We start from the raw sequence: 68,169 nt of genomic DNA, 5'->3' as shown, positions 1-68,169 counted from the left end.
GGATGACGGCAGGGTACCCAAACAGCTGCTGGATAACGAGCGGGAACGGGGTGACCCGAAACGGGGCCCGAGAAAACGTCTCAGGGATGCGGTAAGGCCACGCCTCGGCTGAAAACTGAGTGTGGCTTAACAGATGCCACAGAAAGAAAGGAAAAAGGTAAAGAAAGAAAAGCAGGCGATCCAGGCACCTCGGTACGGCGCATGGCGAGCGCTCTCTGAGTACCATCGATGGATTACGGACCGAAGGGGAGAGAGACCGGACGCGAGGAAACCGGGGAGGAGGACGATTGACGGAGCGGTCCAGCTGGGATATGACGAACGCCTGGACGGGGCGGGCGGGGGGGGGGGGGGGCGTTCCGGATGGAGGAGGAAGGGCAGATCTGGAGGGGAAACCAGCGGGATTTAGCAACGGACTGACCTGGAGAATGAAAGGCAGTGACGAAACCGAGACGACGCCTCTGCGACCGAGAGGATGCCGGAGTCTTCGGTGGTGGGGAGGAATTGGGGAGTGAAGGCGAGGAGCTTCGTTTTCGCCGGGGTGATCCCTTCATGCCGGCGAGACATCCACGCGGAGGTGTCCCGGGGCGGGGGGGGGGGGGGGGGAATAAAGGCAACGGAGATGCGGGAGCTGGTAGGGAGTCGCTGACGGTGGCGACAGAAGCCGAGGGGCCCAAGGGGATTAAGACAGGATAGAGCCCGTCGACAAGCGGCGTGGCCTAGTGGAAAGAGCCCGGGCCTGGGAGCCAGGGGACCTGGGTTCTAATCCCCGCTCTTCCGCGTGCCTGCTGTGTGACCTTGGGCAAAGTCACTTCACTTCTCTGGGCCTCGGTTTCTTCACCTGTTAAATGGGGATTCCCTACCCGTTCTCCCTCCTACTTAGACTGTGAGCCCCGTGCGGGACAGGGACGGGGTCCCACCTGATCGACTCGTAAGGATAATAACCGTGGTGTTCGTCAAGCACTTACTAGGTGCCGGGCACTGTACTAAGCGCTGGGATAGATACAAGGTGATCAGGTTGGACAGAGCCCCTCTCCCATTTAAGGGCTCACAGACGTAATCCCCGTTTTACAGGTGAGGGAAGTGAGGCGCAGAAAAGCGAAGTGACTTCCCCAAGGTAATAATAATAATAACGTTGGCGTTTGTTAAGCGCTTACTATGTGCAGGGCACTGTTCTAAGCGCCGGGGTAGATACAGGGTGATCAGGTTGTCCCACGTGAGGCTCACGGTTAATCCCCATTTGACAGATGAGGTCACTGAGGCACAGAGAAGTTAAGTGACCTGCCCGCCGTCACGCAGCAGACAAGAGGCAGAGCCGGGATTAGAACCCAGGTCCTTCGGACTCCCGGGCCCGTGCTCTCCCCGCTAGACCGTGCCGCTTCTCTACTTAGGTTGGCCCCGGACGGCTTCCGACCTGGTTAGCCGGTACCTACCCCAGCGCTCAGAACAGTTGTCTGGCACGTAGAAGGCGCTTAACAACCACCAGAAAAAAGGAACCGGACCGAGGCTCGCCCGTCATTTTCAACAGAAGAGCCTATCATCCCTTAAACCTTTCCCGTTCACTGGGTTGTTCGGGCAGGCTGTAGAGCCGACCTGCCCAAACCCTGTCATTTAGTTACCTCTACCTGTCTCGCTTTCCCGGTTCCCTCTTCTCCCTTTAAATCCACCTAAATCCCCCCTGAGAAACTCCAACCGTGATTGGTCTGCAAAAGGAGCTCTATTCATGGGATATGAGCAATAATACCTCCTGGGCAGAGTGAACTATTCAATAAGGACCGACCTCCTTCTTGTTGGCCCCCAGTATTAAATGAAATGTGCGGACCTGAACTTCTCCCCGGGCGGATACTGGATTTATGAAATGAGGGTAGCATTATGCCTCTCAGATCAATAAATACGGGCGTCGATAGAGGTTCTAGTTCCCGAGAAGCTCTCGGGTCTCCGGGTGTATGTTGAATTTAGGTTTTTCACTCTACGGCTTCCCCCTCCGTAAAATACGTAATGGGTTTTGGCGTCTGTCTCCTCCGCTAGACTGTCAGCTCCTAGTGGGCGGGATGATGTCTGGTGTACTATCCTAAAGGCCCAGTACAATAATAACAGTAGTGATTAGGCGCTTGCCATGTGCCGGTCAGTCAAGTGTATTTACTGAGCGCTTGCCGTGTGCGGAGCCCCGTACTTGGCGCTTGGGAGAATACGTTATAACAACGTAACAGACGCATTCCCTGCCCACGACGAGCTTACAGTCCAGAGGACTGTACCAAGCGCCGTACTAAGTGCCGACGCGGATAGAGTCAGAAGGTCACGGGTCCCGATCCCGGCTCCGCCGCTTGTCTGCTGTGCGACCTTGGGCAGGTCGCTTCACTTCTCTGGGCCTCAGTTACCTCATCTGTAGAATGGGGATTGAGACTGCGAGCCCCACGTGAGACAGGGACCGTGTCCAACCCTACGTCCTCGGATCCACCCCATGGGGCCCGGCACGTAGTGAGCGCTGAACAAATACCCTGGTTATTATCATTATTACAGAGGATATGCGGAGCGGACACAGTCCCCGTTCCCCGAGGGGCTCCCGGCCCAACTAGGTTATTTAATCCCCATTTTTCAGAGGAGGGAATTGAGGCCCAGAAAACTGAAGCTACTTGCCCGAGGCCGCACAGCAGGCAAGTAGTAGAGCCGGCGTTCGAACCCGGGTCCCCCGGCTCCCGGGCCCGTGCTCTCTCCGCTAGGCCGAGCTGCTTCCCTAGGCTAGGGGGGCTCAATGACCGATGGGTTGATCGAGCTCACCGTGGGCGGGAAACCCGTCTACCGACTCCGTCGTATCGTACAATAGACCGTAAGCTCACTGTGGGCGGGGAATGCCACTGATTATCGTTGCCTTAGTCCAAAGGAAGCGCTCGATAAATACAGTCGAAGGAGCGAACGAATGGATACGCTCCCAATCGCTTCGTATCTCTTGCGAATCGACGCCTTATCGTGGAGGGAGAGTTTGCGTCCACCGACGCAGCTCAGAGTTGTGCCACTCGGGGCTAGCCGGAACGGAAAGGTCTAAGCCGCAGCATCGGACAGAGTCGATTCGCCCGTGCTGGCCAGCAGCGGCGTGGGAAAGAGTCAAAGGCGGATGATCGGGTGATCAAAACGTCGATCAGAGACAACGGCCCAGACTCGGGTTTCTACCGCGCGGAAGGAGGCAGCGGTAAACCGCTTCCGTTGTGGGCAGGGATCGTCTCTCTCCGTTGCTCTATTGCACTTTCCAAGCGCTCGGTAGAGTGCTCTGCACACGGCAAGCGCTCGACGAACACGACTGAAAGAAGGAGCGAACGGCCCTCCGTCTCCTTACCGAGGAGACTCCACGGACACACACACCAGAAGGACCCCGCGACGGACGACGGGACGTTCCGGAGCGGGTGTGTCCGTGGAGTCGCTACGGGTCGGGAACGACTCGACCGCCTTCGAAGAAGAAGCGCCGCGTAGTGCTCCGTAAATCCGATCGATTGCAGGCTCCCCCTCTAGACCGTAAGCTCGCCGTGGGCAGGGGATGTGTCTGCTGTACCGTACCCTCCCCAAGCGTTCGGTACAGCGCTCTGCACACGGTCAGCGCTCAATAAATGCGACCGACCGGCTGACTGACTGACCCGTGGAAACCCAACCACCGCTTCTCGTAGCTCGAGCTACCCGACGAAATCTAACCGAGTCGCTGCCTTGGCGAAGAAACCTAGGCGGCCCTTTAGCGGCATCCACCTAAGTGAAGGAAATCCAGGAGGCCCGGCGAGAGGTAGGTACCAGTGGATCCTGGCAACTAGCTCCGCTTGGGAGGGTAGATTCAATCACGCTGAACTGAACAGCTAAAGAACTGTCCTCTGCCTCTGAAAATAGCACTTCTTCGGCATTCGACTGGGAATTATTCCAGGGCAAAGGACTCCACGTCTCAAAAAAGAACGCCGGGAAACGGGTTGGGGAGGAGGGGGCCGCCGGTCGCCGTTTGTTTTTTTTTTCAAGGAGGAAGGACACAAGGCCGGGAGGCGCCATCGGGACGGTCTTCTCCGGTCAGGGAGAGGGGCTTGGTCGCTGGAGGCGATGTGACAAATGAATGCCTTGCTGCCCTGGTGGGAACAGATTTAGTGGGAGAAGTGGGTGGTGACCGAGCTTTTTTGTCAAGCCCTCAAAATAGAGCTGCTCAAAACGCCCTTTCACAGCATGTCAGACAAACGCAGCATGTGGATTGCATACATTTCAGAATGATTAAATGTCAAAAGAAGACTGAGAGAAAATAAGAGACGGAGGGGGGAGAAGGAGAGAAAGAGAGAGAGAGAGAGAGAATTCAAAGTGAAAAGAAATCTTGTCATCTATTTCCAAATATGGGTGCAAATGCTCAACTTCAAGAACTAGGGCAAAGCAGAGCAAAGCAAAAAAGCAAAAGCTCTCCCAGAGAACACAAGGTCCACAAGTCCAGGGTTTTTTTTTAATCCCCCTCCTAACGGAGTGCATCTGAGGGAACCCGCCACCTCCGCTAATGAAAAGATCGACCCCCAGTCGACCCAAGGTGAGCGGTCCGCTAGGTTAGGAAGATCAAACGGGGGGAGAGGTTGGTTTTGGGGGTTGTTTTTTCTTTAAAAAAAAAAAAAGAGAGATACCCCCCCCTCGCCCCACCACCACCTGTCTCCGGAGTTCCCCGAGTCACGTACTGGTATTATTGCGGACGCTCCCCCTCTCCCAGCCAAATGCAGAGGAGAGTCAGTAGCTCCAGAGCTTTTTTTTTTTTTTTTTTACGGTATCTGTTAAGGGCTCGCTATCATCATCATCAGTGGTATTTTCTGAGCACTTACTCTGTGCAGAGCACTGTACCAAGCGCTTGGGAGAAACAGTATACTAAGCGGTGTAACACAACAGAGTTGGTAGTCACGGTCCCCGTCCGCAGCGGGTTTACAGTCTAGAGGAGGACTCGTGGGGCTCACGGTCTTAACCCCCGTTTTACAGTTGAGGTAACTGAGGCACAGAGAGGTGAAGTGACTTGCCCAAGGCCACCCGTTTGACTGTGAGCCCCGTGTGGGACGAGGGACAGTGCTTAGCCTGATTGGCTTGTGTCTACCCCAGTGCTCAGAACAGTGCGTGACACACGGCAAGCCTCTAACAAATACCGTTTAGAAATTTAAAAAAAACTTGAAGACCCTCAGGTCCTCAGACTCCCAGGCTGCTTCTCTTTTTTGGTAGGAAAAATCAAGGCCGTTAACCAAGTTTTCTGCAGTGTCAGAACAGGCCTGGATTATAACTGAGGCAGAGTTGTCTTTTGTCTGTCTGGGGGAAATATTAAACAGATGACAGAGAGGGGGAAGTCTTCGGCTCCGGGCAAACAGAAAGCAGGCAGGGATCCCCAAAAAGAGAAGCTCAGATCGCGGGTCCCCCGCAAGCCCCAAGGGACAGGGACCGCGTCTAGTTCCCTCCCAGAGCTTAGACCGGCGTTCTGAACACAGTACGCGCTTAATAAATATCATTACTACCATTACTAGGAGCTCGACAGAGACACGGGACGGAGCGCATACCCTGACGGTTTAACTGAAAATGCCTGTATTGGAACCGAATGGGAGGGGTAGATCCTTCCGGCGTTTTTAATAACCACGATGGTATTCGTTAAGCGCTTACTGTGTGCCAGGCACCGTTCTAAGCGTTGTTTTTAAGACAGTTCAACTTTCGTTAAGGGATCAAGTCTCTGGAAGGGAAAGATGGTGCTTGGTTATCAAGCTCTTCTTTAAGCCCTTTTAGCCTAGTTCTAATGTATTCAAATTGTAAGATCCACGCTTACTAACTGCGAAACATTTATTTCTTCTTTTACTCAACTGTCAAATACGCTTTCGGAGAAGCAGCGTGGCCTAGTGGATGGAGCCTGGGCGTGGGAGTCAGAAGGACCGGGGCCTTAGCCTCAGCCCTGCTGCTCGTCTGCCGTGTGACCCTGGGCAAGTCATTTCACCTCTCTGCGCCTCAGTTACCTCCTCATCTGTAAAACGGGGATTAAGACGGCGAGACCCGTGGGGGACGGGGACGGTGTCCAACCCGATTGAGTTGTACCTACTCCGGCTCGCGTACGCTGCCTGGCACAGAGTAAGTGCTTAACAGATGCCATTAAAAAATTTTTTTCTTTCAAAAAATAGAAAAAAAGAAATCTGCAGGGACCGTGTTCTGGACATCCACATCCGCGTTTATAACCACACGGCCGTTAGGGGACGAACCCTGATGTTAGCAGCTAGATTTCTCGTTGTGGGCAGGGAACATGTCTACCAACCTGGGTTTTTATTATACTCTCCCAAGTGCTCTGAACCTAGTAAGCGCTCAGTAAATACGACTGATCGATGGGTAGATTCTATCCACAGGTCCAGAAGGACCAACTGAAGTGTTTCCAGTCTCCTGGCTAGGGGATGATTTTCAAATCGCTAGATGGTGGTAGAACGTGTTACTTAGAGGTATTGTAGCTAGAAAATACCTCAGAAAGCTAGGAGGAAATTTGCGGCCTTGGGTCGATTAAATAATAATAATAATAACAGCGGTATTTAACGTTGGCATTTGTTGAGCGCTTACTATGTGCAGAGCACCGTTCTAAGCGCTGGGGTAAACACAGGGTAATCAGGCTGTCCCACGTGAGGCTCACAGTCTTAATCCCCATTTTACAGATGAGGTAACTGAGGCACAGAGAAGCGAAGTGACTTGCCCACAGTCACACAGCTGGCAAGTGGCGGAGCCGGGATTTGTTAAGTGCTTCCTATGTGCCAGGCGCCGTACCGAGTCCTGGGGTGGATGCAAGCAAATTGGATTGGACACGGTCCCTGTCCTACGTGGGGCTCACGGTCTTCATCCCCATTTTACGGATGAGGAGACTGAGGCCCAGAGTAGTGAAGTGACTTGCCCAAGGTCACGCCGCAGACAAATGGCAGGGCCAGGGGTAGGACTCAGGTCCTTCTGACTCCCAGGCCCAAGCTCTATCCCCCAGGCCATGCTGCTTCCCGTCCAGAAGGGAATGCTTTGCCACTTGTCAGCTGTGTGACTGGGGGCAAGTCACTTCACTTCTCTGTGCCTCAGTGACCTCATCTGTAAAATGGGGATTGACCGTGAGCCTCACGTGGGACAAACTGATTACTCTGTATCTACCCCGGCGCTTAGAACAGTGCTCGGCACATAGTAAGCGCTTAACAAATACCAACATCATGTAATTCTCTTTAAGAAGAGTCAGACTCCAAGGAGGTCTGAAGGAGGTTACAGGCATTAAATACCATTGATTGATTAGGAAGCAAAACCTAGAGAACAGACTTGAACGTGTGTGTGTTGGGGGCGGGGGGGGGGGGGAGAGTTTCTGTCTCCGAAATCACATTATTGAATACGAAGAGATAAAAATCTTACAGATTCTAGTCAAGACAAACCTTCACGGTAATGGATCATCTCCTAAATCCTTCTCCCTTTCTTCTCCCCAACCCCAAGCCCTTCCGTCTTGACACCTACCCGCCTGCTCCCTTCCTTCCCTCGAAGGGAACATGATGTGTTTATGGGTGTGGGTTCAGCAATTTGAAGTCTTGCAACAAAACACATAAAAAGAGAACCGGAATAAAGCAAATAGCTAGGGCAACACTCCGTCTCTCCTCTCTCACCCTTCTGGAGCATTTTAGTTCTCAATTTCTGTTTATCCTAAACTCTCTGAAAGATCCTCCCTCTTATTACTGAATTCTCACCAGAAAATTTTCCAACCCGATTTGTGTGTATTCACCCCAGTGCTTAGTTCAGTACTTGGCACATAGTAAGTGCTTAACAGATACCACCACCGTCATTATGATTATTATCATTATTAAAAGCGATGTTCCCCAATGCAGCTTTCGAACTTTCACTCAACCACTGCCCTCAAAGGGGTCGCTTTTCCAGGCAAAAGTCGGTAGAAAAATAAAGTGCAAGGGTTTTTTTTAAATGGTATTTGTTAAGCGCTTCCTATATGCCAAGCACCGTTCTACGCACTGGGTTAGATACGAGGTAATCGGGTTGGACACTAAGTCCCACGTGGGGCTCACAGTCTTAATCCCCATTTCACAGATGAGGTAACTGAGGCTCAGAGAAGTGAAGCGATCTGTCCCGGGTCACCGAGCGGACAAGCGGTGGAGCCGGGATTAGAACCCAGGTCCTTCTGACTCCCAGGCCTATGCTCTATCCACTTGCTTAATCCAACCTGTAGCGTGGTCGGGTGGAAAGAACCCGGGTCTGGGAGTCAGGAGACCTGGATTCTAATCCCGGCTCTGCCAACTAGCCTTCTGTGTGACCTGGATAACAACAGTCACCGTGGTGTTTGTTAAGTGCTTATCACGTGTCAGGCGCGGTTGCCATCTCTCTATTTCTCAGTTTCCTCGTCTGTAAAATGGGAAGCTCCCCGTGGGCAGGGAACCTGTCTACCCACTCTGTCATATGGTCTTCTCCCAAGCGCTTAGTACAGTGCTCTGCACACGCTAAGTGCTCCAAAAATACGATTACCTCTCCCCACTTCACAGGGGGAGCGGGTGGACTGTAAAAAATATCTGGCCAAAAATAGAAAAGGGCCATACGAATTCAAAGATCTGAGGTGGGATTTTTAACCGAACGAGGGGCTGCTCTTCCCGTTTGTCAGAACGAAAAACTGAGGCGCATATAAAATCTCTTTCATGCTATTGATCTGGACGTGTCCTTACTTGGTTCTCCAGCTTCTAAACGCGCAGTCAAAACATTACAGAGGATGAAAAAAAAAAAAAAAAACGAGGTGTCAAAGGCGATCCCGAGTCGGATGCTGAAGTTGTGGATGGGGAAAGCCTGAAGAAAAATCTCGATGCCAGGTTTGCCGGTACGGATTCTTAGCCCTGCTGGAACTTTTTCTTCCCATGGACACCTTAGTAGAGAATCCAAAGGACCCTCACTCATTCAATTCTCCGTCATACTTCTTGAGCGCTTACTGTGTACAGAGCACTGTACTAAGCGCGTGGGACAGTACAATGTAACAGAGTTGGCAGACACGTTTCCTGCCCCCAACAAGCTTACAGTCTATCATCTACTCTCCGAGCGGCAAGAAAAGCCACGTTCTTAGAACGACAGAAGAAAAGCCTGCGTTCTAATCTTGGCTGGTGACCTTGGGCAAGTCACTTCACTTCTCTGGGCCTCACTTCCCTCCTCTGTAAAATGGGGATGAAGACCGTGAGCCCCAAGTGGGGCGCGGACCGCGTCCAACCCGATTACCTTGTATCTACCCCAGCGTTCAGCACGGTGCCCGGCACGCAGCAAGCGCTTAACAAATGCCGTGAAACACAAAAGCCATGCTCACTTTAGGAGTCCGTTTGCCTCTTCGCCTCGCCAGCTCGCAAGACGGGCATGGAGCAGAGGAGTGGCTCTCTTCCTAATCTGGAGGAAGTTCTTGCCAAAATGCGGCAACAAAATGTAAATGAGCGCCGCTGGCAAGGAGTCGAAGCCGCTGATTTCCTGTAATCACTGGATCACGTGAGAGCGATGTGGGAGTGTTGAGGGGAAATAGAAAGACACGTGAAAAAAAAAAAAATCAACCCTTTCTTGATTTGAGTAATAGCCTCCTCAGTGGGAGTTGGGGGAGGGAGGACGGGAATGGGAGGGTGATCCCATCCCTTCTATTCGCTCCAAGTTGCTCTTCTGTTTTCCCTCGTGCACGTGTCATGGTAGCCCCAAGGGGCCCTTCATCTGGTACCCGACACTCAGTCCGGCGCCTCGGGGCGATCGATCACTGGTGTTTATCGAGTGCTTTACTCTGTGCAGAACCCTGTACCAAGCGCTTGGGAGAGGACCCTACAACAGAGCTGGTGGGCACGGTCCCTGCCCTCAAGAAACCACCACGGGCAGACCGTCCAGGCGATGGGCTAGAGTTTCCCCCGAGAGAAAACTCGGGAAGGGTTCTAATGTCGGCTCTGCCGCTTTCCCACTGGGTGATCTCGGGCAAGTCACTTTTCCTGTGCCTCGGTTTCCTCATCTGAAAAATGGGGATTTGATACCTGTTTTCCCTCCCGCTTAGAGTTTGAGCCCCATCTGGGACCGGGACTGGGCCTGCCCCGATTACCTTATCTCTCCCCTATCGCTGAGCACAAAGATTGGCCCACGGTGAGCGCTTGACGAATGCCACAGTTATTAGGAGGCAGCCTCTCCTCCATTTACTCGTTACATTGCCGGTGCCCTGCCACTGCAGCAAAAAGCCAGTCCTTTAAGCAGCTCCGCCAGCTATTTTTCAGCTGATGGGGCAGGGCTGGGGAATTTGGGAACATACCATCTAATTATGTGGGAGAGCTGGCTAACTGTGGCTGCCCCTCTCCCCCCAAACCTGGGGGGAGAAATCGAATGGCTTTAGCCTCTCCCGACCCTGGTTTGACGCTGGGGACTCGCCCCCCCCCCCCCCGCCATCTCCCTGAAGTTGGTGCTTATGCTCCCCGTGTTTCCCTCCCTCCCTTACTCCTCCTCCTTCATTCCCCCACCTTGTCTTGATACACCCCGCTTTGAGCAGCGCTCTTCCCTTTATCCCCCCCTTGCCACTCAGCCTCATCCTAACCCCTGGCATCAGGCCCCCACTCGCTCCCTGACCCTCACGCTTCTCCACTCTCACACTCACTTTGCTTTCCCTTCCAGCTGCTTCCTCTTCCTTTCTCCCTCCATTCAGCTCCTCCTCCTCCTCTTCTGTTTCCTCCTTCTCCTCTTCCTTTTTCTTCCTTCCACCTGCTGCTTCTTCCTCTCTTCTCCCTCCATTCAGTTCCTCCTCCTCTTCCTCTTTCTTCCTACCACCTACTTATTCTTCCTCTTTTCTCCCTCCATTCAGCTCCTCCTCTTCTTTTCCCTCCTCCTCTTCCTTTTCCTCCTCCTCCCCCTCCTCTTCTTTTTCTTTCTTCCACCCGCTTATTCCTCTTTTCTCCCTCCATTCAGCTCCTCATCCTCTTTTCCCTCCTCCTCCTTCTCCTCTTCTTTTTTCTCCTCCTCCTCCTTTCTCCCCCTCCTCTATCGTCCTCCTCCTCTTCTTTTCCCTCCTCCTCCTTTTCTTTTTTCTTCTCATCCTCCTCTTCCTCTTTTTCTTCCTTCCACCTACTTATTCTTCCTCTTTTCTCCTTCCATTCAGCTCCTTCTCTTCTTTTTCCTCCTTCTTTTTCCTTCTCCTCCTTTCTCCCCCTCTTCTATTGTCCTCCTATTTCTCCTCCTTCTCCTGCTCTTCTTTTTCCTCTTCCTCCTCCACCACCTACTTTAAATGAGGGTATTGATCAGCTTTATGGCCAATGGGAGCATCCTCAACTGAGGTGGAGGAGGAGGAACATTCACCCCCCCCCCCCCCCCCGTCCCTACTGGCTCTGCAGCTCAGGTGGGTGAGTTTTCCCCACTTCCCAGCTCCAGTCCTCCCAGGGGAGGAGGAGCAGGCCAGAAGCAACGGTCTGCTAGGGAACCTTGGGCAAGTCATTTCTCTGTGCCTCTGTTTCCTCATCTGTCAGATGGGGAATCAGAGACTTATTCTTCCTCCCCCTTAAACTGTGAGCCCCGTGTGGGGCAGGGACTGGATCCGATCCAATTTTCTTGCATCCACCCCAGCGCTTAGTACAGTGCTTGGCAGAGAGTCGGTACTTAACAAATACCACTGTGATTATTATAACCGCAGCTTTTATCATAATTGAAACGAAGAATTGGCACCTACGATTTTCCGGTCGCTGCCTCGGTACGCGCTCTACATTTCTGGGTCTCTGGGACGTGTCTCTGTGGTATCGGTGGAATTTGCTGAGCCCTTACTGTGTGCCAAGCACTGTTCTGAGCAGTGGGGTAGATAAAAGGTAAGCAGATTGGACACGGTCCGTGTCCCTCATGGGGCTCACAGTCTTGATGCCCATTTTACGGAAGAGGTAATAGGCACAGAGAAGTTGAGTGACTTGCCCAAGGGCACACAGCAGACACGAGGCAGAGCGGGAATTAGAACCCACGACCTCTGACTCCCAGGCCTGTGCTCTTCCCATTAGGCCGTGCTGCTACTCTGTGTCCCGGTGAATATCCGCGTATCTCTCCAGGAGTCTTTCCGAATCCTTCTCCGTGCATGTGTCTCTCTCCTTTCTGTCCCCGCCTCGTTAGAGAAGCAGCGTGGCTCAGTGGAAAGAGCACGGGCTTGGGAGTCAGAGGTCATGAGTTCCAATCCCGGCTCTGCCACTCGTCGGCTGTGGGACTGTGGGCGAGTCACTTCACTTCTCTGTGCCTCAGTGACCTCATCTGTAAAATGGGGATCGTCTCACGTGGGACGACCCGATGACCCCGTATCTCCCCCAGCGCTCAGAACAGTGCTCCGCACATAGTAAGCGCTTAACAAATACCGACGTCACTATTATTATTATTATCTCTCCCCTTCGGGGCCTGCTTCCGAGGGGAAGCGAGGCAAACCACGGCCCCAGGGCCCGCCAGGCGGTAAGCTCGTTGTGGGCAGGGAACGAGTCGACCGACTCTGTTACACCGCACCCGCCCAAGCCCCCGGTACACACGGTGGGCGCTCAATAGAAACGACCGATCGACGGAGGCGGCCGCAGAGGAACTTCCAAAGACGGCAGCCCCACGGGACCTTCTGGATACGGCGGATCCCCGGCCCTTCTCAGAAATGGCGGCCACGCGGGACCTCTCAAGCCCGGCAGCTGCGTGGCTTCTCTCAACGGCGGATGCTCCAGCGACCCTGTCAGAGACGGCGACCGCACAGCTTCTCTCCGAGACGGCCGAGGGACAGAGGCGATCTATCAGCAGGGCATAAGATGAAGCCTCGGAGCCAAGAGACGCGGGTCACTCGCTCGGGGGACCGCCCCCCCCCCCCCCGACACCGAAAATCCGAAGAGACCCGTGGACTGTGAATACACACAGGCACCAGAGCCCCTTGTGGGACGGGGGCTGCGTCCCACCTGATTAGCCCGACCTACCCCAGTGCTCAGTACGGCGCCCGGCGCACAGTAAGCGCTTAAAACAAAACACCGGATTTCACTGAGGCTAGCCATTGTTCTCGTCTGTCCGTCTCCCCCGCTTAGACCGTGAGCCCGTCAGACGGCAGGGACCGTCTCTATCTGTCGCCGACTTGTTCATTCCAAGCGCTCGGTACGGTGCTCTGCACGTAGAAAGCGCTCGACAAATACTATCGAATGAATGAACGAATGGCCACTTCCCCGAGGCTAGCTGAGAAACGGCTCACCCACCGAGGGCAAATACTGCGCTCGGAAAAATTACATCCTGAGCCCGTGAAGGAGTCCTTCCCATCCGAAACGCTAAAGCGAATGAAAATGAGAGAGTAAAGGACGGGGAGGAAGAAACAGCCGAGCCGCTCAACTCTATGAGCTGAGGGTGCTTGGAAACCACAGGGAGGTGAGGAAGCTGTCGCTGGAACGTTCATGCCCTCCCGTGGAAGACCGAAAACGATGCAGCCGTCCTCCTTTGCGGACAGGACCTCTTGCTTCCAGCTCCGTCGTCTGTGAAACGGGGGTGAGGCCTGTGAGGCCCGGGTGGGACACGGACTGCGTCCCACCCCGCTGGCTTGTCTCTACCCCAGCAATTAGGCCGGCGCCCGGAACGTAGTAAGAGCCGGGCAGATGCCGTAAAATAAAATCGAATCGATAATAAGAGAAGCGAAGAGTCACGCGGTGAGGGAAGAGGGAAGAGGTTGAGGGGAGTGGGGTACCGGAGGAGGGGGAAAAAAGAGTCGCTGTGGATGAGGATGAGGGTGAAGTTCCCATCGAAAATGACGACTGAGCCTTTAATGATAATAATGTTGGTATCTGTTAAGCGCTTACTAAGTGCAGAGCACCGTTCTAAGCGCCGGGGGAGATACGGGGTCATCGGGTCGTCCCACGTGAGGCTCGCGGTTAATCCCCATTTTCCAGATGAGGGAACTGAGGCCCAGAGAAGTGAAGTGACTTGCCCACAGTCACACAGCTGACCAGTAGCGGAGCCGGGATTCGAACCCATGACCTCTGGATCCCCAGCCCAGGCTCTTTCCACTGAGCCACGCTGCTTCTCATTATTCGTTCATTCATTCATTATTCTCTTCATTCATTCATTCATTCAATTATATTTACTGAGCGCTTACAGTGTGCAAAGCACAGTACTAAGCACTTGGGGGAGAACAATATAACATCAGACATATCCCCGGCCCACAACGAGCTCACGGTCTAGAGGGGGAGACAGACATTAAAATACATAAACAAATAGATAAGTGAATCAATTAATAATAATAACGAGGTTGGTATTTGTTAAGCGCTTACTGTGCGCCGAGCACCGTTCTAAGCGCTGGGGTAGACACAGGGGAATCAGGCTGTCCCACGCGGGGCTCACGGTCTTAATCCCCATTCTACGGATGAGGTCACCGAGGCGCCGAGGAGCGAAGTGGCTCGCCCAGAGTCACACGGCTGACGAGTGGCCGAGCCGGGATTCGAACCCATGACCTCTGACTCCAAAGCCCGTGCTCTTTCCACCGAGCCACTGGTTACGAATATATCTACAGATATATACGTGTGTGCTGTGGGGAAGGGAGGGAGGATAAATGAAGGAGCAAGTATGAGCGGCGCGGAAGGGAGTGGGAGAAGAGGAGAGGAGGGCTCAGTCAGGGAGGGCTTCCTGGAGGAGATGGGCCTTCCGCTCCAAGGCCGTCTGGACCGTAAGCTCTGCCACTTGTCAGCTGTGTGACTGTGGGCAAGTCACTTAACCTCTCTGTGCCTCAGTTCCCTCATCTGGAAAATGGGGATGAAAACTGTGAGCCCCACGTGGGACGACCTGATTCCCCTGTGTCTACCCCAGCGCTTAGAACGGTGCTCTGCACATAGTAAGCGCTTAACAAATACCAACATTATTATTATTATTACCGACTCTGTTACCCTGCCCTCGCCCAAGCCCCCGGGGCGGTGCCCCGGACCAGTAAGCGCTCAGCAAATGCGACCGAATGATCGAGGACCAAGACCCCCGTGCAGAGGAACTGATTCCAGCGCTCGCGGCTGGCCCTCTCTGGACGCTCCTGATCCTTTTCCCGCTGGGACGCGGAAGGCATCCAGCAAGTAGGCGGGCAGGACCGCGGCACGCTCCGAAGTGCGGGCGGAGGGGTTTGGCCCGCTTTCGTTTTCTCCCTGCCGTCGGTCCGGTGGGAAGAGCGCGGCTCTGGAAATCGGGAAATCTGGATTCCAGTCCCGGATCGTGCCGTCGGGGCCGTGCCAGCGGGCGTGAAGGATTCCTGCCAGAGGACCACCTAGCTATCTCGCCGTCCACCTGTAAGCCCGTTGCGGGCAGCGATCGTTCTGTCGTCCTCTCCCGAGCGCCTGGTACAGTGCACCGTACCACGCGGTAAGCAGCGTGGCTCAGTGGCTCCGAGCCTGGGCTTCGGAGTCAGGGGTCATGGGTTCGATTCCCGGCTCTGCCGCTCGTCAGCTGTGTGACCGTGGGCGGGTCACTTCGCTTCTCCCTCGGCTACCTCATCTGTAAAATGGGGAGTAACCGGGAGCCTCACGTGGGACGACCCGATGACCCCGTATCTACCCCAGCGCTCGGAACGGGGCTCGACCCATAGTAAGCGCTTAACAAATACCAACATTACTATCGTTATTAGTAAGCGCGCAATAAATACGATGGGCTGACCGACAGACCCCTCGCCCACGTCTTGCCGCCGGCCCGGAACGCCCTCCCTCTTCATATCCGACAGAGGATTACTCTCCCCGCCTTCGAGGCCTCACCGAAGACACATCTCCTCCAAGAGGTCTTCCCTGACTCAGCCCTCATTTCCTCTCCTCCTACTCCCTTCTGAGTCACCCTTCCACTTGCTCCCTCTTGTCACCCGCAGCGCTTACGTACGTATCCGTAATTTACTTATTTATACTAACGCCTGGCTCCCCCTCTAGACTGTAAGCTTGTGGTAGGCAGGAAGCGTGCCTAATAGCAATGAATAACTGTGGTGTTCGTTAAGCGCTACGTGCCGGGCACTGTATCAAGTACTGGGGTAAGACACGGGCTAATCGCGTGGCTCAGTGGAAGGAGCCCGGGCTTGGGAGTCAGAGGTCATGGGTTCGAATCCCGGCTCCGCCGCTGGTCAGCTGTGTGACTGTGGGCAAGTCACTTCACTTCTCTGGGCCCCAGCTACCTCATCTGGAAAATGGGGCTGAAGACTGTGAGCCTCATCTGGGACAACCTGATTACCCTGCATCTAGAGAAGCAGCGTGGCTCGGGGGAAAGAGCCCGGGGCTTGGGGGTCGGAGGTCATGGGTTCGAATCCCGGCTCTGCCACTTGTCAGTTGTGTGACTGTGGGCGAGTCACTTAACTTCTCTGTGCCTCAGCTACCTCATCCGTCAAATGGGGATTAAAACCGTGAGCCCCACGTGGGGCAACCTGATCACCCCGTATCTCCCCCAGCGCTTAGACCAGTGCTCTGCACATAGGAAGCGCTTAACAAATACCGACATTATTAATCGGGTCGGACACAGTCCATGTCCCGCTTGGGGCTCGCAGTCTTCAGCCCCATTTTGCAGAGGTGAAAGTGACTCGCCCGAGGTCACGCGGCAGACAGTTGGCGGAGTCGGGACTAGAACCCGGGTCCCTCTGACTCCCGAACCCTTGCTCTATCCACTAGGCCAATAAATACGATCGAATGAAGGATTTGCTCGTATCCACCCCGGGGCTTAGTACGGTACCCGGCACATAGTAAGCGCTTAGCAGGTACCACAGTTATTATTATTAAGTCTGTCCCGGCCCAGGGACGGACCCCCTGGAAACCAGACAAATGGCCACCCTAGAATGGGGCGGGGAGGGGAGGAGACCTCTGGGGTGGCGCCAGAATCCAAGCGGAGGGGAGCTTCGGCGCCAGCCGAAGTGGAGGAACCATCACCGAGAGGCCAGGAGAAAACCCTGACGAAGCGAAACTGCCCGCAACGTGGCATCGCCGTGACCAGCCGGGAGGCTGCGGCAAGCAGGCCAACCATCCCGGGGTGCAGCCGTTAGAAATAATCCGGTGACGCTCTCAGAGCAGAGGCCTCGAGACTGTGGCGCCCAGAGAGAGTCCAAAATGGTGCCGGCGGGCGGAAGACGCGACCCAAGAGCCCCGTGCATCTAGCAGGCTTTTCGACTACGCTCGTTCAGAGGGTTGAAATCCCACCTACGGTAGATCCGTCTTCCAACCTGAAGGAAGACTACATACGCAGTACGGGGTACGTGCTTATTCACAGTGATTCCACGTACGTCCGTTTGGCTTCTGACGTCGGACTGAAAATTCACCGAGGGCTGAAACTAGGTCCACCCTCACATGCCGGGGAAGATCACTGTAAGTAGATCGGACACGCTCCCTGTCCCACAAGGTGTTCACGGTTTAACTAGGAGGGAGAACAGGTTATCGAATCCCCATTTTACAGATGAGGAAACCGAGGCACCAAAAAGTGAAATAACAATTACGGTATTGGTTAGGCGCTTACTATGTACCAAGCACCGTTCGAAGCAAGAAATGACTCGCCCAAGGTCACGCCGCAGACACGTGGCGGAGCCGGGATTAGAACCCAGGGCCTTCTGACTCCCAGGCCCGGGCTCTTTCCACTAAGCCGCGCTGCTTCCGTACAGCCTCCCGCGTCTGTGGGGAACTCAATAAATACCCGATGGCGATGAAGCAAGAGTCGCCATGAGCTAAATCCAACTTGTCGTATTAATAAAGCAAATTCGAAACCCTAAGTTTCAAGATTAAAAGAACACTCTTTTGTTAAGGTACCGTAACAGAAGAACATAAACAGTGTCGGGCCGGATTGGCCAATGGTCCATGCAACTCAAAAAAAGCTACTTTGGTTTCCTGACGCAGTAACAGTTCTAAATATATTTTTACACCGTAGAGCCAGCGTTAAGTACGTCTACAAGCTAAAGCGGGCATGTCAAACTCCTCCCTACGAATGAGCTACTCCCAGGGTTATGCATTGTTCATGAAGTGCGCTTTTAAACAGCAGTAAATAATGAATAAATTCTTTGTAAAATCCTTAGCAACCTAATCCACTGTTATTAAACAGAACAGGAAATGCAGTTGGTGAGGAGCACCGTGTTATTTTGCCCGTAGATATACTGCAGGAGAAGCAGCGCGGCTTGGTGGATAGAGCCCGGGCCTGGGAGGCAGAAGATCATCAGTTCTAATCCCGGCTCCGCCACATTCATTCATTCGATAGTATTTATTGAGCGCTTACTACGTGCAGAGCACTGGACTAAGCGCTTGGAATGTACAAATCGGTAACAGATGGAGACGGTCCCCGCCCTTGGACGGGCTCACGGTCTAATCCCCGCTCTGCCGCTTGTCAGCTGTGTGACTGTGGGGAAGTCACTTAGCTTCTCGGTGCCTCGGTTACCTCACCTGTAAAATGGGGATTAAGACTGGGAGCCCCACGTGGGACAACGTGATTCCCCTGTGTCTACCCCAGCGCTTAGAACAGTGCTCCGCACGTAGCAAGCGCTTAACAAATACCAACATTGTTATTATTATTAATCGGGGGAGACAGACAGACAAGAACAAGAGCAATAAATAGGATCGAGGGGATGAACATCTCATTAAGACAATAGCAAATAAATAGAATCAAGGCGACGTACATCTCATTAACAAAATAAATAGGGTGATGAAAATACATACGGTCGAGCGGACGAGCACGGCGCCGAGGGGAGGGGACGGGAGAGGGGGAGGAGGAGAGGGAAACGGGGGAGAAGAGGGTTTAGCTACGGAGAGGTGAAGGGGGGCGTAGAGGGAGCAGAGGGAGAAGGGGAGCTCGGTGCGGGAAGGCCTCTCGGAGGAGGTGAGCTTTAAGTAGGGTTTCGAAGAGGGGAAGAGAATGAGTTTGGCGGAGGCGAGGAGGGAGGGCGTTCCGGGACCGCGGGAGGACGTGGCCCGGGGGGCGACGGCGGTGCGACCTTGGGCGCGTCACTTCACTTCTCTGGGCCTCAGTTAACTCATCTGTAAAATGGGGAATAAGAGCGTGAGCCCCATGTGAGACGGGGGCTGTGTGCAACCTAACTTGAATCTACTCTAGTGCTTAGAACGGTGCTTGGCACATCGTAAGCGTTTAACAAACACCCAAATTCTTACTGATGGGAGAAGCGTCTCTGGGGAGGGGATTCCAGAATTAAGAGGGAGAAGAATGCAGGAAAAGGGGACGGGAATGAGGCAGAGGCGGAAGACAGAGACGGAGAAACAGACAGAGGGGCACAGATAAATAAGAGCCGAAGGCAAGAGACAGGAAGAGACTCTGAGAAAGAAGTGGCGGAGAGACAGAGGTAGAGATATGACAGAGAGAAATACAGAGACATGGGCAGGAAGCGACGGAGATACAGAGACGCACCGCCCACTCTTTACACATAAAAACACACTCGCGACACCTCCCGCCTCCCGGCCTTCCACCACCCTCGGTTAACATGCACGAGATTCACTCGGTCGTATCTGCCGAGCGCTTCCTGGGCGCGGAGCACTGTGCCGAGCGCTGTACAATTCAGCGACAGAGACGATCCCCGCCCACAACGGGCTCGCAGTCTAGAAGGGGGGAGACGGACAGCGAAACGAGTAAACAGGCATCAGTAGAAATAAGTACAATTAGAAATACACATGCACGTCGGAACAGGTAAAAGAGGCATTAGTATAATTAGAATTTGGGATACGTGCATTAATAATAACAATAATAATAATAATGGCATTTGTCAAGCACTTACTATGTGCCAAGCACTGTTCTAAGCGCCGGGGAGGATACAAGGTGATCGGGTTGCCTCACGTGGGGCTCACAGTCTTCATCCCCATTTTCCAGATGAGGGAACTGAGGCACAGAGAAGTGAAGTGACTTGCCCACAGTTAGGGGCGGAGCCGGGATTTGAACCCACGACCTCTTTCCACTGAGCCCCGCTGCGCTGTGGGGGGCGGGGAGGGGGAGTAGGGCAAAGGGGGCGAGCCGGGGCCGGGGGGAGCTGAGGAAAAGTGGGGGGGATAAAGGGTGAATCCGCCAAGAGGGCAAAGAAGCTGGATTAGACTGTAAACCCGTCAAAGGGCAGGGACCGTCTCTCTCTGTTACCGATTTGTCCATTCCAAGCGCTCAGTCCAGCGCTCTGCACACAGTAAGCGCTCAATAAATACTATTGAATGAATGAAAGCTGGACAGACATTCATTCGTTCGGTCATATTTATTGAGCGCGCACTCCGAAGCCGGTGTGAGGTAAGAAAGGGGCGTTTGGCGCTGACGACCACCATCGCCCACCCCCCCGGCCGCCTCGGCCCCCCGCCTAATCCCACCTCGTCCACTTCAGCTCTCTTCTCAGTTTCAAGCAGCCCGCTCTCCTGGGCGCATGCGTATTAGTCCCCCTCCCAGCCCGGCGCGAGACGGTCGGCCTGCGGGTCGCGAGGCGCGGCGCGAGGCGGTCGCCGCGAGGGGCGCGAGGCGCGGCGCGAGGCGGTCGCCGCGAGGGGCGCGAGGCGCGGCGCGAGGCGGTCGCCGCGAGGGGCGCGAGGCGCGGCGCGAGACGGTCGCCCCGAGGGGCGCGCGGCGGCGAAGGGACGAAGGTGGAGCGGCTTGTGAGACCCGTCGGCCATGTCGTCCAAAAACCACTTTATAAACTCGGCAGGCCTCACTGCCCAGGTGAGCGAGTCCTCGATCCTCTCCCACATCCGCCGCTCTACAGCACTACCTCATTTGATCAATCAGTGGCACTTACCTACGCATCTGTAATTGTATTTATTTGTATCGAGGCCCCTCCCCCAAGACTGTAATCTCGTGGTGGGCACTGTTTATTGTTGTAGTGTTCTTTCCCCAGCGCTCAGCACAATAGAGAAGCAGCGTGGCTCAGTGGAAAGAGCCCGGGCTTAGGAGTCAGAGGTCATGGGTTCTAATCCCAGCTCCGCCACCTGTCAGATGGGTGACTTGGGCAAGTCACTTCACATCTCGGTGCCTCAGTTACCTCATCTGGAAAATGGGGATGAAGACTGTGAGCCTCACGTGGGACAATCCGGTGACCCTGTATCTACCCAGCGCTTACAACGGTGCTCGGCACGTAGTAAGTGCTTAACAAATACCAACACTATTATTATTATTATTACAGTGCTCTGCTCACAGTAATCGCTCAAAAAAACAATTTAATGAATCCATAAATTGAGTGCTTATTATGCGCAGAGCACCGTACTAAGCGTTTGGGAGAGTACACTATTATTATTATAGTATTTGTTAAGCACTTACTATATGTCAAGGACACTACAACAGAATTAGCAGCCATGAGGGAGTGTGTCCATTCAGTAGTATTTATTAATAATAATAATAATGTTGGCATTTGTTAAGGGCTTACTATGTGCCAAGCACTGTTCTAAGCACTGGGGGAGATACAAGGTCATCAGGTTGTCCCACGTGGGGCTCACGCTCTTAATCCCCATTTTACAGACGAGGTCACCGAGGCCCAGAGAAGTGAAGCGACTTGCCCAAAGTCACCCAGCTGACAAGAGGCGGAGCCGGGATTAGAACCCACGACCTCTGACTCCCAAGCCCGGGCTCTTTCCACTGAGCCACGCCGCTTAGTATTTATCGACCGCTTACTGTGTGCAGAGCACTGTACCCGACCCTTGGGAAAGTACAGTACGGCAACAGAGAGAGACAGTCCCTGCCCACACCGAGCTCGCAGTCTAGAGGCGGGGAGACAGACATCAATACAAGTAAACAGGCATCAATATAAAGAAATTAAATGACAGATATATACGTAAACGCTGCGGGGAGAGGCGAAAAGAACAAAGGGACCGAGTCAGGATGATGTGGAAGGGATGGGGGGAGATGAGTGGGAGGTTGTACCTCCCAAGCGCTTAGTACAGTGCTCTGCACAGTCCGTAAATACGATCGATAAGGATCGTACAGTCTAGAGGCGAGTTTACCTCCCCGACTAGTAAAGGACCGTGGAATTTAGGGTCGGGGTGGTCCGGACGACATGTGTCACTTGCTCTTCTGTCGGCTTGTGAGTAGAGTGAGGACTGGGGAGCAAAGTCTTTGGGGTGGCTGGCCCACCGGATAGGTTAGTTTGAGAGGAGTGGAGAGTGTGAGCTGGGGTAGAGTGGGAGAAGAGACCTGATAAGCAAGAGGGAGAGAGCGCTAATAGGTTTTTCTGGTCGGTGTGGAGAGGAACGGGCAACCATTGGAGGATTTGGAAGAGTGGGGAGACGTGTACGGTATGATGATTTAGAAAAAAACGATCCGGCAGCAGAGCGAAGTATGGAGTGGAGAGGAAAGAGGCCGGGAACCAGCGAGGAGAGATATTGATGCCAGGAGTCAAGCCGAGATCGGACAAGATCTTTTTCAAGATTCTCCGAGGGTTTTGGGTTGGGGTTAAGTAATGGAGTTGTCAGCAGTGTAGATGATATTTCTTTTTAAATGGTATTTGTTAAGTGCTTACTAGGCGCCCACGTGGGGCCCGTGGTCTTAATCCCCATTTTACAGATGAGGCAACTGAGGCCCAGTGAAGTGATCTGCCTCAGCTCGCAGAGCAGACAAGTGGTGGAGCCAGGATCAGAATCCAGGATCTGCCGCCCAGGCCCGTGCTCTATCCACCAGACCCTAAGCAGATCATTTTTCTACAAAAACGTTCGGGGCGTCACCCCACTCCTCAAAAACCTCCGGTGGTTGCCCATCCACCTCCGTATCAAACAAAAGCTCCTCACCATTGGCTTTAAAGCAGTCCGCCACCTTGCCCCCTCCTACCTCACGTCTCTCCTACTACAGCCCAGCCTGCACACTTCTAGTGCCAACCTTCTCACTGTGCCTCGATCTCACCCGTCTGGCCGCCGACCCCTCGCCCACGTCCCGCCTCTGGCCTGGGACGCCCTCCCTCCCCTCAAATCCGACAGTTACTCTCCCCCGCTTCGAGGCCTTACCGAAGGCACGTCTCCCCCGGGGGGGGGCCTTCCCTCACTAGCCCCACTCCCTCCTGCGTCGCCCCGACTTGCTCCCTTTGTTCTTCCCCCTGCCCGGCCCCACGGCACATACGTGCGTATCTGTAATTTTTTAAATGTTAATATCGGTCTCCCCCCACCCCAGACTGTAAGCTCGTTGTGGGGAGGGAGTGTGTCTGTTTATTGCTGTATCGTACTCTCCCAAGTGCTTAGTTCAGTGCCCTGCGCACAGTAAGCGCTCGGTAAATACGACAGTGAATGAATAAAAGAATGAACTAGACCCCGCGGCTTCTCGTTTGGCAGATTTGAAGAGTAAGAGGGCAGTGGAGTAGCGGGGGGGGTCTTGATTTCTCAGGAGATTTACGAAGGAGTAAAACGGAATCCCTGTAGGTGGGTTTGGAGGCAGGGATCGTTATATGCCGGAGGGCTTACGACACGATATCAAAAGTCACAAAAGCTCCCTGTGGGCAGGGAATGTGTCTACCACCTCCCTGTAATCGCCCGAGCGCTCAGTACAGGGCTCTGCACCCAGGAAGCGCTCGGTAAATACGATGGCTTGACCCAAAGGGGTAGTCATTTGACTTTCATTGTCAAAAAGATTCTCCGGGAACTAGTTGACCTAGTTGGGTTATCTGGGGCAGGTGATGGTGAGATTATGGGTCAAGGGGACCGACGTACTCCGGAGCCGCGTTACCCGCCGCGCCCTTTTCGCCCGACTTCGGATATCGTTGGCGAGTTTTTTGGCTCAGCCCTCAACCGCTTCCTCCGGAGTTAGCTCTTCTTAAGCAATTGCTCCACTCAAAATACTCATTATAATTCCCGATCCCTAACGAGTAAATTATGGTGGTGTTTTACGCAGCGGTGGCAGGGGTTTGTTTGTGAGGGAATTATGGTGTTTAAGCACAAAACGTTCTGGTGATAGATTCCCTAGCAGTGTGGACAGAGAAGCGAAAAATCTCTTAAATGGGCTTCTGCTTGCCTGCGGGCTCAGATTTGAGTGCCGAGGGTGTAAACTGTCGAAATTGCCAAAACGGCACTTCAGCCATCCGTTATGTCAAAAAGGCAAAATATCACCTTTATTTTGCGTACAGACACCTCCCTTCCTGAGTACTAGGTCTGAGCTGAATTGGCACAGTGTGTAGAACGGGGAGCTGGAAGTCCCAACTTGAAGGTCCTCTCCCCCGCTCTTGAAGGAAGCAGGGACCCATTCAAGGACTCGGGGATCTCCGGTCTTCTTCACAGATCCGGGGCCTTGCAGTGCGGTTTCGGTGCCTTTCGGCAAGCGGTCTGGCCTCTGTTTCTTCCCCGACGCGCCGATGAAATGGGGCTGATTTTGTTGTCGTCGTCGTCGTCGTCGGGGCTGGCGTGAGCACGAGACGTTAAGAAAGACGGATAGATAATCCCGAAGACTCTGGGGAGTTTGGAATTCATTCGGGAAAGTGCCGTCCCAAAACCACAATTACTTACTATCATTACTATTCATTCATATTAGGATTTCCTGAGTGCCCACTTGGCCCAGGACACGGCCCAAGGTGCCGGGGAAGGACAGAGTAAAGAAGTGACAGGTCCCCTGCCTTCAAGGAGCTTACGCTCTAACGGGAGGGCTGAACGGAAAAATATGTACAACTAGAGCCATCAGAATAAATAAGTGTATTTGTGTACTTTTATCGAGGCTCTCCCAGTTTGCCCTCCCCCTTAGTTTTCTTCTCGTCTGTGGCTCCCACCAGTTCTCGTGCCTCATGAAGCTCTACCTTGCTCACGTGGCTCGCCTTTGCCTGGTCAGCACCTTTCTGGAGGATGGCCTGCGGATGTGGTTCAAGTGGAACGAGCAGAGGGACTACATCGATCGATCTTGGGGCAGCGGCCCTTTCCTGGCCACCTCCTTCGTGGTCCTCAACATGTCGGGCCAGTTAGGTAAGCCCCGTTACTCCCTCCTTTCCCCCGCCTCTGCCTAGAACGCCCTCCCCCTTCAGCCTTGCCAAACCGCGCCCCTTCCCTCTCTCAGAGCCCTCCTGGTCGGTCCGTTGGTTCATCCGTTCGATCGTATTTATCGAGCGCTTCCTGAGCGCTTGGAAAGTACAATTCGGCAACAGATAGAGACGGTCCCCACCCAACCCCGGGCTCAGAAGTCGCCTGCCTAGGAGGCCTTCCCGGCTTGATTTCTTCCCACCTTCCCCAGATGCACCCGCCCATCGGCCACCTCAGCAGTCATCGTCGAAGAAGGCCCATCTCCTCCAAGAGGCCTTCCCAGACTAAGCCCCACCTTTCCTCGTCTCCCGCTCCCTTCTGCGTCGCCCCGACTCGCTCCCTTTGCTCCTCCCCCCACCCGACCCCACGGCACTTACGTGCGGATCTGTAATTTTATCTGCCTTGATGCCTGTCTCCCTCTCTAGACTGTAAGCTCATCGCGGGCAGGGAAGGGGTCGCTTTATTGTTGTATCGTTCTCTCCCAAGCGCTTAGTACGGCGCTCTGTCCACAGTAAGCGCTCAATCAATACCATTGAACGAATGAATGAATGAATGCATTTAACTCTTTGTTCGTAATTTACTCGGCTGTAGCTATTACTATTTATATCGATCAGCCGATCTTTAAATCCAGTACGTGCGTCAGCTTATGCCTTTAATTTGCCCGGTAGCTTATGAGTTCCCTGAGGAGAGAGATCTTGCCCTGGCCCTTTCTGTGTGTTTTTTTCACGTTCCCCAAGTTCCCAGTACAATACTCTGCGCACCTTCGGTGCTCCACAGTAGACCCCGTCGTTTGGCAACGCCAGCGTTGAGTTTTCATGCACTCGTCCTCGTTTACCACAACTCACGCTACAGTACCCGCACGGTCCGGAGTCGGGCACGTGTGCACGTCTGTTATTTCCTACCCTGCATCACACTGGAACCTGCCAGGCTCGTGTGATCAGTCAGTCAGTCAGAAGTATCTGTCGAGCGCTTACTGTGTGCAGAGCGCCGTACTAAGCGCTTGGGAGAGTACACTGTAACAGACGCACGTTCCCTGCCCACAACCAGCTTACGGCCTACGGGTCGGAAACGTTCCCTAATCCTGCCTCATTCGTTCAGTCGTATTTATCGAGCGCTTACCGTGTGCAGAGCACTGTACTAAGCGCTCAACTCGGCATTCTACCGAAAACACGTGCTGGCAGGGCCGACCAATCCCCCTCATCGACCCCTGAGCCTTTTCCGGGTGGAAACGACGGTGGACGTTGGATGGGAAGGAGAGATTCGCTTCAGTACGTGAGGCGGCGATGACTCGGGAAATGCTTTCAAACCGAAAGTCCGTCGGGCTAGCGGAACTCGTCCCTTGCCCCCTTTTGATTGTGAGTAACTGGGGAAAACGGTTGGCGTCCAAGTTAGGTCTGCAGAAAACTGGACTGCTTTCTCATAGGAATCTTTCAGAAGACCTGCGCTCTGGCATAGAACTTCGTCTTCTTTGTCCAGCCTCCATGGTTCTGTTTTAAAGAAGTTGCCTGTTTCCCCCAGCCTGCCACAACTGTGTGCACCCACTATCCAGACAGACACACTTAATCAGCTCTGCCGTAGAAAGACCGGCCACGGAAGTCAAGTAGGAGGCTCGGGGAGAGCTTTAATTCTTACTTCCATGAACTCCGTTTCCCTCTCTCTTGCAGTGGGATGTATACTGCTCTTAGCCCGCAAATTTGTTCCGTATACCTGTTTTGGGCTATATGGAATCATCTTCATGCAGGTAAGTTCAAAGCGATGTGGTTTAATGGAATGCAATTCCCTGGAGGCCACGGATCGAGCAGTAAATCAATTAATCAAAGGTAGTTATCGAGCGCCTACCTGGTGCAGAGCAGTGCAACAGAGTTGGAAGACGTTCCCTGCCCCCGAGCCTACCGCCTACGAGGGGAGACGCACATTAATATGAATAAATTGTGGCTATAATAGTGATGATAATTTTGGTATTTGTTAGGCGCTTACTCTGTGCCGGGCACTGTTCTGAGTGCCAGGGTAGATAAAAGATAATCGGCTGGACACGGTCTCCGTCCCACATGGGGCTCACGGTCTTAATCCTGACCTACAGATGAGGGAACTGAGGCACAGAGAAGTTAAGTGACTTGCCCAAGGTCACCCAGCAGACGAGTGGCGGAGCCGGGATTAGAACCAGGTCCTTCTGACTCCCAGGCCGCGGGAAGGGCGAATAAAGGATGTAAATCCAAGTGAAAGGGCGATGCGGAAGGGAGTGGGAAAAGAGGAAATGAGGGCTTAGTCGGGGAAGGCCTTTTGGAGGAGATGTGCTTTCGATAGAACTTGGAAGGTGGGAAGAGTGATCCTCTGTTGGATATGAAGGGGGAGGGCGTTCCAGGCCGGAGGCGGGACGCGGTCGAGAGGTGGGGGGCGAGAGAGACGAGATGGAGGTACGCTGACCAGGTTGGCATTAGAGGAGCGAAGTGGGTGGGCTGGGTGGTAATAGGACAGTAGCGAGGTGAGGTCGGAGGGAGCAAGGGGTCGACGGTAAGGAGTTGTTTCTGTTTGCAGAGGTGGGTGGGTAACCACTGGAGGGAAACACGGACCGATGGATCTTCGGGCGACCTAGTCCCTTTGGCCGGCTTTCTCAGCGAAGACCAGTTGAGGTCAGAAATGTAACTGCAAACACAGCCTCCCGACGCCTCGGTTTTGGGTTTTTTTTGGTTGTTCCCCAACTGCTCGGGGCCACCGTTTCTCAATTCCTTCCTTTCAAAGGCAATAGTGTGACTCCAGGGTAATAACCGTGTGGAGCCAAGTAAATCTCAGGAGCTGAATTTAAAAAGTTCCAGACAACTAGCCTAGGGGATATAATGAATCCTGCATTGCAGTCCAGCTTCTCCGCTGCCCGACCTGCCTTGGCTTCTCCGACTGGAAAAAAGGGGAGACGCATACTATCGCTGGCCAGACTCCTTGTCTAGGACGATTTCCTGGAGGAGAGTCGTTCGGTCGGTCGTATCTACCGAGTGCTTACTGTGTGCAGAGCACTGTATTAAGTGCTTGGGGGAGTACAGTACGAAAATAAACAAGACACGTTCCCTGCCTCCCAACGACCTTACAGTCTAGAGGGGGAGACAGGTCTTAATAAAAAAAAAATAAATAAGTCACGGGTATTTATTGGGCGCTTTCTGGGTGCAGAGCCCTGTACTAAACGCTCGGGAGAGTGCAGCGTAACGGTATAACCGAGTGGGTAGACACGGTCCCCGGCCACAACGAGCTGACAGTCTAGAGGGGGAGACAGACGTTAATAGAAGTGAATAAATTACGGATACGGACGTAAGTGCTCGGGGGGGGGGGGAGCCGAATAAAGGGAGCAAATTAGGGCTACGTAGAAGGGAGTGGGAGAAGAGGAAAGGAGGGCTTAGTCGGAGAAGGCCTCTCGGAGGAGATGGGCCTTCGATAAGGCTTTGAAGAGGGGGGCAGTAATTACCTGTCAGGTACGGTGTTTATTAGGTGCCGCGTGTAGAGCGCCGGACTGAGCGCTTGGGAGACGACAACAGAGATGGTAGACCCAAGCTCTGCTCTTAAGGACCCTACAACTCCCTTCCTCCTCCACCGCCTCCGTGGTTATAGCTTTCCCAGCCTTAAATATTTGGAAGTTAATAATGGTGGCGTTTGTTAAGCGCTTACTATGTGCAAAGCGCTGTTCTAAGCGCCGGGGGGTTACAAGGTGATCAGGTTGTCCCACGTGGGGCTCACCGTCTTGATCCCCATTTTACAGATGAGGTAACTGAGGCTCAGGCAAGTGAAGTGACTTGGCCAAAGTCACACAGCTGACAAGCGGCGGAGCCGGGATGAGAACCCACGACCTCTGACTCCCAAGCCCGGGCTCTTTCCACTGAGCCACGCTGCTTCTCTGTAGTAGTTGGCTGTTGTAGTTCGGTGCCGGGGATTTCTACTGTGGTAGAAAAGTTGCGTTTTCAAATTATTTAGCCCTTTCTGCAATCTAGTGACCTGGTTTATGGACAAGGAATCGTCCTGTAAGTTAGTAGCAGAAGCAGGACTAGAACTCTGTCCGGTAAGGCTTGAAACGTGGGGGCTAAGAACTCTAGAGAAGCAGCGTGGCCCAGGGGACAAGGCCCGGGCTTGGGAGTCAGAGGCCGTGGGTTCTAATCCCGCCTCCGCCACTTGTCTGCTGTGGGACCAGGGGCAAGCTACTTCACTTCTCTGTGCCTCAGTTACCTCGTCTGTAAAATGGGGGTGAAGACCGTGAGCCCCACGTGGAACAACCCGATTACCCGGCATCTACCCTAGCACTTAGAACAGCGCTCGGCGCATAGGAAGGGCTTAACAGATACTATAATTATCACAACCCTGTGCCTTTAAAAGAGAAAAGAGATCCCGTGTGAGTCTAAGTCACTATGACTGGGGCGTTTATGGGCGGAAATACTCGAGATACTTGGAGCTCTTGAGGGGAAAAACATACACGCTTCAGGTTCTTTTCCTCTTGCAAGATTATGAAGCGTAACCGTGCTCCCATCATGGGAGCAGCGTGGCCTGGTGGAAGGAGCCCGGGCCTGGGCGTCAGAGGACCTGGGTTCTAATCCCGCCTCTACCACGTGCCTTCTGTGTGACCCTGGGCAACTCACTCAACTTCTCTACGCCTCAGTTGCATCGACTGTGAAATGGGAATTCAGCACCTACTCTCCCTCCTACTTAGACTGTGAGCCCTGTGTGGGTCACGGACTGTGCCCGACCTGATTTTCCCTCATCTGTCAGATGGCGATTGAGACCGTGAGCCCCACGAGGGACGGGGACTCTGTCCCACCCAAGTTGTTTGGATCCACCCCGGTGCCTAGTACGGTGCCTGGCACGTAGTAAGCGCTTAACAAATATCGTCATTGTCATTATTATTACCAAACTCTGGGGAAGATACAAGCTAATCAGGTTGGACACGGTCCCTGTCCCTCGTGGGGCTCACGGTCTCGATCAGTTGTTAGTGATATTAGAATTGTAATTATCATCATCAGACAATCCCGTGGGAGAGTTCTCCCATTTTTAAATCTTTCCCCTTCACCTATGCCCCGTCTACCCGCCCCCGGCATCCCCCCGCCCGCCCCCCACCATCCCATTTTCTCTCCTGTAGGTCATAGCGTACAGCGTCTTACGGAACTTCAAGTTCTTAATGAGGTGAGTCGGATCTACGGGAGGGTTCCAGGCTACAGATGTCGGGTGGATAAAGGAACCGTGGGAGGCCACTCCAAGGCTCTCCCTAGCCCTCATTCCTTCCAGCGGGTCTCTCCTAACCGATCCGGAGCCACTTGGGGTGACTCGATCCGTCGTATTTCTTGAGCGCTTACGGTGTGCAGAACACCGTAGAGCGCTTGGGAGAGTGATGATAATTACTCTTGGGAGAGTAATAATAATTAATGATCACGGTGGTCTCCGTTAAGCGCTTCCCATGTGCCAGGCACTGTGTTAAGCGCCGGGATGGATACGAGCAAATGGGTTGAACACGGTCCCTGTCCCAAGTGTGGACTGTGTCCAACCTGATTAATTTGTATCTACTCCAGCACGTAGTACGGTGCCTGGCCCACAGTGAGTATTCCACAAATACCACCTACAAGCCAACCAACCCGCCTCCTTAGTATGTATTTCTTACTCCCCAAAAAGGTGGAAGAGTGGTCTGGAAACAGGAAGCTTCACACGTTCTTACTTTTTGCTTACTTTTTTCTTACTTACATTTCTTACTTTTCCCCCTAAAAGGACCAGAAGGCACTTAATGGTAGTTATCCTTATAATAATTACGGTATCTGTGAAGCGCTTACTATGTGCCAGGCAGTGTCCCAAGCGCCGGGGTGGGCACAAGCAAATGGGGTCGGACGCAGTCCCCGTCCCACCCGGAGCTCACGGTCTCAGTCCCCATCTTCCAGCTGCGGGAACTGAGGCAGACAGAAGTGAAGTGACTTGCCCCAGGTCAGACAGCAGACGAGAATAACGGTGGCATTCGTTAAGCGCGTACTATGTGCAAAGCACTGTTCTAAGCTCTGGAGAGGATAGAAGGTGATCAGGTTGGCCCCCGCGGGGCTCACGGTCTTAATCCCCATTTTACGGATGAGGTCACCGAGGCCCAGAGAAGTGAAGTGACTCGCCCAGAGTCACACAGCTGACAAGCGGCAGAGCCGGGATTAGAACCCATGCCCTTCTGACTCCCAGGCCCGGGCTCCATCCACTAGGCCATGCTGCTTCTCACCTTTTGCCCTTACTAGCCGTTTACTTAATTTAGCTCTTAGGTTGTCTCCAGAGGCTTGTTCCCCTGAGTCTTCGTTTTTTGTTAAATGGTCTCCTTTCCCCTGCTGCACTCCCACTTTGCTTCTTCAGGAACATGGCCATAGGAGGCGGTCTCCTCCTGCTCTTATCCGAGTGGCGATCGGAAGGGAGATCTAAGTTGGTGGGCGTCCCCAGGATGGATGGCATCTTTCCCCGGCCGTATATGCAGCTGTGTGGAAGGGTTCTGCTCGTCCTCACGTTCCTGTCGCTGCTGCACTTGGAAGTTACCGCCTTCTCTGTAAGCGGGCCGAGAATTTCCCTGCACCCGTCCGGCCGGCCTAGAGCAGTTCGATCGGTAGCGCCTGGGAAAGCACGATACGGCAGTGAAGAGGGACGGTCGCTGCCCCCCTCCCGCGAGCTCACGGCCCAGCGGGGGGTGGGGGGGGGGGACAGACATCAATACAGATCGACGGGCCTCAATATAAATAACTAAAATGACAGAGAGATACATGAGTGCCGGGCGGGGGGAAGGGCGAAGGGATTGAATCCGGGCGAGTCGGAAGGGAGTGGGAGATGAGGAAAAGTGGGGCTTAGTCTGGGAAGGCCTCTTGGAGGAGGTGGGCCTTCAGGAAGGCTTTGAAGCGGGGGGGGGGGGGGAGTCCTCGTCTGTGGGATCCGAGGAGGGAGGGCGTTCCGGGCCAGAGGCGGGACGTGGGCCGGGGGTCGGCGGCCGGAGAGCCGAGAGGGAGGCACAGCGAGAAGACTAGCACCCGCGGAGCCAAGCGTGCGGGCCGGGTTGTAGAAGGAGAGAGGCGAGCCGAGGGCCGGGGGTGGCGAGGCGATGGAGAGCTCTAAAGCCAGCGGTGAGGAGTTTTTGTTTTTAACCGTCAGGCATTGTCCTAAGCACTGGGGTGGGTACAGATTAAGTAGGTCAGACACGTTCCTTTGGCCCGCGTGGGGCTCACGGTCCAAGTAGGAGCCACTTCACTTCTCTGTGCCTCAGTTACCTCATCTGTAAAATGGGGATGAAGGCGACGAACCCACCGGTGAAATCGATCACATCAGTCAGCGAAAGCGGGGAACGTGCCTGCCAACTCGGTTACGTGGGACCCTCCCAAGTGCTCAGTACGGTGCTCGGCACCCCGTAAGCGCTCGGCAGACACGACGGATGGACCGGTGTCGACTGAGCCTCGCCGGGGGCGGAGCGCTGTCCTGAGCGTTTGGGAAAGGGGAGTGCGATAGAGTCAGGAGACGCAATCCCCGCCCACAGATAGTTTACGGTCTGTGGGGGAGACAGAGATTCAAATAAATGACAGATGTCCGTGAAGGGCTTTAATTCAGCACTTAGATATGTATATCTGGCATTTATTTACGTTAATGTCGGTCTCCCCCCTCTAGACTGGAAGCACCTGGAGGGCAGGGAACACGTCTACCGGCTCTGTGTGCTAGACTCTGAGCTCACTGTGGGCAGGGAATGTGTCTGTTGTGGTATTGTACTCTCCCAAGCGCTTAGTACAGTGCTTTGGACGCAGTCAGCGCTCGATAAGTACGATTGAAAGAACTCTCTTTTATCGTTCTCTCCCGAGCGCGTGGTACGGTGCTCTGCACGCAGTTAAGTGCTCAGTGAATACCGCTGATTGATCTGATTCCGATCTCTGTCACTGCGTCAACCTGGGGCCTCGGAGTCCTCCTCCTCCTGTGCCTCGGAAATTCAGCAGATAGCGCCGACTGGAAAGCCAGGGGACTTAAAGGGGGAAGGAAAGTATGAATGGTAATAATAATTGTGGTATTTGTTAAGCGCTTACTAGGTGGCAGGCACTGTGCTAAGCGCTAGGCTGGATACAAGCAAATCAGGTTGGACACAGTCCCTGTCCCGCGTGGGGCTCGCCGTCTCAATCCCCATTTTACAGACGAGGGAACCGAGGCACGGAGAAGTGAGGTGACCTGCCCAGGGTCACCCAGCAGACAGGTGGCAGAGGCGGGATCAGAACCCATGACCTTCTGACTCCCAGGCCCGTGCTCCGTCCGCTACTCCGTGCTGCTGCTTCCGAGCCCTTCTGAGGAAAGGTGGAATCGGATGCGTTCTCATTCTCCTCTGTCCCTCCCCCCCTTGCCCAGATCTTCCAGGACATCTTAGGTGTGGCGATGATCGTTCTGGTGGCCATCGGGTTCAGAACCAAACTGGCCGCCCTCACCCTCGTGATCCGGCTGTCCGTCCTCAACCTGGCAAAGAACGCCTTCTGGACCGTCCCGGCTGAGAGGCCCCTCCACGATTTCCTGAAATACGACTTTTTCCACAGCGTGTCGGTCATAGGCGGGCTTCTCCTGGTCGTGGCGATGGGACCGGGTAAAGCCTCCATAGACGAACGCAAGAAGAAGTGGTGAAGAGGGGAAGGGAAAGACCGAGGGGAATGAGGAAGAAGAGGCGAGACGACGTTACCGCTGTTCTTACTTTGAACCCGTCGTGGGTTTGTGTGTTATTCTCTCCCTCCCCCAGCCCGTTCCCCCCACCACCTCCACCACCGGGACCCTCCCTCTTGGCCGTTGCCTTCACGGAGAAGAAGTCCCTCCTTCCTCGCCAGTGCCAGAGAGAGAGAGAGATGCGTAAAGGTTTTTATTGTTAAAAAAAACCCCTACGGCCCTTTCTCTTGGAGCCCTAGTGATTACTTTGCGCCTGCTAAATCGTCGCTCTCCCCTCCTGCGTCATCTGAGCTCGAGAGAACCGTCTGCGCCGAATGTCCACGCTCGGTCCCCTCGGCCTCCCCTCTCACCCGCCGGGACCCTACTTTGGTGGACTTCGGTCTTGCCGACCTAGCGAGGATCAGCTTTAATCTGCCGGGGGGGGGGTGGGGGGGTGGGGGGGTGGTATTTGAGTTGGAAGGCATTTTGGCCGCGGTAGAAACGGTCGCGAAAAGCACTGTTCCGAAGAAGACCGGTTTTAGTGCTCGACGAGGGAGCTGAACTCTACGGGGGAGGCGGCCCAGCTAAAGCTGCTTTCAGCTTTCGTTCATGTCGATCTACTAGTTCATTTCTCCGGTCTGGTGTCAGCCTCCTGTCTCCCTCCCCAGGCGGGAAATGGCAGATTGGCTCCCCGATTGTCCCTCCCTCCCAGATGGACCATAATAAGAAGAATAATAGTACTCGTTAAGCGCTTACTCTGGGCCATGCGTTGTTCTCTAAGCGCTGAGGTTGATAGAGGTTCATCGGGTGGGACGCAGTCCCTGTCCCACCTGGGGCTCGCTCTTATCCCCATTTTCCAACTGGGGTCCAGAGAAGTGAAATGACTAGCGCAAGGCCACGCAGCAGACGGGTGGCAGAGCCGGGATTAGAACCCAGGTCCTTCTGACTGGCAGGCATCCTTAGAGGACAGCCTCTTATGCTAGAGGGGAGAGGGTCACGGTGCGGAAACTGCCCATAGAGAACAAAGGAGGAGCCTCGGTCCCGAGACTTGGGTCGATCGGTCGTATTTACCGAGCGCACACTGTGTGCGGAGCACTGTGCTAAGCGCTCGGGGGAGCACAGTATAACAATATAACAGACATCCCCTGCCCACAGCGAGCTTACAGCAGAGGGGGAGACAGACACGAGTATAAATTAAATTACGGATAAGGACCTAAGTGCTACGGGGTTGGGGGCGCCGATGAATAAAGGGAGAGAGGCGGAGCGACACAGAAGGGAGCGGGAGAAGAGGAAACGAGGGCTTAGTCAGGGAAGGCCTCTTGGAGGAGGTGGGCCTTCGCTAAGGCTTCGAAGGAGGGGAGAGTCACTGTCGGATATTCGTTCATTCGTTCGATAGTATTTATTGAGCCCTTACTATGTGCAGAGCGCCGTACTGAGCGCTCGGAACGGACAAATCGGTAACAGATAGGGACGGCCCCTGCCCTTCGACGGACTCTCAGGGGATATGAAGAGGGAGGGCGATCCAGGCCAGAGGCGGGACGTGGGCGAGAGGTCGGCGGCGAGATGGAGGTTCGGAGAGTAGGTTGGCATTGGAGGAGCGGAGCGCGCGGGCCGGGTCGGAGCAGGAGAGTAGGGAGGCGAGGTAGGAGGGGGGCGGGGTGATCGAGGCCTTCAAAGCCGACGGCGAGGAGATTCCGTCGGATGGGCTGGAGGTTCTTGAGGAAGGGGGGAGACCCGGACTCGACGGTTCTGTAGAAACTTGGGGGCCGACAGACTACCCGGAGGAACCGATTCGACCGCCGGCGGTTGGCGGGCTCGGGGGGGGGGGGGGGGGGGGGGGCGCGCGTGCGCGTCCGCACGTGTAGGCGCGTCTCCCTCCCACTGGAGCCTGGAGCGCAACGAGTGAGTAGGCAAGCAGGGGTGAAGCAGATCGCGGAGCCCACGGGAGAAGACGGCCGTACAGAACTTGGGAGCCGGCCGGTAGTCCGCGGGATTACGGCGACAGTCCGGCCGAATGAAGTCAACGCCCTGCAGGATCGCCTGCAGGCGCGCGGCCTCGATCGTAATTCTAAGCGTTTCTGCAGGCTCTTGGTGGCTCTCGGGAAAGCGGCAACAGGGGAGAAGCGTTTCAGGACAGGGAAACGTCACAGGTTCAAGCTGCGTCCAGAAGTGGGTGTCGTAGATGACTGCTTGCGAACGCAGGCGTGGGTCTGCACGGACCTGTTTTCGAGCCAGGGTCTGAGAGAGAGGAGGGAGGGAAGGAAGGGATAATAATAATAATGATAATGGCATTTGTTAAGTGCTTACTATGTGCGAAGCACTGTTCTAAGCACTGGGTGCGGGGGGGCGGGGGGCGGATACAAGGTGATCAGGTTGTCCCACGTAGGGCTCACGGTCTTCATCCCCATTTTCCAGATCAGGTGAGACACAGAGAAGTGACTCGTCCAAGGTCACCCGGCTGACAAGCGGCGGAGCGGGGATTAGAACCCACGACCTCAGACTGCCAAGCCCGGGCTCTTGCCGCTGAGCCCCGCTGCTTCATAGTAAGCGCTTAACAAACAATAAGCACTCGGTAAAATACCACTGATTTAATAATAATAATAACGGTGGTATTTGTTAAGCGCTTCCTATGTGCCAAGCACTGTTCTAAGCACTGGGGTAGATAATAATAATAATAATGTCGGTATCTGTTAAGCGCTTACTACGTGCAGAGCACTGTTCTAAGCGCTGGGGGAGATACGGGGTCATCGGGTCGTCCCACGTGAGGCTCACGGTTAATCCCCGTTTTCCAGATGAGGTAACCGAGGCCCAGAGAAGTGAAGTGACTCGCCCACGGTCCCACAGCTGACGAGTGGCAGAGCCGGGAGTGGAACCCATGACCTCTGACTCCCAAGCCCAGGGTCTTTCCACTGAGCCACGCTGCAGGCGATCAGGTTGTCCCACGTAGGGCTCACAGACTTCATCCCCATTTTCCAGATGAGGTAAGTGAGGCCCAGAGAAGGGAAGTGACTCGTCCAAGGTCACCCGGCTGACAAGCGGCGGAGCGGGGATTCGAACCCACGACCTCAGACTCCCAAGCCCGGGCTCTTGCCGCTGAGCCCCGCTGCCTCACAGTCCGCGCTTTTACCACACAATCCGCGCTCTAGTCCACTCCCCGGCGCTTAGTCGAGTGCTCTGCACTGTAAGCCCGTCAAACGGCAGGGACCGTCTCTATCTGTTGCCGACTTGTTCATCCCAAGCGCTTAGTACAGTGCTCTGCACATAGTAAGCGCTCAATAAATACTATTGAATGAATGAATGAATGAACGAGCCCGCGCGGTGCAATGAGACTCGCTCGCAATAAAGCAATAAAGAATACAGTGGATGAGACTGTGAGCCCGTCATCTGTATCCATTCCGAGCGCTCGGTACAGTGCTCTGCACGGACGGCTCAGTGGAAAGAGCCCGGGCTTGGGAGTCAGAGGCGAGTCACTTCTCTTCTCTGGGCCTCAGTTAGTTACCTCATCTGGAAAATGGGGATTAACTGTGAGCCTCACGTGGGACGACCTGATGACCCCGTATCTACCCCAGCGCTTAGAACAGTGCTCTGCCCATAGTAAGCGCTTAACAAATACCGACGTTATTATTATTATCGATAGATACTAGTGAATGAATGAATGAATGAAGCTTCTCCAGAACCGCTCAAACGGCGAGGCGAGGCCGATCACGTGAGAGGGGCGCCGCTCGCCCCGGTCACGTGAGGGGGGCGCCGCTCGCCCCGGTCACGTGAGGGGGGTGCGGCTGCGCGGGCGGTCGGAAAGGACTTCCGAGAGCGGGCGCGGATTGATGACGTCAGGGGGTCGGCCCGGCCAGCCGTCGAGGGCGGTATTTACCTCAGAGGAGGGATTTCCCCCCTCGTTTCCACGGAGACCAAGGATCCTCCCTTCGTCGGGGGTCCCGCCGCGCCCCCCCCCCCCCCTTTCTCCGAGACCTTCCCTCGGACGAGCCCATCGTCCCCCAGAGCGCCGCCGCTTCGGACCCTCCGGCCCCTTCCATCTGGGCATCTTGCCCGGAGCGGCGTCCCCACTCCTCCCCTCGGCGCCCCTCCCGAGGGGGAGGAAGCAGGGTCGGGAAAAGGGGAGGAAGGTAAGGCAACGGTGACGGTGATGATCACGATGGTATTTGGCGAGCGCTTCCTACGTGCCAAGCACTGTTCTGAGCGCTGGGTGATCAGGGTGTCCCACGTGAGGCTCCCGGCCTTCATTCCCATTTAACAGGTGAGGGCACTGAGGCCCAGTGAAGCGACTTGCCCAAGGTCGCCCAGCAGACAGGTGGCGGAGGCGGGATTAGAACCCAGGTCCTCTGAGCCCGGGCTCTACCCGTTTCCTCATCACTCGTCTGCTACCTCACGAAGCCTCTGCCACTTGTCAGCTGGGTGACTGTGGGCAAGTCACTTCACTTCTCTGTGCCTCAGTTCCCTCATCTGCCTGTGAGCCTCACGTGGGACGACCTGATTCCCCTGGATCTCCCCCAGCGCTTAGAATAGTGCTCCGCACGTAGTGAGCGCTTAACAAATACCAATATTATTCATTCACTCAGTAGTATTTATCGAGCGCTTCCTATGTGCAGAGCACTGGACTAAGCGCTCGGAATGGACGAATCGGTAACAGATAGAGACGGTCCCTGCCCTCTGACGGGCGTACGGTCTAAGCCGGGGAGACGGACAAGGACAATAGCAATAAACAGAATCAAGGGGATGAACATCTCATTAAAATAATAGCAAATAAATAGAATCAAGGTGATGTACATCTCATTAACAAAATAAATAGGGTAATGGTATTACCCTAGGGTAAATAGGGTAAATAGTTCTTGCGGGTTGCCCATCGGTCAGTCGTATTTACGGAGCGCATACTGGGTGCAGAGCACTGTAATAATAATGTTGGTGTTTATTAAGCGCTTACTGTGTGCAGAGCACCGGTCTTAGCGCTGGGGTAGATACGGGCTCATCGGGTTGTCCCACGGGAGGCTCACAGTTAATCCCCATTTTACAGAGGAGGGAACTGAGGCCCAGAGAAGTGAAGTGACTTGCCCACAGTCACCCAGCTGACGAGTGACCGAGCCGGGATTCGAACCCGCGTCCTCTGACTCCCAAGCCCGGGCTCTTGCCACCGAGCCACGCTGCACTAAGCGCTTGGGTGCCGTGTGCATAGGGACGCGTTTTCGGGGAGGGCTTCTTGGGTGGAAAGCTGTAGCGGAAACGTAAAAGAAGGAAGGAACGTGGCTTAGTGGAAAGAGGACGGGCTTGGGAGTCAGGGGACGCGGGTTCGAGTCCCGGCTCCGCCACTTATCGGCTGTGACGCTTTCGGCAAGTCACCTCACTTCTCTGGGCCTCGGTGACCTCATCTGGAAAATGGGGATGAAGACTGAGCCCCACCAGGGACAACCCGATCACCTTGTATCTCCCCCAGCGCTCAGAACGGTGCTTGACAAATACCATCGTTATTAAATAACGGTTTGGGGGAGACTGGAAGCGGAAGCAAGCGACACCATCTAACGGACCTCCTTCCAGGCTCCTGGTCATCCGTTCGGTCGTATTTATCGAGCGCTTACTGTGTGCAGGGCACTGTGTGAGCGCTTGGAAAGTACGGTTTAGCAATAGAGACAATCCCTGCCCGCACCGGGCTTTCGGCCTTACTGACTCTCGCTCCCTGACAAACGAACCCTCTCCTTCCGTTTCAGTAAACCAACAGTGATCCTTAATCATCTCCTTAACCACAGAGCAGTGCGTGTGTGTGTGTGTGCGCGTACCTTATACGTAGGTGGCCGTGAGGATCTGGATTAAGTTGTTGTCTTTTACAGATCGAGGCGTTCGAGCTACTTGGCGTTAGACTCTTTTCAAGATGGTGAGTAGAATGCATCATTTCTTCGAGAGGCACAAGCTCTTGTCCTCATCTGTAGCTCAGCAGTCTTAAAGATGCTCGCAGATTAAGCATTCGGTCGACCTAATGATGGGAAGATGCTGGGTTTTGTCACCTCCTCCCATCCCTACTTAACAGTCCATTTTCACCCTGTTCCATAATAATAATAATCGAGGTATTTGTTGCCGGGTAAGTGCTGGGGTGGGTACGAGCGAATTGGTTTGGGCCCAGTCCGTGTCCCATGCGGGGCTCACAGTCTCAATCCCCATTTTAGAGAAGAGGAAACTGAGGCCCAGTGAAGCGACGTATCCGTGACCGCACAGCAGACGAGTGGTGGAGCCAGGATTAGAACCCATGGCCTTCTGACTCCCTGGCCCGTGCTCTAGACACTGCGCCATGCTGCTTCTCTGATCATCCTTCCTTGATCCCAGAGCGAAGACGTTTCCCCTTGGTTAAAAACTCCTTGTCTGGGGAAGTGGGGGGGGGCGGGGGAGGAGACCTGATCGTGAAAATAATTTCATCCGGGCTTAACCGATGAGATGGGGAGCCACGTCGTGCATGTTCATTTGCCGAAAGGGTACAGATGAGCGATATCTTTCTTTGGCTTCCAGGGTGAAAGAAAAGGGGTAAACAAGTATTACCCTCCTGACTTCGATCCAGCTAAGGTAAGAAAAAGATTTATTTGGCAGTCCGTGCGGCCAGGGAGGAAGCTGCCTGATGTGACACAGCTTGTGGTTGGCTGGCGCCTCAGTTAAAATACCTCTGATCTGAGCAGTGGTCCAGCTTCCCTTTGGGGATAGGCCGCGATGGCGGCGGCGGAATAAGACCGGGAATCGGGACAACCAGCCGATCCCGGCGTGAGGGAGGAGCACCGGGATTCCAGACCGTGAGCCCGTTGTTGGGTAGGGATCGTCTCTATCTGTTGCCGAACTGTACTTTCCAAGCGCTCAGTACAGGGCTCGGCACACGGTAAGCGCCCAGTAAATACGATCGGATGAACGAATGAATCGGCAGCTCCTTCCCCGCTCTGTCTCTGGACCTCCCCAGTGTGTTGAAATAAGGGGGATAAACAAAATGCCGTGGTGCGTTTGGACGGAAGACGCGGGCTCGTCGTGGGCGGGCATCATCACTGTTCACTGTTGTATCGTACTTTCCCAAGCGCTTAGTAGAGTGCTCCGCACACGGTAAGCGCTTGGTAAATACGACCGAAGGGACGAACGAATGGAAGGTGGCACCAGCCGCCGAAGGAGGTGGCCAACATCGCCGGCAGTCATCTGCTTTCGTTTCTTGACAGCATGGCTCTCTCAATCGGTACCAGAATAGCCACCCTCTGCGGGAGAGGGCACGGAAGCTCTCACAGGGCATCCTTATCATTCGGTAAGTGGAAAGGAACATTCCGGGCTTGGGGGAGACGGGCTTGGTCGGGGGGAAAGGGGCTGAGGGGTGGGGGTTCCCCTCCGGTGTGTAGAAGGCACGTGGGAAGGGAAGGCTACCGTTGGGTGCACGTTCCCTTCGTCGTCCTCGGGAGGGAAGACGCACAGCATCTCATTGCGGGCGGCAGGATGGCGCCCGCGGGCGAAGGGAATCAACCGCCGAGAAGCAGTGTGGCCTAATGTGTAGAGCCCGGGCCTGGGAGTCAGAAGTTCCGACCTGGGTCCTACTCCCGACTCTGCCACCTGTCCGCTGTATGACCTTGAGCAAGTCACTTCCGTGTGCCTCGGTCCCCTCGTGTGTAAAATGGGGAGAAGGCTGGGAGCCCCATGTGGGACGTGGACTGCGTCCAACCCCATTAGCTTGTATCTGCCTCGGCGCTTAGTACGGTGCCCGACGCATAGTAAGTGCTTAACAAAAGGCCATTTTTTAAAAAAAATCCATGCTGGGTATTTCCTGCCTGACACCTCTGCTCTCTGTGTGGATTCTGTTAAAATTTGCAGTTTGGGGCACAAGATTATGTGGGCCAAGCGTCTAGGGTAGAGCCTCTTATAGACCGAACAGGCAGGGGTGTCGTGGGGAGTGTGTTGTGGACAGGGAATGTGTTTGCTTGTGGTTATATTGTCCTCTCCCAAGCGCTTAGTACAGTGCTTTGCACACAGTAAGCGCTCAGTAAATACAAGCGAATGAATGAATGAATGAATGAATGAGGAGGAGGGGTCGGAGGTTCTTTAGAAAAGGAATACAGGTGCAATTTCCCCGAAAGTGCCCGAGATGCCCTCTGGCTCCCGTAAAGGCTGCTGAATCCGTGGAGTGGTGAAGAGTTGTTTATCCCATTTTCAAACGTGCCCCGCTCTCGAAGCCCGCCGGGCCTTTGTACGGAAACTAGCCCCGGGTCGGGATGAACTGGCTGGGACCCCAAGGGGATGTCTGGAAACGCTTGGGGGTTTTTTAAATTTTGGTGTGTTTTTTGCCCCCAGATTTGAGATGCCCTACAACATCTGGTGTGATGGCTGTAAAAACCACATCGGCATGGGTGAGTGTTCCTCCTCCAAGGAGTTAAAGGGAGACGAACTCCCTTCCGTTCTGGTCCTAAGCTGCCGTGATGCACCGTTGGTCCGCTGCTCGTACGTACTCGACCCGTGGCGTTGATTGAGCGCTCGCCGTGTGCAGAGCGCCGGGGAGAGCGCAGGCCTGGGAGTCGGGAGGCCATGGGTTCTGATCCCGGCTCTGTCGCTTGTCTGCTCCGTGACCTTGAGCGAGTCACTTCACTTCTCCGGGCCTCAGCCACTTCATCTGGAAAATGGGGATTGAGACCGTGAGCCTCACGTGGGGCCGACAACCCGACTTGCTTGTACCCACCCCGGTGCTTATTTCAAGGCCTGGCATGTAGTGAGTGCCTAACAAATACCATAATTATCACTATTATTTTTATTACAGTCTACTGGGCAGTGAGGGGGAAAGTGGTCACAGACCGAGTCCAGATAGCCTTACCCTTTTTGAATGGTGTTTGTTAAGCGCTTTCGTCTCGTCGGGCACTGTACTGAGCGCCGGGGTAGATAAAAGTTACTCAGGTTGGACACGGTCCCCGTCCCGCATGGGGCTCGCGGTCTTCGTCCCTCTTTTCCAGATGAGGAAACCGAGGCACAGAGAAGTCAAGTGACGTGTCCGTGATCACACAGCAGACAGGCGATGGATCCAGGATTAGAATCCAGGTCCTTCTGCCTCCCAGGCCGGGGCTCTGTCCGCTAAGACATGCTGCTTCTCTAAAGGTTTCTTGGTCTGATGGGGCTAGAGGCCCATATGACCAGCCCCCCAAAGTTCCTCTGGATTCTCTACTTCTTGCCTTCCCTTCTCCCCAGGTGTCCGTTACAATGCCGAAAAGAAGAAGGTCGGAAATTACTACACCACGCCGATCTACAGGTGACTCTGTCTTGGCGGTTCCCCTCCTTCCCCTGGGATGTGGAGTCTTAGGAGCCGGGCTGAGGGAACTGGGGAGGGGGGGTCACAGTCAGGTCGGGCTGCGAGAGGCAAGCTCCTCTCACTGTACCTGGAAACTCGATGCCACGTGGCCGGACCCTGAAGAAATCGATCGATGGTATTCACTGAGCGCTTACGGGGTGCAGAGGACTGGACCGAGCGCTTGGGAAAAGTACAGTCTGACAGAATTGATAGACGCGGTCCCTGCCCACTAGGAGCTTGCAGTCTAGAAGGGCAGACAGGCGTGAATATGCATAAGTTCCGGGTGGTGTACATGAGTGCCGTGGGGCTGAGGGAGGCTGAATAAAGGGAGCAAACAAGAAAACAATCTCGAATGCAGTGGTAATAGCAGGGCTATTCATTATTATTAATATTATTATGGTATTCGTTAAGTGTTTACTATGTGCCAGGCGCCGTACTGAGCACCGGAGTGGATACAAGCAAATCGGGTTGGACACGGTCCCCATCCCACGTGGGGCTCACGGTCTCAATCCCCAATTTCCAGGTGAGGTAACTGAGGCCCAGAGTAGCGAAGTGACGTGCCTGAGGTTACCCAGCAGACAAGCCGGGATCAGAACCCGTGACCTTCCGACTCCCAGGCCCGGGCTCATGCCTCTAGGCCGTGCTTAAGCGTCTGCCGTGTGCGGAGCGCTGCACTGAATGCCGGGGAAACAGCACAGGGGTGGGAATGAGACCCAGTCCCTGGCCCTCAGGGGGCTAGTGATGTACGTTTTGGTTAGGAAAAGAAAGACAATCTCCCGGGCCCAAGAACTAAATCTCTTTACCCTGAATTTGCTCAGGGAGTTTTGATTTTAGGAGACCTAAGACTAGGAACGGCCCACCTCTGAGCTATCCCGGAGGCCTCTAGACAGGAAACTCCCGTGGGCAGGGAACACGTCTACCAACTCCGTGGTAGTGTACTCTTCCCGAGCGCTTAATACAGTGCTCTGCACGCAGGGAGTGCTCAGGAAACACCGTCGACTGATTGATTTGATCGAGGCTTGACCTAGATCGCTGGTTTCCAAGATTCTCGGACTTTTTATTTTATTTCTTAACTGTTTTCATCCTTTATGTCCTCTTCCCTCGGGCCCCGATGTCAGGTTTCTTCACCCTAGCAACGTCTCCAGGTTCCCGGTCTTTTCCGCCCTTTCCGATCAGAACGGCCTCTCCGGACCACTCCCAAACCTCTGTGTCTGGAGGGTCATCGCCGTTTTTGTTTTGTCCTTCGAAAGGTATTCGTTAAGCGCTGCTGTGTGCCGGGCACTGTACTGAGCGCTGGGGTAGATGCGAGCTAATCAGGCTAGACTCAGTCCGTGCCTCACAGGGGTCTTCACCCCCGTTTTACAGATGAGGTACCTGGGGCACGGAAAAGCGGAGCGACTCGCCCGAGATCACACAGCAGACGAGCGGCAGAGCCGGGATTAGCACCCGGGTCCTTCTGACTCCCAGGCCCGGGCTCCATCCGCTAGGCCACGCCGCTTCACGCCCGTCGCCTAACCGGCGGTTCTCCCCCTCCTCCTAGATTCCGGATGAAATGTCACCTGTGCGTCAACTATATCGAAATGCAGACCGACCCCGCCAACTGCGACTACGTGATCGTGAGTGGCGCCCAGCGGAAGGAGGAGCGCTGGGACATGGAGGACAACGAGCAGATCTTGACCACGGGTGAGCGCCGTCTCCCGGCCCGGCGCACGGGGCGGCGTGGCTGGCGGGCGGGGGGGGGCGGGGGGGGGGGGGGCGGCCTTCCCGCGGGGAGCTAAGGGGGGTTTCCGGAGCTTCACAAGCGAGCGGTCCTCGTTTCGAAACCGGGCGGGAAGAGTTTTAGTCCAAGCAACGCGGCCTAGTGGACGGAGCCCGGGCCTTGGGAGTCAGAAGGTCATGGGTTCTAATCCCGGCTCCGCCCATTGTCTGCTGCGTGGCCTCGGGCAAGTCACTTCACTTCTCGGGGCCTCAGTTACCTCATCTGGAAAGTGGGGATTGAGACCGTGAGCCCCGTGGGGGACCGGGACCGTGTCCGACCCGATTTGCTTGTATCCACCCCAGCGCCTGGTACGCACGTCACACGTACCGTGATTGCTGTTATCTTCTAGACTGCGAGCTCGTCGTGGGCAGGAACGTGTCTGTTGTCCTCTCCCAAGCGCTTAGTACAGTGCTTTGCACACAGTGAGCGCTTAATAAATACGATCGGATGAATGAACGAATAACGCACGACCCGCCTTCTCGTTCCAGAGGGAGAGGAGAAGAAGAAGTTGGAGACGGATGCCATGTTCCGCCTAGAGCACGGCACGGCCGACCGGGGGAAGCTGCAGAAGGCCATTCCCACCCTGTCGAACATTCAGGAGGCCCAGAGCGCCTGGAAGGATGATTTTGCCCTCAACAGCATGCTGAGGCGGAAGTTTAGGGTGAGGAGGGGCCCAGAGGGGCGCGGAGTTAATAATTACGGTATTGAGCACTTGCTGTGTGCCAAGCGCCGTCCTAAGCGCCGGGGTAGACGCCAGGCAATCGGCTTGTCCCACGTGGGGCTCACGGTCTTCATCCCCATTTCCCAGGCGAGGGGACTGAGGCACCGAGAAGTTAAATGCCCTGCCCGAGGTCACGCGGCAGAGCCGGGATCAGAACCCACGTCCTCTGACTCCCAGGCCCGGGCTCTTTCCGCCAAGCCGCGAGTTGGGCGAGGCGGCAGCCGCCGCAGCGTCTCATAGCCCGCCTCCGCGTCGAGAAGCGATAATGAGGACTGTGGTATCTGTTCGGCGCTTACTATGTGCCAGGCGCCGTACTGAGCGCTGGGGTGGTTAGAAGCCAATCGGGTTGGACACGGTCCCCGGCCCACGTGGGGCTCCCAGCCTCAAGTGATGATTCTGGGTATCTTCTCTCCAATAATCATATTGATTGTGGTGTTTGTTAAGCGCTTACCGTGTGCCAGGCACTGTCTTAAGCTCTGGGGTGGATACAAGCAAATCGGGTTGGACACAGTCTCTGTCTCCCTTGGGACTCACGGTCTCAGCCCCCATTCGACAGATGAGGGAACTGAGGCCCGGAGAAGTCAGGTGACACAGCGGACGAGCGGCAGAGCCGGGATTAGAACCCGTGACCGTCTGCCTCCCGGGCCCCGGGCTCTATCCACTGGGCCGTGCCGCTTTTCACCTGCTTCTCAGGTACCGGACCCATTTACGGCCAGAGCGGCCACGGCAGCCTGCCGGTAGTGGGATTCGGCAGCATTTGCGGCTGGGGAATGTGTCCGCCGGCCGTGATGTCGTACTCTCCCAAGCGCTCGGCCCAGTGCTTTGCACACCGTCGGCACTCAGGTGCAACCGAACGAACGAGCGAAGGCGGCCCGGCGAGCGGTCGCCTTGGCCGGCTTCGTCGCCCCTTCTAACCGGCCTTTTTTCAGGACTCCGGCCCGCTCGGGGTCCGAGACCTTGCCCCCTTTCGGCCCGGCCCCAACGGGCACGACTGAGACCAGAACCCGGGTTTCCCGATTCCCAGAGCCGGGCTCTTTCCGCCAGACCGACATTCCGGAGCCCCGGGTGGCCTCTCTCATATCGGTGACCGGTGAGATGGAGAGGTCGGTGGTCGCCTCTAGACTCTAAGCTCGTCGTGGGCAGGGAACGTGTCCGTTCATTGTTCTCTCGTACACTCCCAAGTGCTTAGGACAGTGTCCTGCACACGGTAAGTGCTCGATAGATACGAATTAATGGATGAAAGGAGAGCAGTGTGGCCTAGCGGGAGAAAAGCACAGGGAGTCGGAGGACCTGGGTTCTAATCGCGGCTCCGCCACTTGTCTGTCCTGTGTCTTGGACGAGGCGCTTCATTTCTCTGTGCCTCGGTTTCTTCGGCTGTAAATCGGGGATTAAGACTGTGTGAGCTCCGTGTGGGACAAGGGACCGCGTCCAACCTTGTACCTTCCCCAGCTCCGGGCTCACAGTGAGCGCTTAACAAATACCATTAAAACAAAAACAACAGAAGGAGAGGCAAGAACGGGCCCAGTGAGTAGAAGAACAAGAGTCGTAGAGGCTTGATAGGAACGAAGGGTGCAGGCTGGGGCGTAGCGGGAGGAGAGAGCTGAATCCCTGCCTAAAAGCCAACCGTCAGGAGTTCCTTCTCGATACGGGAAGGTGTCGGAGGTTTTTGAGAAGTTCATTCGTTCATTAATTTAATCGTATTTATTGAGCGCTTACGGTGTGCAGGGTACCGAGCGCTTGGAAAGGACAGTTCAGCAGTAGAGACGCTCTGCCCACACCGGGCTCACGGTCTAGAGGCGGGGAGACAGACATCAAAAGGAGGAAACGGTCGTCAATATAAATGAATAGAATTATAGCTATGTACACGTCAAGCCAGGTAAATAAGCATCGATCTAAATAAATAGAATTATAGATATATACACGTATACGTAAGTGCCGTGGGGCGGTGCGGGGGGCGGAGCGGGGAGGTGCGTACAGAACTACATTTAAGGAAGACGATCCAGGCGACAAAGTGGAAGACCGGGCGGGGAGGGCAGTCAAGAGGCTATCTCTTGAGCGCTTCCATACGCGCCGAGCACTGTACCGAGCGCTTAAGGCCGATGCCTCCTCGAGGCAGGCTCCGCCAGGCGCCTGGACCAGAAGAGTGGCCATTCGGATGGCGAGGAAGAGGAAGATTCTGGAAAAGCGGAGGAGGAAGAACTGACGGGACCGACTCTGGGGGTCGGAAGAGGAGGGGGGAGTCAGGGACGGCGCCAGGGTTTGGGTTGAGAGACGGGCAGGACGGAGGCGGCGTCAACCGTGACGGGAGAGTGAGGTGGAGGAGAGGATCCGGCAGGGCGAGGTGGGTTGAGACATGACGAGCCCGACAGGCTCGCGGGCCGTCCGTGCGGAGAGGTCCCGGAGGCAAGAGGAAACGCGAGATCGCCGAGAAGGAGAGGTTGGGGTTAGCCGAGTCAGGTCCGCAAGCCATCCCCCCCCCAGAGGGGGTCGGCGAAGCCGTGGGAGCGGATGACCTCTTTGAAGGACGACGTTTTCACGGGGCGTCATCCTTTCGATTCCCGTATCTTCTCCCCTCCTCTCTCAATCCCGGTTCTTCAGGAAGAAAAAAAAGTCATCAAGGAGGAAGAAGAGAAGGATCTGGCTCTGCAAACCAAGGCGAATCTCAGCATCCCCCTGGTCCGGGAGTCCGAGGAGGATCGGAAGCTGGCTTCCCTGTTCAAGTACCACAGCCTAGACTGTACGCCGTGCTTCACTTAGCCTTTTTTTTTTTTTTTTTTTTTAAATTCCCCCTTACGGGATTCGTTGTTAATAGTCATGGTCTCCGTTAGGCGCTCGCTATGTGCCGGGCGCTGTACTGAGCGCCGGGGTGGATACAAGCAAACCGGGTGGGACACGGTCCCCGTCCCACGTGGGGCTCACGGTCTCGATCCCCATTTTGCAGATGAGGGAACCGAGGCCCAGAAAAGCAAAGCGACTCGCCCGAGGTCACAGAGCAGACAAGTGGCAGAGCCGGGATTAGAACCCACGACCTTCTGACTTCCGGCCCCGGGCCCTGTCCGCTTCGCCCTGCCGCTTCTAAGCGTCGAGCGCTTACTGTGTGTCGAGCGCTGTTTTAAGCGCCGGGGGAGATGCGAGCGAATTAGGTCGGACACAGTCCCCGTCCCGCATGGGGCTCCCCGGCTAACCAGGAGTCGGCACGGGGGAACCGAGGCCCCGAAGAGTGAAGCGACTTGCCCAAGGTCCCGCGGCAAGCATCTGGCAGAGCTGGGATCAGAACCCAGGCCCTCCGTCTCCCAGGCCCGTGCTCTTTCCTCTAAGCCAAGCTGCTGCTTTCTCTTGAGGTGGGAGGGAGCGTTAATGATTACGGCAAAACGGGTCAGCGCCGTCTTTCCTTGACCTGCGCCGTCTCCCCTTCCCCACCAAAGCTCGCGGCAGAGATCGGGCACAATAAGTGACGACGGACCAGCGTGGGAGGAAGCCATCTTGTGGGGTGGGGCGAGCTGAAAGGTGGTGAAGAGCTTGTCCTCGACTCTGATTTTCTCTTTTGCCCCTCCTCCTCCCAAGCTTACGAGGCCAAACGGAAACTGAAACGGACCGAGATCTCCGGCCGCCCCTGGTTCTCTCCGACCTCGACGCCTGGGTCGGGCGGCAAAGCCAGCGGTGTCCTGAAGAAGCTGGCGATGGGCCGGAAACCCTCAACCAGCAATCCCTCCCCTAGAGTGAGCAACCTGGGCATCGTCCTGCGGAAACCCAAGGAGGAGTGCGAGGACCCGGCCGGGGGGTTGGTGAGCGGCGGCGTCCCGGAGACCCTCGGGGCAGGCGAGGGAGAAGAGGGGTCTTGGGAAGTGGTCCGGGACGGCTCCGGTGGCCCATCGGACCCAGAGGGCCCTCAAGAGACAGAGTCCGAGAGGGCCCCTTGCGCCGCTAGCCTCGGCTCTTCCTTAGTCGCCGATTACTCGGACACCGAAAGCGACTGATTCGTCCTTCCCGGCTCCTCTCTTCGGGACCGGTCTAGGCTCCGGAGGTAACAGCCGCCGTCACCCCCAACCAGGGCCCGAGCCGGTCTCAAGTCGCTTCTCCTTGGGGGCGGTCGTGGAGACTCTTTCCCTTTCTCCCTTCCCCCCACCGCAGAAGCATTCAAGACCTGAAGCAGATTCCATTTGCTCCTTCCCAAATCATTTTTCCCTAGCAACGGAAGGCCAGAGCTGGGCTGCCTCCCACCGACCCTTGGAATCTGAAGTGGGCCTCCCCCCGGCTCCCCCCGGCCCCCGATCTTAACTCCCCTGTGACTGAGGTGTTTGTCTTTTAAATATTATTTATTTAATTTTGGTGGGAATGGGAAACGAGGGGCGGCGGTGAGGGGGTAGGAGGAGGAGTGAGCGATCGCCGACCCCCTTTCTTTCAGCCGTCCGGCTTGTACTCCGAACGCCGGGTTATTAAATCCAGGCCGCGTATTCATCCGGGTCGTGTCGCGAGCGGAACGGACGCCGAAGGGGAAGGTGGCGGGGCCGGGAAGAGTCCCGGCCTTCGGGTCCCTCGGAGCCTGAGCCGCAGGGTTTCGTTCGGACTGATCGCTCCGGCGTCTGCGGCGCTTGGCACGTAGTGAGCGCTTAACAAATGCCATCGCTATTATTACGCGGCCCCTCAAACCCGAAGCGGAGCGGATCGGGCCCTGGATTTCTGAACTAGTTTGACGGCATCTGGATAAGTGTGTTAACGTCTCCTTAAATTTCAGAAGTCTGAACGGGAACGGCCGCTTTTTTTTTTTTTTTTTTAATTAAATGGTATTTGTCAGGCACTTATTATCTGCCGGGCACAGTACTAAGCGCTGGGATAGATACGGGCAAATCAGGTTGGACTCGGTCCCCGTCCCACGGGGGGCTCACAGTCTCCATTCCCATTTCACAGAGGCGGGAACTGAGGCCCAGAGAAGTGAAGCGACTTGCCCGAGGTCAGACAGCAGACAAGCAGCACGGCGTCTTGTACTCTCCCGGTACAGCGAGGCCCATTCGTTCAAACCGGATCCCGTTCAGAGGGTCCCGTGGGCTGCCCGCCTGAGAGGTTAGGAAGGCCACAGCAGGGACACTGTCATGCAGCTTCTCACATAACTAGTTGCTCTAGTGAGTTTCCAGAGCTTCAGGTCCCGCAGCCTACTAGAACTTCCACACGTGCAGGGGGGGGGGGGGCGAAAAATGCGCCAATCTCCTTGGTAACACTAGTGGAAAGACCACGGGCCTGCAAGTCAGAGGACCTGGATACATCCCTCCCAGCACGCCCCGCCTCCATCTGCAATCGTTCCGGTAGTGGATCCAGAGGGTTTCCTTGGTAAAAATTACGGAGGCGGCTTGCCATCGCCGCCTTCCGCGCAGTAAGCTTGAGTCTCCGCCCTCGACTCCCTCCCGTGCCGCCGCCGCCGCCGCCGCCGCCCGGCACGGGTGAGCTTTGACTTGTAGCAGTTGGCCTTCCGTTCGCTAGCCGCTGGCCAAGCTAGGAATGGCATGGCCATGCCTCCGCTTGACACTCCTTCCCAGAGTCGAGACCGGAAACCCTCCAGGTGCAACCCCGAGCTGGGGGTGGGGGGGATCCTCTCTGAGGATCTGGTGCACCATCCGATCTGTAGGAGCGGGGCTCAGTGGAAAGAGCACGGGCTTTGGAGTCAGAGGTCATGGGTTCGAATCCCCGCTCCGCCACTTGTCAGCCGTGTGACTGTGGGCAAGTCACTTCTCTGTGCCTCAGTGACCTCATCTGTAAAATGGGGATGAAGACCGTGAGCCCCACGTGGGACAACCTGATTCCCTTGTGTCTACCCCAGCGCTTAGAACAGTGCTCTGCACATAGTAAGCGCTTAACAAATACCGACATTAGTATTAGGACCCCAGCAAGCGGAAGTCCCGGCAGAAAGCAGCTCCGCGCTGGAAAAAAGAGCAGACACAAAAGCAGCCGGTTCTATATTGGGACCGGACAGGAGCCAGCCCAGCTAAATACCTGAGCGGTATAAAACCAGGCAACTTGCCACCCTAGTAATAATAATGTTGGTATCTGTTAAGCGCTTCCTATGTGCAGGGCACTGTTCTAAGCGCCGGGGGAGATACGGGGTCATCGGGTTGTCCCACGTGAGGCTCACGGCTAATCCCCATTTTACAGATGAGGTAACAGAGGCACAGAGAAGGTAAGTCACTTGCCCACAGTCACACAGCTGACAAGCGGCAGAGCCGGCAGTCGAACCCATGACCTCCGACTCCGAAGCCCGGGCTCTTTCCACTGAGCCACGCTGCTTCCCCAGCGTGGAGGGGAGGAAAAGAAAGGGTTAGAAGTGAATTGAGATTTGCGATGGAAGCAGCATACCGGTATTTTTCCAAGCGCCCAGTGCAGCGCCCCGCACACAGTAAGTGCTCAATACATACGACCGAATGAACGGACGACTGCATTTAAACCCCGATCCTCCTTCCGGGAGAGCCGGGCCCACCCGGCATACGGCCCCCTTACGCTCCACGTGCTGCTTCCCCTACCCGTTTTAGTGTCTTGCAGCTCCTCGAGGGCAGGCCTCGGGTCCGCGTATTCATTCATTCATTCAATAGTATTTATTGAGCGCTTACTATGTGCAGAGCACTGTACTAAGCGCTCGGAATGAACAAGTCGGCAACAGATAGAGACGGTCCCTGCCGTTTGACGGGCTTACGGTCTAATTGATGCTACTGTACCCCCCCCCCCCCCCCCCCCGAGTGCTTAGTACGGTGTTTTCTACGCACGGTAAGAGAAGCAGCGTGACCTAGTGGGAAGAGCAACGGCTGGAGAGTCAGAAGGACCTGGGTTCCGTCAGTGGCTTGCCGTGTGACCTTGGGCAAGTCTGTTTCACTTGGTTTGTTTTGCGGTTCTGGGTCCTGGCGGGAGATACGACGTAATCGGGTAAGACTGTGAGCCCCCCGGGGGATAACCTGATTACTCTGTATCCACCCCAAAGTTTAGAAGGGTGGTTGGCACATCATAAGCGCTTAACAAATCCCCAGTGGAAAGAGCCCGGGCCTGGGAGTCAGAGGTCGTGGGTTCGAATCCCAGCTCTGCCACTTGGCAGCTGTGTGGCTGTGGGCAAGTCGCTTCCCTTCTCTGGGCCTCAGTGACCTCATCTGGAAAACGGGGATGAAGACTGAGCCTCACGTGGGACAACCCGATTACCCTGTATCTCCCCCAGCGCTCAGAACAGTGCTCTGCACATAGTAAGCGCTTAACAAATACCAACATTAGCACTATTATCATCATCATCATCATCATTATTATGACTGGGGAGCGGAGAATCCCCTCCCTGGTCGCTATCTGGTCAAGCGGGGCCCGGGCCCCAGCAGGAGCGGCCGCCCTCTCCTAGGCCCCGCCTCCTCGGCGGAGGAGCCAATCCCCTTGCAGAGCGCGCGGGCTCACCTCCCACGCGCCGCCGTCTCTTCCCCGCTCCCACGTGACGCTTTCTTTCTCTCCCCCCCCCCCGCTCCACGTGACGCTTGCTTTCCTCTCCCCCCCCACCCCGCTCCCACGTGCTGCCGTCTCTTCCCCCCCCCCCGCTCCCACGTGACGCTTTCTTCCCCCCGGACTCCCACGTGACGCTTGCTTTCTCTCCCACCCCCTCGCCCCGCTCCCACGTGCTGCCGTCTCTTCCCCCCGGCACCCACGTGACGCTTTCTTCCCCCCCCCCCCGGACTCCCACGTGACGCTTGCTTTCTCTCCCCCTCCCACGTGCTGTCGTCTCTTCCCCCCTCCCCGCTCCCACGTGACGCTTTCTTTTCCCCCCAGGTCCCACGTGAGGCTTGCTTTCTTCCCCCCAGCCTGAGCTCCCACGTGCCGCCGCCTCCTCTCCGCCCCACTCCCCTCGACCCCGCGGCGCCTGAACCGTGGCCTCCCGCTCCCCGGCCGTGGCCATGAGTCTGGAGGCCATCCGTTATCGGCGCGGCTCCCTGCACATCCTGGACCAGCTGCTGCTACCTCAGCAGAGCCACTACGAGCCCGTGACCTCGGTTCGCCAAGGCTGGGAGGTCATTCGGGCCATGAAGGTGAAAGGAAGGAGAAGAGCCCCGGGCGGGGGGCGGGGAGAAGGGAGCTGGTCCCTGGAGAACCCTCCGAAACCGGGGCGCACGGAGTAGAATTGTTCATAATGGCATCCGTTAAGCCCGTACCGTGGGCCCGGCACTGTTCTAAGCGCGGATAGAAGATCTTTAAAGGGCCGGAAGAACAGGTATTTAATCCCCCTTTTACAGATGGGGACCGAGGCCCCGAGAAGTGAAGTGACTTGCCCGAAGCCCCACAGCAGACGAGTGGCAGAGGCGGGATTAGAACCCAGGACCCCCGACTCCCGGGCCTCTGCATTTTTCCAACAGGGCGGGCTGCTTCTCGAAATTCCAAGCGTTTAGTACAGTGCTCTGCACGTAGTAAGCGCTCAACAAATACTATTGAATGAACGAATGAATAAAAGTGTAGACTTGGGGGGGGGGGGGGGGGGGCGTCTGGGCTCCGGGATTGGTAGGAGGGGAGAATCAGAAGCCACCGCCCCTTCCACAGTTAACGTCTCTTCAATCAGTGCTATTTTTTGAGCGTTTATTGTGTGCAGAGCACCGTACGAGTGCTTAAATGGTACAGACCCAAGCGTGTAGGTGACATAGAAGGGAGAAGGAGTAGGGGGAATGAGGGCTTAGTCAGGGAAGGCTCCCAGGAGGAGATGTGATTTTAATAAGGCTTTGAAGGTGGGGAGGGTAGCGGTGGGTCTTACACGAAGGGGGAGGAAGTTCCAGGCCAGAGGGAGGATGTGGGCAAGGGGCTGGCGGCAATGAGAATTGTACTTTCCAAGCGCACAGTAAGAAGCGCTCGGTAAATGCGATCGAACGGATGAATTGAGGTACGGAGAGTAGGTTGGCGCTAGAGGAGCGGAGTGGGAAATTGGCAAGGGAAGATAGGAAGGGACCAACCCAGCGAGTGCTTTAAAGGCGATGGCAAACGAGTTTCCGGTTGACGCGGAGGTAGATGGGCAACCCCTGGAGGTCCTCGAGGAGTGGGAGACCTGGACTGAAGGATTATTCTACGATTATTTTAGAAAAATGATCTAGGCGGCGGAGCGAGGTATGGACAGGAGTGGGGAGAAGCGGGAAGATCAGCCAGCACGTAGACGATGATGATAACGACGGTCGGTTAGGCACTTACTGTGTGCCGGGCACTTGGTCTGAGCGCTGGGGGAGATAGAAGGTAATCGGGTTGTCCCACGTGGGGCTCACGCTTTTAATCCCCATTTTCCAGATGAGGTAACCGAGGCACAGCGAGGTTAAGCGATTTGCCCAAGGCCACGCAGCAGACGAGTGGCGGAGGCGGGATTGGAACCCACGTCCTCTGACTCCCAAGCCCGGGCTCTTTCCACTAAACCACGCTGCTCCTCTGGGATTGAGATGGCAAATATGAGATTGCAGAGGCGAGAGATCAGGGCTGGAGAGGTAGAGTCAGGAATCACCAGCGTAGAGGTTGCCCGGGCCGCCCAGAAATCATTCTCTGGGTGCAGAGGGAAACTAGGTGAGGAAGGAGGCACACAGAGCTCCCGGGTTTGGAGAACAAGTCCCCGACCCAGAAACCACCTACCTCACCTCGCCACCCCCCCCACCCCCCCACAACCCAGCCCGCACACTTCGTTCCTCTGTCGCTGACCTCCTCTCTCAATCTCGATCTCATCTATCTCGGGGCCGACCTCTTGCCCGTATCGTACCTCTGGCCCGGAGCCTCCTCCCTCCTCGTATCAGACAGATGATTGCTCTCCCCCACTTAGAAACCTTACCGGAGGCCCATCTCCTCCAAGGAGCCTGTCCCGATTAAGCCCTCCTCTCTTCTCCCACTCTCTTCTCCCACTCTCTTCGCCGTTCTTCCTTGCTCCTTCCTTCATCCTCCCTCTCATCCCCACAGCACATATTCATGCAGTCGTTTCTGTCGAGCACCTGCGGGGTGCAGAGCACTGTACGAAGCGCTTGGGAAAGTACACTACAGCAATCGAGGGAGACAGTCCCCTCCCACAATGAGTTTACGGTCTATAGAGGAGGGAGACGGACGTCAGTACAACTAAACGGGCATCAGAGCATCGATAGGTATCTGTATATATCTGTAATTTATCTATCTGTATGGCGTGGCTTAGTGGAAAGAGCCCGGGCTTGGGAGTCAGAGGACCTGGGTTCCCATCCCGGCTCCTCCGCTTGTCTGCTGTGTGACCTCGGGCAAGCCACTTCACTTCTCTGAGCCTCAGTTGTCTCATCTTGTAAAATGGGGATTAAGACCGAGAGCCCCCCGTGGAACAACCTGATGACCTTGTATCTACCCTAGCGCGAAGAACAGTGCTTGGCCCCGAGTAAGCACTTAATGGATGCCATCGTTATTATTATGTCTTTCCCCCGCTCTAGACGTTGAGCTCGTCGTGTGCAGGGATGTGACTGTGGTTATATTGTACTCTCCCGAGCGCTTAGTACAGTGCTCTGCGCCCGGCGAGCGCTGGCTAAATGCGATCGAATGAATGAATGCAACCTCCTCCTCGGCCACGCAGGTCCGGGGGGCTCCGGCCATCGCCATCGTGGGCTGCCTGAGCCTGGCGGTCGAGCTGCGGGCCGGGGGCGGCGGCCCGGGCCTCCAGGCCTTGGTGGCCTTCGTGCAGGAGTCACTCCGCTATCTGGTCACCGCCCGCCCCACGGCAGTCAACATGGCGCGGGCTGCCCGGGAGCTGTCAGACTTCGCCGAGCGGGAGGCCGGACGTCACGGGGCCACCGAAGACAGCGTCCGAGAGAGGTGAGAGGCGCGGCCCGCTCTCCCCCCAACCCCACCCCCATATTGAACATGAGGGGCAGCTTGGAATAATAAGAATAATAAGAAGAATCAGTGTGGCATTTGTTAAGCGCTTGCCGTGTGCCAGGCACTGTACTAAGCGCTGGGGTGGATACAGGCAAACCGGGTTTGTCGCGTCCTCCCCCCACCCCCAGTCCCCTCTTCCCAACAACACACACTGATCTTCACCGCATGTGGGCTCGGGGAAGATGGCGTGCACCGAGATTCATTCATTCGGTCGTCTTTATTGAGCGCTTACTGGGTGCAAAGCGCCGTACTGAGCGCTTGGGAGGGTACATGACAACAACAGACACATTCCCTGCCCGCAGCGAGCTCACCGCCTAGAGGGGGGTGACGGACATTAACCTACATAAATAAATGCCCTTAGTTAAGAATAATAACTGTGGTATTTGTTAAGCGCTTACCAGGTGCCGGGCACTGTACTAAACGCTTGGGAGCAGCTCCCGGGGACCCCCGCACCTACCACGACGCCGCGGCTCAAATCCAGAACCCTGCGGTTATTATTATGGTATTCGTCAGGCGCCTACTACGTGCCGGGCACTGAAGTAAGCGCTGGGGTGGATGCAGGCCAGTCGGGTCGGAAACGGTCCCTGTCCCGCTTGGGTTTCCCGGTCTCAGTCCCCATTTTACAGAAGAGGTAGCCCAGAGAAACGAAGCGACTTGCCCAAGGTCACACAGCAGACAAGCGGGGGAGCCGGGATTAGACTCCCAGGCCCTTCCCCTGGCCGCTACGCCACGCTGCCCGGGCGGGCAACCCAACCCAACCTGTTTGAGCCCGAGCCTGGCCGGGCCCAACCAAGCCGGCGGACTCCGGACTCCGGAGCTGGAACCCAGCCCGCGGACGGCTCTCGGCCTTTCCTTCCCCCTCTCTCTCTTCAGCGTGATCCGCTGGGCTGAGAACATGCTGGAGAAGGACGTCGGCGACAACCGGAAAATTGGCGACCACGGAGCCCGGCACATCTTGGAGAGGGCAGCGCCCACAGGGGGCAAAGTAACGGTTCTGACCCACTGTAACACGGGTTCACTGGCCACTGCCGGCTACGGCACCGCCCTGGGTAAGAGTCGGCCAGAAGAAGTCAGAGGTCTAGCAGAAAGGTGTAGCCAGGAACTCAGAGGCGGTGGGACCCCTTTTTCCTTCTAAATGGCAGCGATAATCGTAATAACGATCGTGGTGTCCGTTAAGCCCTTACTATGTGCCGGGAACCGTACTGGAAAGCGCCGGGGTGGATACGAGCAGGTCGGGTCGGACCCAGTCCCCGTCCCACGTGGGGCTCCCGGACCCGATCCCCATTTTCCAGGTGAGGGAACCGAGGCCCCGAGAAGCGAAGTGACTCGCCCAAGGGCCCGGAGCAGACAAGTGGCAGGGCCGGGATTAGAACCCACGACCTTCTGACTTGCCGGCCCGGGCCGGTTTTTGGATAGATCCGGGGGTGCGTCCCGAGTCACCGGAGGACAAGTTAGAGATGTTAGATGGGCCACGTGGATGGATGTTCCAGGGTTCTTCCTGACTCCTCGGTCGGAGACGTGGTCTGACTCACCAGCGGGACTGCCCCGGCCTGGTGCTTTCCTGTTCTGCAAGATCTCCGGGGTCGATAATTCACCGGTTTTCCCCAGGTACCCGTCTGACCGTCTCGCAGCGGGGGCGGCGGGGGGGGATCTGTCAATCAGTCCTATTTACTGAGTGCTTACTGTGGGCAGAGCACTGAAGCGGCAGCGTGGCGCAGCGGGTAGAGCACGGGCCTGGCAGTCGGAAGGTCGTGAGTTCTAACCCTGGCCCCGCCACTCGTCTGCTGCGTGACCGCCTCTGGGCCTCAGGTCCCTCGTCTGGAAAATGGGGATTGGGACTGTGAGCCCCACGTGGGACAGGGATTGTGTCCAACCCGCTTTGCTCGTGTCCACCCCGGCGCTTGGCACAGAGTAGGCGCTTAACTGCCGTCGTCGTCATTATTATTACCAAGTGCTCGGGAGAGGACGCCATAACCGTAAACAGACACATCCCCGACCCAGGGCGGGCTTACCGTCTCGAGGAATTACAGCTCGAGCCTGGGAATTATCCCCCAGCGGCCCGAATCCTAGCCTAAGCCTCGTTCCGCTTCCTCACTCCTTGGGATTAGTAACCATTCTCCCCCCTTCCGTCCGTCCGCCCGCCTCGGGGCGGGGAGGGGAATTCCCCGCAGGCGTGATCCGCTCTCTGCACAGCCTGGGGCGGCTGGACCACGTGTACTGCACGGAGACGCGGCCCTACAACCAGGGAGCCCGGCTCACCGCCTACGAGCTGGTGTACGAGAAGATTCCCGCCACCCTGATCGCCGACAGCATGGTCTCCGTGGCCATGGCCCGGAGAGGCGTGTCAGGTCAGTTTACGGGGGAGGGCTGAGGGGTCGCTTGCTCGGGGAGCGGAGAAAAGAGGGGAATCGGAGGAAGGGAAGCGCGGGGAGTGAGTAATGCAGTGGTTTTTTAACGCCCATCTCCTGGAGCGTTCCGGCTGTAGCGTAACTGCAGTTCCCTTTCGACGCAAATGATCTTTTCTGCGGAAGAAAGCGGCGAAGCCTAATGGAAAGAGCAGAGGAGTGGAAGTCGGGAGACCTGGATCCTAACGCGAGATCTACCCCCGCCCCCCTCCAGTGGCGTTTGTGGCGCGCTTACTACGAGCCGAGCACTGTACTAAGCGCCGGGGTGAGATGCGAGACTATCCGGTCGGACGCAGGCCCTGCCCCGCCGGTCGAAATACAAGGGAGTAGGATTCAATCCCCCTTTTACAGGTGAGGTAACCGAAGCACAGAGATGTTCAGTGACTTACGCAAGGTCATACAGCAGACAGGTGGCAGAGCAGGGATTGGAACCCAGGTCCTCTGACTCCCAGGCCCGTGCTCTTTCCGGTAGGCCACGCCGCTTCCCACGCTGCCCTGTGACCTTGGGCCAGTCACTTAACTTTTCTCTGCCTCAGTCTTCCCGTCTGTAAAGTGGGGGTTAAATACCTGATCCTCCCGCCACCCCCCGACTTAAACTGTGAGCCCCACGCGGGACGGGTACTGCGTCCGACCTGATCATCTTGTATCTCGCCCCGGCGCTTAGTATGGTGCCGGGCACGGAGTAAGCGCTTAGCAAGCACCAGAATTTTCATCGGTTACTCCTTCTCGGTTTGGAAGAGGTCAGCCGAGGCCTCGCAGAGAGGAGGGTCGCACCCTTGCGAAGGGAACCCTGGCTCCCAGCCAAGGATTAGGTCAGTAGGTCACATCGTCATCGTCAGTATTTATTGTGCACCTACTGGGCGCGGAGCACTGTACTAGGCGCCTGGGAGAGAAGACGGTACAACAAATTTGGTAGGCACATCCCCGGCCCACGGCGAGCTTACGGTCGCGAGGACCGGCTCACGTCACGGGACGTGTCCACGGTGGTGTCGGCCGCTGAACCGTCGGGATTACGGTCGGCGTCGAATTCCAGCTCTGCCGCTTGTCTGCTGTGTGACGCTGGGCGAGTCACTTCACTTCTCTGGGCCTCTGTTACCTCATCTGTAAAATGGGGCTTGAGGCTGTGAGCCCCGCGTGGGCCCCGGCACCGTGTCCAACCCGACCTGCTTGTATCCACGCCACTGCTTCGTACGGTGCCCGGAACATAGCGAGCCCCTAACAAGTACGGTCATAATTATACGTCAGAATGGGCGGGGAACGTGTCTGTCTATCACGATAATTATGGTATCTGTTGAGCGCTCGCTACGGCCGAGCCCCGTTCTAAACGCCGGGGTAGATTCAAGGTAATCAGGTTGTCCCACGTGGGGCTCACGGTCTAAATCCCCGTTTTCCAGATGAGGTGACCGAGGCACGGAGAAGTGTGAAGCGACTTGCGCAAGGCCAAACAGCAGACAGGTGGCGGAGTCGGGATCCGAACCCACGTCCTCTGACTCCCGGGCCCGGGCTCTTGCCGCTAGGGTGGTCTGTTGTACTCCCCCAGGTGCTTAGCGCGGTGCTCTGCACGCAGCAAGCGCTCGCCGACCGTGCTCGGCACTCAGTAAGGGCTTCACGGATCCCGTTATTATTAATAAATACGACTGAGTCAGTGAGTGAATGGCTCGTCCCCAAAGTCACGATTCCTGCCTCCTTTCTTTGGTCCCTCCCGCTTGCGTCCCCCTCCCCTCCCCGTGGTTCCTTCTCCCCGCTCCTATCCGTCAGCTGTCGTCGTGGGAGCGGATCGCGTAGTAGCCAACGGTGACACGGCCAACAAGGTGGGCACCTACCAGCTGGCCATTGCCGCCAAGCACCACGGAATCCCGTTCTACGTGGCGGCCCCCAGCACCTCGTGTGACCCGAGCCTGCCCTCGGGCAGGGAAATCGTCATCGAGGAACGGCCCGAGCGGGAGTTGACGGACCTCAATGGCGTCAGGATCGCCGCGCCGGGTACGTCGACTCCCCGTCTCCCAAGCCACTTGTCCTCTGGAATTCTCGCTGAGCCCCAGGGGGCGGGCAGAGGCGGGGAAAGAGGGGAGAGGGAGATCCCGGCCTGGGTGCCCCCGTCGACCCAGACTCTCGACTCCAACAGGGATCGGGGTCTGGAATCCAGCCTTCGACGTCACCCCCCACGAACTCATCTCCGGCGGCATCGTCACCGAACAAGGCGTCTTTTCCCCCGAGGAGCTGCGGGCGTCTCTGACTTCAGTCGCATCCTGAGGGGGCTCGAACCCCCTGCGGTATCTCTGGACGTGGGAGCGATAGTCGACTGGGTGGTCGTGACCCTCCCCATTCCCCTTTCCCCAAAGCATTTTAATAATAAACTTCGTTTTGGTTGGAAAAAAAAGGATCAACCCCCGCGTCTGTCGGTCTTGCCCTTCCTCAGCTTCCAAAGGGCGAAGAGCTGGCTGGTTTGTGGGTTTCTCTGGGAGGCGCCGTCGGAGACCGAGCGGTCGAGGGTGTCGGTTGGGAGGGAAGAGTGGTAATTATAGTATTTAAGCGCTCACTCTGCGCCGGGCCCTGTACTAAGCGCCGGCGTGGATACCAGCCAATCCCTGTCCAGGGTGGGGCTCACGGTCTCGATCCCCATTTTGCAGATGAAGGAGCTGAAGCCCAGAGAAGCGAAGTGAACTTGCCCAAGGTCACCCAGCAGACGGGTGGCGGAGGCTGGATTAGAACCCGGGACCCCTGACTCCCAGGCCCGGGCTCTGGCCACTGGGCCACGCTGCCTCCAGGCGGGGGCAGGTGTTTTCGGAGGCTTTGGTCAGATGCGGGTAGCCTCTCCCGGACTGTGAGCCCGTCGTGGGCGGGGATTGCCTATGTTGCTGAATTGTACTTTCCAAGCGCTCAGTACGGTCCTCTGCGCACAGTAAGCGCTCAGTAAATCCGAAGGGATGAATGAACCCAGGTTCTCCGACACCCAGGCCTGTGCCCAAGTTCCCGTGATCCCAAAAATTGAGGACGATCAATATATTTAAAAAGCGCACGCAGTAAGCGCTCCGGAAAAGTCGGTATCGTCGTTATCGATGATGATGATTCTCTTTATCGATACTGATGCCGTCGATGCCCCTTGACTTGGTTTGATGCCTGTCTCCCCCTTCTAGACTGTGAGGCCCATAATAATAATAATAATACTAATGATGGTATTTGTTAAGCGCTATGTGCCAAGCACTGTTCTAAGCACTGGGGTAGATACAAGGTCATCAGGTTGTCCCACGGAGGGCTCATGGCCTTCATCCCCATTTTACAGACGGGGTCACTGAGGCCCAGAGAATAATAATAATGGTGGTATTTGTTAAGCGCTTGCTATGTGCAAAGCACCGTTCTAAGCGCCGGGGGGGATACGAGGTTATCAGGTTGTCCCACGTGGGGCCTCACAGTCTCCATCCCCATTTTCCAGATGAGGTAACCGAGGCCCAGAGAAGTGAAGTGACTTGCCCAAGGTCACCCAGCTGACAAGCGGCGGAGCTGGGATTAGAAGCCGTGACCTCTGCCTCCAAAGCCCGGGCTCTTGCCACTGAGCCACACTGCTTCCCCTTGTGGGTAGGGGTGGTCTACGTTGCCGAACTGGACCTTCCAAACGCTCAGCACAGGGACTCTGCGCGCCGTAAACCCTCAATAAATACGATCCCGGCTCTGCCACTTGTCAGCTGTGTGACTTTGGGCAAGTCGCTTCACTTCTCTGGGCCTCGGTTCCCTCAACTGTAAAATGGGGAGGAAGCCTGGGAGCCTCCCGCGGGACAACCTGATGACCCTGGATCTCCCTCAGCGCTTAGAACAGTGCTCTGCACACAGTAAGCGCATAACAAATACCAACATCATCATCATTACGATTGAATGAATGAACGGATGAAGGAGAAGCAGCGTGGCTCAGCGGAAACAGCCCGGGCATGGGAGTCAGAGGCTCAGTGGAAAGAACACGGGCTTGGGAGTCGGAGGTCATGGGTTCGAATCCCAGCCCCGCCACTTGTCAGCTGTGTGACTTTGGGCGAGTCACTTAACCTCCCTGTGCCTCGGTTACCTCATCTGTACAATGGGGATGAAGACCGTGAGCCTCACGTGGGACAACCTGATGACCCCGTATCGCCCCCAGCGCTTAGAACAGTGCTCTGCACGTAGTAAGCGCTTAACAAATACCAACATCCTTATGGGTTCGACTCCCGGCTCTGCCACTTGACAGCTGGGTGGCTGTGGGCAAGTCACTTCCCTTCTCTGGGCCTCAGTGACCTCATCTGGAAAAGGGGGATGAAGACTGTGAGCCTCACGTGGGACAACCTGATGAGCCTGGATCTCCCCCAGCGCTTAGAACAGTGCTGTGCACATAGTGAGCGCTTAACAGATACCACCATTATTATTATTATCATTATTATGAATGATTGCTCTTGATTCGATTTATTGCCATTGTTCTTGTCTGTCCGTCTCCCCCGATTAGACCGTAAGCCCGTCCAAGGGCAGGGACCGTCTCTCTCTGTTCCCGATTCGTCCATTCCGAGCGCTCAGTACAGTGCTCTGCACATAGGAAGCGCTCAATAAATAGTATTGAACGAATGGAGGTATGACGAAGCACTGCGGCTCTGGTCAGGGCGGGGCCCTGTAAGCGGAGGTTGGGGCGTCTCTCTCCCATAAGGCTTTGCGCCCGCCGCCGCCTCAGCCCCGCCGCGGCGCCATTATGGCGCAGGGGAAGAAGAAATTCCAGCCGCGCCAACTGGGGAAGAAATCCGTCGCCTCCGAGCGGCCCCGGGGCCCGAAGAAGGGCGGTGAGGCCCGAGGGCGAGGGGCCGGCCCCCCCCTTGCCTACTGGGAGATAGAGAAGCAGCGGGGCTCGGGAGCAAGAGGCCGGGCTGGGGAGTCAGTGGTCGTGCCTTCTAATCCCGGCGCAGCCGCTTGTCAGCTGGGGGGGACTGTGGGCAAGTCACTTCTCTGGGCCTCCGTGACCCCATCTGTAAAATGGGGATAATAATAATGTTGGTATTTTGTTAAGCGCTTACTACGTGCAGAGCACTGTTCTGAGCGCTGGGGGAGATCCGGGGGAAGCGGGTTGTCCCACTTGAGGCTCACGGTTAATCCCCATTTTACAGCTGAGGGAACTGAGGCACAGTGAAGTGACTTGCCCACAGTCACACGGAGTCGGGATAAGACTGTAAGCCCCACGTGGGACAAGCTGATCACCTTGTATCCTCCCCGGCGCTTAGAACAGTGTTTTGCACCTGGTAAGCGCTTAACAGTTGCTATCATTATTATACGAGGTCGTCAGGTGGTCTCACGTGGAGATAATGAGGATATCTGTTCAGCGCTTACTATGTGCCGAGCACTGGTCTCAGCGCTGGGGGGAGATACGAGCCCGTCGGGTGGTCCCACGTGGGGCTCACCGTCTTTAACCCCCATTTTCCAGATGAGGTAACGGAGGCACAGAGAAGTGAAGTGGCTTGCCGAGGTCACACAGCAGACGAGGGGCGGAGCCGGGATTAGAACCCTGTTCCTCTGACTCCCGAGCCCGTGGCTTGGTCCTCCCCGGCGAGGACCGAGGTGGGAATGAGGCGGGAAGGGGAAGGGGAAGGGTCGCCCTCCTCATTGTGCTTTCTGCCCTCCAGGACGAGTCATCGCCCCCAAAAAGGCGCGCGTTATCCAGCAGCAGAAACTGAAAAAGGTAAAGGGGGGGGGGGGGGGGGGCAAGGCCGGGTATTGAGCGCGTAGTGCAGTGCTTTGCGCACAATAAGCGCTCGGTAAATACGATTGATCGAATGAGCGAGCCTGGGCCGTTGGAGGGAATCCCGGCTCCGCCACTTGTAACGATAATAATGATGATAATGGTGTTTAAGTGCTTACTCTGTGCCAGGCACTGTACTAGGTGCCGGGATAAATACAAACTAATCAGGTTGGACACCATCCCCGTCCTACATGGGACTCACCGTCTAAATTGGAGGGAGGAGGATTAAAGCCCTGTTTTATGGAAGAGGAAACAGGCCCGGAGCAATGAATCAGTCGGATTTTTCAGCGCTTACTATGTGCAGAGCACTGTACGGAACACTTGGGAGAGAACGACATAACAGACACATTCCCCGCCCACAACACTTACGGTCTAGAGGAGGGAGGCAGACATTAATTTAAATGAATTACAGTTGTGTACGTGAGCGCCGTGGGTTTGGGAAGAAGGGTGAGTGAGGTGACGTGACCTAAATCACGTGGCAGACGAGTGGTAGAGCCGGGATCGGAACCCAGGTCTTCCGACTCCCAGGCCCGTGCCCTGGGCCACGCTGGTTCCCTCCCTCCAAGACCGTGAGCCCTGTGTGGGACAGAGATCGTGTCCAATTTCTGTACATTGTATCAACCCCTGTGCTTGGCACGTAGTAAACACTTAAATGCCTTTTATTTATTGAACACTTCTGTGCCTTGTGCAGTGTGGAGCACTGGTTTTGGACATATTCCCTACCCTTGATCCAGTCTAGCAGGGGAGACAGACACTAAAATAAATTACATTTAGAGGGAAAATAGTAGAGTAGAAGTTTATATATAAAGGCAGTGGGACTGGGGTTATCCAAATAATCAAGTGATGCCAAAGGGGGTGGGGAGATGAGCAGTTAATAAGGGAAGGCCTCAGAGGAGAGGTGATTTCAAAAGAGCTTTGAAGGTGGGGGGAGAGCCGGGATCTGGTTTGAAGGGGGAGGGAGGTCCAGGTGGAAGGGAGGGCATGAGCTAGAGGTTCAGTGGCCAGAGAAATGAGAACAAGGCACAGTGAATAGGTTTGCTTGAGAGACGTCAAGTGTGCGAGCTCAGATGGAGTGGGAGAGAGTTAGGAATAGGTAGAGGGGAGAGAACTGATGGAGGGCCTTGGAGCCAATGGTCCGGAGTTTTTTCTCGATAATGGAGAGGACTGGGTGACCGTTGGGGGTTTTCGAAGGGAGGGAAGCCACGCACCTTGTATTAGAAAGACGATCTGGGCAGCGGAGGGAAGTTGGAGAGGGGAGAGGTGGGAGGCTGGCAACCCCGTAAGGAGGCTGGTGTAGTACAAGCCGGGATATGACGAGTTCCCAAGCCAGCGTGGTGGCCAGTTGGATGGAGAGGGAGGGGAGGATTCAGGATTTGTTGTGGAGGAAAAGCTGTCAGAACTTGGCGTGGTCTAGTGGATAGAGCGTGGGCCTGGGAGTCAGAAGGACCTGGATTCTAGCCCTGGCTCCGCCACTAGTCCGCCGTGTTGCCCGCGGACGACTCACTTCACTTCTGCCTGTTACTTCGTCTGTAAGATGGCAATTGAGACTATGAACCCCAGTGCGGGACAGGGACCGTGTCCAGCCTGATTACCTTGCGTCTGTCCCAGCATTTAGAACGGTGCCTGGCACATAAGTGCGTAACAGATACCGTTTGAAAAAAGAAAGAGGGAGGAGTCACGGCTGCCTAGTGAGGGTTTCCTCTCAACTCCCTTCTTTAATGCCCCTGGCGACTCCTTTGCAGAATCTGGAGGTTGGGATACGGAAGAAGATTGAGCACGAAGTCATGATGAAGGCCAGCACTAACCTACCCAAGAAACTGGCGGTGGTCAAAGCTTCCGAGACGGGGTCCAAGAAGAAAGAAGTCGGGGGCTCCAGCAAGACTCACCCCTAGCCTGTGCTGGTGAGGAGGAGGAGGAGGAGGAGGAGGAGGAGGAGGAGGAGGAGGAGGAGGCGGCCTCCCGCGCCCTTGGCATCAGGCCAAGTGGTCCACTTAAACACATACGGCAGTCAACCCAGGAAGCAGTGGTAGTTATCGAGCACTTACTAGAGAGAATGCAGTTCAGTCGAGTTGGTAGACCCGATCCCTGCCCTCGAGGAGCTTACGGTCTCCTCGGGCGTCATGCTGCCGAGGGCAGGAGATCAGGTCACCTCCCCAAAACTCCATCGAGGAAAAAACACGTATCTCTCTCTCTCCCCAAAAGTTACGAGCTGGCGGGGGGAGGCTTCGGTTCAGCCAGAGCAGATTATGTGCTTGAAAACTGCCTGCCTCCGGAATCCCTGACCGGGGGGGTGAGGATCGCGGGGAGTGGCTACGGAGAGGGCTGAGCCCTCAGGCCTCTCTTTCTCCATCCATCTTGCCGCTCCCACCCTCCCCCCCCCCAACCCTCCACTGACTCCCTGTAGACCCGGTCCCAGCTGCCTCCGTTTCACGTGCAAAAAATAAAATCGAGAGCTTCCTTATTCCGAATTTTCTTGTGTTCCGGGGGAGCGAACCTCTCTGGATCTCGGGCTCCTGCCGTTCGTTTCTCCGCCTTTCGGCGTACTTGGCAAGCTACCTGATTCTCCTCCTCCAGTCAGGAACTGTCCCGGGGAAGGAAATGGGCGTTCGGTGCCCTTTTTGATCGGGAGACTGGAACCCGACGTTTGGTTCCACGGTGGAAAAAGGAATTGCCGGTTCGGTCTTTCTCTTCCTTTTACAGCAGTGCCGCTGCTGGTCTGCCAGATCATCCTCCGGCCTTGGGGGAGGAAGGGAAGCGACGAGCTCCTGTCCATCCCAGACCGGAGTCAGGAAGGCGGGGGTGTGACCAGTCCGGAATTTATTTGGCAAAGTGGGCCCCGTAACCCGGCCTTCTGCCGAAAGGTCATTGGCCCAAAAACTAGGTTTTGGGCCGACCGGCTGCGGAGAGTCGCCGGCTTCCGAAGGATCAGGCCGAGGAGGGAAGTCCTCAGTGACTCGACATAGACGAGTTTAAAAACTCTTTAGGTCTTAGTGTTTCTATCCCCTCCCGCCCCCGCTTCCTGCCAGTCTTCTTCTTGGGTACCCTAACCTGATTGACCTCCCTTCAGGAAACAGAGTTATTTTCTGGAGTGGGAAGGTTGGGCGAAAAAGCCACTTAAATTCCCTGACCCCGAGAATCATCTCCTGGAGGGAGACAGTGAAGGAGGAGATCAAAGCTACTCTTGATTCTGGAAAGCCAAAAAGGTGTGGGGCCTGATTAAATTGCAATGAAAGGAAATAAACTCTTAGTACTTTTCCCTTCCACTCTTTTCCCCATCTCCAGGGGGCATTCGTTTTCCCGCTAGGCTCCAGAAAGACGGTTCTCTCGCTTCAGCCCATTGGAGAAGGAACAGTCTTTGCAACAAACCGGGAATCCCTTCTGGGGAACCCAGTTGCCACTCACCACCCAGCTGGCTTTTCCCCTGTTTCCCTGGGGAACCGGTCAGGACTACGTATATCCTTGCCTTCCAACTCAAAAGGCACCATCGATGGTTAAGTTCAACTATGGGTGTGTATGCGTCTGGCTAAAAAAGCCGACGTGGGATGCGTAGTCCCATGCGCACACAAAGACTGCCCTTTGTTGTCCTGTTGTTGTTGGCAGCGCTTAGCGCTATTTTTTTGCTTTGGCTCCCTTGTCTCGTTCGCACCTCAGAGCTGCGTGAAAAGAGCCGCTCCTCTCTGGATCGCCGTGCTGGCCTGTCGACCTCGGCTATGTGCCAGCGTTCAGCCGAGGTGGCACACTGTCTCTTTATCACGCCCTTAAAACACTTCCTCTGTCCCCCAGTTTTGAGTCGCCCCATTTCACCTGGCCACGCGGCAGCCGTTGGACCGTCCTGCCGTCCTCCGACCCAGCCACGCCCTTACGCTATCGAGATGAGCAGAGCCCTTCGATGGGAGGAGGCCGACTCCGTTCCCGGACCGTATTGCTC

The 68,169-nt window shown here is 55.7% G+C and overlaps 4 protein-coding genes across 5 annotated transcripts; all 4 read left to right on the top strand.

Annotated features, from left to right (window-relative positions):
* The first annotated feature begins 20,465 nt into the window (after nucleotides 1–20,465).
* Nucleotides 20,466–33,729, top strand: LOC100073826 (surfeit locus protein 4-like). The gene is made up of 6 exons (XM_029053116.2): nucleotides 20,466–20,592; nucleotides 24,605–24,791; nucleotides 26,510–26,586; nucleotides 29,953–29,996; nucleotides 31,188–31,374; nucleotides 33,195–33,729. The coding sequence occupies exons 1-6, from the start codon at nucleotides 20,545–20,547 to the stop codon at nucleotides 33,459–33,461; spliced, it is 810 nt and encodes a 269-aa protein (XP_028908949.1). The 5' UTR covers nucleotides 20,466–20,544; the 3' UTR covers nucleotides 33,462–33,729.
* A 3,570-nt stretch (nucleotides 33,730–37,299) lies between these two features.
* Nucleotides 37,300–49,950, top strand: CCDC130 (coiled-coil domain containing 130). Its single transcript, XM_029053091.2, has 10 exons — nucleotides 37,300–37,600; nucleotides 39,314–39,357; nucleotides 39,984–40,037; nucleotides 40,667–40,749; nucleotides 41,784–41,839; nucleotides 42,666–42,726; nucleotides 44,306–44,448; nucleotides 45,013–45,185; nucleotides 47,844–47,982; nucleotides 48,810–49,950. Exons 2-10 carry the CDS (start codon nucleotides 39,355–39,357, stop codon nucleotides 49,220–49,222), a joined length of 1,125 nt encoding a protein of 374 aa, XP_028908924.1. The 5' UTR covers nucleotides 37,300–37,600; nucleotides 39,314–39,354; the 3' UTR covers nucleotides 49,223–49,950.
* A 3,039-nt stretch (nucleotides 49,951–52,989) lies between these two features.
* Nucleotides 52,990–60,888, top strand: MRI1 (methylthioribose-1-phosphate isomerase 1). Of its 2 annotated transcripts, XR_005659592.1 has the most exons (7): nucleotides 52,990–53,281; nucleotides 55,795–56,033; nucleotides 56,970–57,145; nucleotides 57,587–57,704; nucleotides 58,268–58,444; nucleotides 60,260–60,484; nucleotides 60,627–60,888. XR_005659592.1 is itself a non-coding variant. In XM_029053093.2 (6 exons), the coding sequence occupies exons 1-6, from the start codon at nucleotides 53,150–53,152 to the stop codon at nucleotides 60,752–60,754; spliced, it is 1,077 nt and encodes a 358-aa protein (XP_028908926.1). In that variant the 5' UTR covers nucleotides 52,999–53,149; the 3' UTR covers nucleotides 60,755–60,888. The 2 variants fall into 2 exon arrangements, 1 of the variants encoding a protein (XP_028908926.1); XM_029053093.2 differs by lacking the exon at nucleotides 57,587–57,704 and having other exon boundaries at nucleotides 52,999–53,281.
* Nucleotides 60,889–63,166: 2,278 nt separating this feature from the next.
* Nucleotides 63,167–66,702, top strand: CX2H19orf53 (chromosome X2 C19orf53 homolog). Its single transcript, XM_029053431.2, has 3 exons — nucleotides 63,167–63,291; nucleotides 64,126–64,181; nucleotides 65,984–66,702. Exons 1-3 carry the CDS (start codon nucleotides 63,204–63,206, stop codon nucleotides 66,131–66,133), a joined length of 294 nt encoding a protein of 97 aa, XP_028909264.1. The 5' UTR covers nucleotides 63,167–63,203; the 3' UTR covers nucleotides 66,134–66,702.
* Nucleotides 66,703–68,169: the final 1,467 nt, after the last annotated feature.

Source organism: Ornithorhynchus anatinus, chromosome X2, assembly GCF_004115215.2.
Source record: "Ornithorhynchus anatinus isolate Pmale09 chromosome X2, mOrnAna1.pri.v4, whole genome shotgun sequence".
NCBI lineage: Eukaryota > Metazoa > Chordata > Mammalia > Monotremata > Ornithorhynchidae > Ornithorhynchus > Ornithorhynchus anatinus.
This window is presented reverse-complemented; position numbering and strand designations above follow the sequence as displayed.

What these genes read in the sequence shown, in the direction of transcription:
- LOC100073826 (XM_029053116.2), top strand. Translation starts at nt 20,545, where the DNA reads ATGTCGTCCAAAAACCACTTTATAAACTCGGCAGGCCTCACTGCCCAG. An exon ending in CGGCAGGCCTCACTGCCCAG is followed by an intron (nt 20,593 to 24,604) that starts GTGAGCGAGTCC and finishes GGCTCCCACCAG; the next exon opens with TTCTCGTGCCTCATGAAGCT. An exon ending in AACTTCAAGTTCTTAATGAG is followed by an intron (nt 29,997 to 31,187) that starts GTGAGTCGGATC and finishes TTGCTTCTTCAG; the next exon opens with GAACATGGCCATAGGAGGCG.
- CCDC130 (XM_029053091.2), top strand. An exon ending in TACACCACGCCGATCTACAG is followed by an intron (nt 42,727 to 44,305) that starts GTGACTCTGTCT and finishes CCCTCCTCCTAG; the next exon opens with ATTCCGGATGAAATGTCACC. An exon ending in TGCTGAGGCGGAAGTTTAGG is followed by an intron (nt 45,186 to 47,843) that starts GTGAGGAGGGGC and finishes CCGGTTCTTCAG; the next exon opens with GAAGAAAAAAAAGTCATCAA.
- MRI1 (XM_029053093.2), top strand. Translation starts at nt 53,150, where the DNA reads ATGAGTCTGGAGGCCATCCGTTATCGGCGCGGCTCCCTGCACATCCTG. An exon ending in AGGTCATTCGGGCCATGAAG is followed by an intron (nt 53,282 to 55,794) that starts GTGAAAGGAAGG and finishes TCGGCCACGCAG; the next exon opens with GTCCGGGGGGCTCCGGCCAT. An exon ending in GAAGACAGCGTCCGAGAGAG is followed by an intron (nt 56,034 to 56,969) that starts GTGAGAGGCGCG and finishes CTCTCTCTTCAG; the next exon opens with CGTGATCCGCTGGGCTGAGA.
- CX2H19orf53 (XM_029053431.2), top strand. Translation starts at nt 63,204, where the DNA reads ATGGCGCAGGGGAAGAAGAAATTCCAGCCGCGCCAACTGGGGAAGAAA. An exon ending in CCGGGGCCCGAAGAAGGGCG is followed by an intron (nt 63,292 to 64,125) that starts GTGAGGCCCGAG and finishes TCTGCCCTCCAG; the next exon opens with GACGAGTCATCGCCCCCAAA. An exon ending in AGCAGCAGAAACTGAAAAAG is followed by an intron (nt 64,182 to 65,983) that starts GTAAAGGGGGGG and finishes ACTCCTTTGCAG; the next exon opens with AATCTGGAGGTTGGGATACG.